At 40.2% G+C, this 72,089-nt stretch overlaps 1 protein-coding gene and 1 pseudogene across 2 annotated transcripts; one reads left to right on the top strand and one right to left on the bottom strand.

Annotated features, from left to right (window-relative positions):
• Positions 1-276: 276 nt before the first annotated feature.
• On the bottom strand, positions 277-41,888 carry csnk1a1 (casein kinase 1, alpha 1). 2 transcript variants are annotated; one of them, XM_071915799.2, is made up of 10 exons: positions 40,871-41,888; positions 40,420-40,526; positions 28,635-28,761; positions 27,569-27,667; positions 14,678-14,817; positions 13,426-13,504; positions 12,821-12,895; positions 12,622-12,728; positions 10,583-10,731; positions 277-1,116 (listed from the first exon to the last, which is right to left on the bottom strand). In XM_071915799.2, the coding sequence occupies exons 1-10, from the start codon at positions 40,991-40,993 to the stop codon at positions 1,109-1,111; spliced, it is 1,014 nt and encodes a 337-aa protein (XP_071771900.1). In that variant the 5' UTR covers positions 40,994-41,888; the 3' UTR covers positions 277-1,108. The 2 variants fall into 2 exon arrangements, with proteins under 2 accessions (XP_071771900.1, XP_078145125.1); XM_078288999.1 differs by having other exon boundaries at positions 10,619-10,731; positions 40,871-41,887.
• Positions 41,889-65,029: 23,141 nt separating this feature from the next.
• On the top strand, positions 65,030-69,373 carry LOC139925763 (uncharacterized; annotated as a pseudogene).
• Positions 69,374-72,089: the final 2,716 nt, after the last annotated feature.

Consider the following 72,089-nt stretch of genomic DNA (forward strand, 5'->3'; position numbering starts at 1 on the left):
ACATATATACATATATATATATACATATATATATATATATATATATATACACACACATATATATATACATATATATATATATATATATATATATATATATATAAATAATGATGCCATTTTAGCAACCTGAAAACAATAAAATAATAATTACATCAATCAAACAGACAACATCTTCAGACAGAAACCATACAGATCACTGATGCCTCATACCATTTTCTTCCTCTGAGCCATTTTACATTCAGGAGGCTGATGGATAATGACTTGTGCTTGGTGGTCTGAGTTATTTAATGGTTTTTATTGGTATTTTGGAGACTGTTTCAGAAGACCATAGGTTTTACAACAGATTTAATAATAATGCAGAGCTCTAAAGAGAGAGGGAGAGAGCCAGAGTATCATTCTACCATAGACTGTTGCTGTCAGCTGCTTATACTGTCAACAGGCACACTCCTAATCACCATAGGAAAACAAAAAGAAAGAAAACAAGAAAAACAAAAAGAAAAAAAAAAGAAATAGAAATCCAACATTTTTGATTTTTTCGTAAATAATACCCAGGATTCCATCATTCACTTGTTTCAGAAACAACAAAAGGGAGAACAGTTTTGTAGAATTATATCTTTCCACTTTCGCTTTGATAGGAGGGAGTAAAATAATAAAAGGGGAGTGGAGGGAGGGCGGGGAGGGAGGAGACATTCGAGATGTTTTCATTGGGAGAGAAAAACAGGGTCAGCCGACCATTTATCTTCTTAACTTTTCAGTTTCCAAAGAAACCTAACAAAAAAAGACAACGCTGAGAGTGAGGGAGGAGGAGAGGGATAAAGGGATGGATGGAGGGTGTGTGTGGGAAGGGGGGGCTACAGCCTCCACATCCAAAAACCTGCTTTTTCAATTCTTCTTTTCTTTCGGAGTGGAGAAGAGTTTTATTGTATATACATACCGATATATAGATACCGCAGCGGACAGAGGCGTGTGTATATCTATATATATCCATTACATAGATAGTTATTATGGAAGGAGAGAGAGACAGACTCTGTTTGTCGCTTGTCCAGGAAGAGAGACTGGTGGTCCTGGTTACCAACGGTTACGCTGCTCTGCCCTCAGTACAGACCGCTCAGAAACCTACAGACAGACAGACAGACAGCATTGTTATCACACTGCTCAGAAACCTACACACAGAGAGACAGACAGATAGCATCAGTATTACAGCACAGACCGAAATGTTGTCTCCATAGCAACATTGTCTCCTTCCAGTCTGTATGGAACATTATCAAGTTAGTGTAAGATAATGTGACTGCTTGAAAGCAGGAAATTAGGTGTGAAGAACAGGAAAGCAGGAGGAAGACTGGAAATATCCGATGACAAATGAGTAGGAATAGCCTCCCTAAAAGGCTGGGAGTCCTGGGAAAAAACACTTGTCTGAAAAAGGACATTGAAATGTGGAGTTATTAAAGTTGGCTCAGAATCACAGCAGTGACCCACAGTGGGAAATGGTTTCCCCTCACCACCCAAGACTCATTATGCTCTCCACAGAGAGCTTTCAGGTGACGTAACACTTTCAGGTGGCCATATTGAAGGTCCTCGGCTGTTGGCAACATCAGTGAGCAGCTGGTTGTGTTTCTAACCTTACAATTTGCCCGTCTCAACAGAATTGAATAGGCATGCTTAATTTCTGTGCTGTTTTTGACTGGTAACTGATCATTTCATCACTGATACATCTACTTATTCACTTTCACTTATAATGTTACTGAATGGTTCTACAGCCACACCACAACAAGCCTTTTCAGCTAGCTGTCTTTTTCTAGCCTGGTTGTTATAGATTTAGACAACTGTTCACAGCAATTGGAACTGTATACTGAATTTAATAATTTGAGGCAGAGGTAACTAACCTACTAACATAAAGGCGTAATCCAGCCACGTCACATCAAATTATTTTTGGCCTGGTTTCCACTACAGGATCAAACAGGGCTAGGCTGGTTTCCACTGCAGGATCAAACAGGGCTAGTCTGGTTTCCACCGCAAGAACAAAGAGAGCTAGTCTGGGCTTACTCATTATTTCTGTGTTATTTGTGATTGTGGGACGAGGTTGAGCTGCAGCTCTAACTGAAACATTAACAGAGCTGTAGATCTGTCATTTAACCACTCTGGAGCACCGAGTTAGAGCAATATGTGGATCTGCTATAGTCCTATTAAAAATGGGATGTGGTCCACCTCTGATATGATGCAGTTTGATTTTCCAATACTACACCGGATGTCTATGGGAAATCCTTAACCTGAACGAACTTGACATTTTGATTCCACACAATGCATGCATATATTTAATTTAATATCATCATCATCCTGGGTTTCAATGGAGAGTTTTAGTGTCCCATGATGGTTTAAATGCTCCTTCGGACGCTTTTCCACTGACAAGAATACAATTCTGCTGTAAACACTGTAAATGCTGTAAGTACAAATTTGCAGATACTGAATATCGCCAAAATCTAGGCTATCAGCTGCTTCAATCCTAAAATATCCCACTGGCCTCAGTCAAACCAAACTGTGCCAAGTCATACTCTGTTTGACTGTATATTTTACTACTGGTCCTAGCATGGAAAGTGACTACTTGATAGTTGTATCTGTAAGGCTCTGGGAAGAATGGCCCAGACCAGGACAGAGAGGTAACATACTAAAACACACACAAAGACACAGAGTGAGAGACAGAGAGAGAGAGTGAGACTGGAGAGCTGCATGACCCAGTTAATGAAAATACCCAGCCATAATTTAGCTCTGTCAGTGTCTCTGGTGTGTGTGTGTGTGTGTGTGTGTGTTTGATGGCTTGCGGGCTAGGCTGATGCAGCTGAGGTAAGCTTCTATTTGACAATAGTGATATTTATAAAAACCAATGTCTAAGCCAAAGTGAAAGATCCAAAGCATGTGGGAGCCAAGAGCCATGTCAAGACGGCATCTGAACACAGTGACTTGGCCTCAAACACATCTATACTTTGGTTTTGCTAGTTGTTATAAGCCACGGGCTGTGGACTGGTGCTGCTGCTGGCTCAAGGCTACCTGCTAGGGGTCAAAGGGTAAAAAACATGCTGTGGAAAATTAGCTGCCCTTTAACAGGTTTCAGGTTTTCACTGGCCATTTACAATTTTGCATGCAGCTAAAGGCCTTGTCTTGTTGCCAAAGCCCACCAAGGTCTCAGCACTGCAATATAGACGTAATAAAATAGTGCAGGCATGTTAGTTTGTAGCCTAAACCAATTTGGCTTGGGAGAATGTGTCTTTTGTAAACACATGTACCTAGATGAAAAGGTTTGAAGACCAGTGTTTTCCACAGTGAAGGAAATAAGCAAACGTCCAGCTTGCCTTATGCCTTTACAATAAGTCTCCCTACCCTCTTTCTCTGTTTCTCTTCCTCTCCTGCGCTTTTCTTTCCGTCCCTCCCTCTCTTCCTGGCTGAGTCAGAGTCAGTTCAGGTCTCAACAGGACATTCAACACTAAGTCACTGGCTGGCTTTCCTCTCTAGGCCAGCCTATCAGTTAAAACAAAAAGCTAAAAAAATACTGCATTTGATAATCACAAAAGACCCAGTTTCTCTACATATCCTTGACCATCCTTGATGTGCCATGCATAGTGGAGGGCATCTGGGAACCAGTCCATTTTGACAATGATGATGATATTGAGAGATGCAAATGCCTCTTTATAAAACTGCACCGAGCACCTTTTTATTATAGTTCTATCATCTAATTAGTATACTTTTCTTGATCTCTACATTATGTCATCCAGCCCCTCTAAGTTGTGGTGTTGGACAGGTCTTATCCATTAAATCTCATGAAAAGCCTGATTCAACTTAATAGTTTTATATTTAACAAAATGAGGCTACTTAAAACTGAAAATCAAGTAAATTTAACTAATTATGGCAAGTGGGTAAATCAGTTTGAAACTTGCTGGAAATTTTTGCACACAAAATGACATGACAAATCACTCTGGTATCATGGTCTTTTATATATATATATATATATATATATATATATATATATATATATATATATATATATATATATATATATATATATATATATATATATATTATTAATATACTGAGAAAATCTTTTTTCATTTGGTATCAATATTAGGGATGCACCCATTAGTATTTTTGGAGGCGATTACTGATTTAATAACAGTGTGATCAGTTGCGAAGCATTTTACCCAGACTTTCTACTAATAGTAGCACATCATGCTAAATTGCACAGCACTGTATTGACCAACCGTGAGGAAATAAATCAGTTTTTACCAAACAGAGCTCTTACATGTTAGATTTTCGTTCAGTCCAATACATTGAACTGCTTCTAATCATACAGGCTATGAAATTGACAAGACAGCGTTAGAAATTAATATATATGAGCTGTCAGTGTTTATTAACAGTTGAAAATAGTGAATGAATCCAATAATTAAACTGTTGAGAAAGTAGTGAAATTACCAAGTCTCTCTCTAAAATTAAACAGCTAGGCCACTGAAAGAACTGTCCTCTATTAGAAATAAAAACACTGTATTCAGTTAGTCAAATGGCACATGCGCATGAATAATAATAAATGGATTAGCCAATCAATATTTAGAACATCCATGAGTCAATTATGACTGGTGCATCCCTAATCAATATTGTTTTTAAGGGTGTCAAAAGGTATTGAAAAACTTCAAAATGTTGGCTTCATACAATGGGATCAAGCTCACTGCTAGTTTATGGGTGTTTCTATGGCTAAAATCAGTTTAGCGTGGTGGGAGTTTATGAAGAAAAGCCCAAACAAAGGAAATAAGTTGCTGCAACACAATAACCAGCTCTGACTGTACTTACTACTGACCAGACCCAGCTGTCAATCACTAGGGGTCAAAGGGCAACATGTAAACCCTCCATCTGCCAGCTAAACATAGAAACACACAACAGTCATAGCTGTGACAGACAGACACACCGACATTAACGTTAAATACGTGTGCACACACCTCAATAAGCTGTCACTGCTGTTGATATTGACATTAATATACACACACGCCAAACACACACAGTGTGTGTGTCTGTGTGTAAATGTCATAGTCCAGTAGTACAAATATTCCAGTGTCTTTACATGGCCACTCTGAAAGACTAAATAGTCTTTCAGAGTACTGTATACTGTATATGTGATGTGTGTTTGTGCGCATCCAGTGTTTCCCCGATATATATATTCTATGCTAAAAATATTTTTTAAATAACTTTATTTTTGGTCGAAATGGTCTCACTTGGTAGGCTAAGCTGCTGTGCACTGAGGACCAGTATTTCTATAGTCATTCAGTAGCAGTGCTGCTACTGAAAATGTGCAACCTTTTTTTTTTTTTTAAATCAAATCTATTTCTTCCCAGTTTCACCTTAATGATCAAAGTGACAAATAGCGACGTGTGGTTGCGGACAGAGCCACCTGACTCCCACTCCCAAGTTACCGGCCAGTATAGTGGGTGCAGTGTAGCCAAATTTTACCAACATTTGGTGCTTGGCAGGTGGTGAGTTTGTGATTTGCTTGGTCATATTTAGCCTATTATAGGAAAATAGTTAGTTCGAACAGGTAGATCTTTAAGCATTTCACAAAATTAAGAAAAGGCAAAAGTGTTGGAACACTGTATACAAATTAAAGGCTAATAATTCAGACCTGAGCCTGCCTGCCCACTGTTAGAGACTGCAAGCTCCCCAGGGGAGGGAGGGAAGGGAAAATCTATTTGAAAACAGTTCTAAATCACTTTTCTGCACATTCACCAATTACACTTTGGCGGCCTCCAAAAAGTTCTCTATGCTATTAGATTTATTGAACTAGCAGCTTGCCTGAAAGACAGTTCCCCCGTCTCTGATCATTTGGGTGAAGTGAGCTTTTGCCTTTTCAGTTTCTATGATGCAAAATAAATAGTAATAAATAGGAGAATTAAAAGTAGTACAACTATGAAACAGAACGACAATGTGAACAGTTTGGGTTAAAAAGATATTCTTAAAATAAATTATGCTTAAAGTTCAGTTTCTATATCAAACTAAGTAGCTTACTTTCAGCTGGTAATAATGAGTTAGTGAAATGTATAGAGGGAGAACTTTTGATTAAATATAACTCTTTGGCTTTTAGATTGGATTTAATCAGTTTTCTTTTACAGTACAAAGACAAATGAGGAGTGGTGAGCACATACTGGATATCATATACAGCCTTTCAAGTTTTATTTATTCACCGATAGCTGTGTTTATCTTTCGCACAACCTGAACTGAACAAGAGAGATGGGAACAGGTGGGAGAGAAATGGGCAAATGAGGAATTCAGGAGAGGAGTGTGGAGAGAGACAGCCATATGTATTACTGTAGGCCTGTACAGACTGCTGTTACTATGCCGCTTCATTTACACCATTGTATGTTCATATTAAAGTTTACCAGATTGATGCATTTTGCTGTTGATATGCAAGCATTTTCTCTGGAAGTCCCTAGACCACTATACTATGGTTCTATAACTTGCTCTGGGCTGAGCTGAGTCCCAAATGTCCAATGCCCATGGACAAGGCCAGCCCACTCCTCTTCCAACTAGCCCCCTAGATTTTATTCTGCAGCCCTAATTTATAGTTTAAGAAATCTTTCTATAGAGAATATTACAGCTACATGGAACTCCAGCGAAGACACAAAATTCTTTCAGCATTTTCTAGCTCTTAGAATATTCTATTGTGCTTTACACTCAAGACTGGTAGGTTAACCACTGAATTCAAATTTTAAGGAGATACTAACATCTTAAATTTTACTTGTCAAATGGTGAGGAGAAAAATCTGATTCTTGATACAAGAAACAAATTACTAGAATTGACATCAATCCTAATAGACTAAAGACCAAATGCTCCAACTTAAATGTCCTGGGATTTCTTTCATAGCAGCACCTCTGTCCCTGCTGATTTTAAGCCATGAGTCCTAACAGTCAATAGACAGGAGCTGAACCACCAGTACCTTACTAGAGCAACTTTCCCACTTCTAGCTAAAACAACACCTTTACTAATACCGTGTTGTTGCTCGTTCTACAGAACTGCACAGCGTTGGCTATATATGAACCTATACCCTCCTGATTTTGTGGAAGTCTCAGTTAAGTCTGGCGAGATTAAAAGTGCCAGGACTTTCTAAAGGTGTAAGTAACTCAGTACCTCTTTACACCAGTAGCTCATGTGTATGTACCAGTAGCCCATGTGTACAAGTTTTCTATGTTACTGTTAACATTACTTGTTATGGCAACCCAACAAATAGGCCTTTCCTGTGGTAAAAGCACATTTTTTAACACAACTGGGAAGTCTCAGTTAAGTCTGGCGAGATTAAAAGTGCCAGGACTTTCTAAAGGTGTAAGTAACTCAGTACCTCTTTACACCAGTAGCTCATGTGTACAAGTTTTCTATGTTAGTTAACATTACTTGTTATGGCAACCCCACAAATAGGCCTTTCCTGTGGTAAAAGCACATTTTTTAACACAACTATACAAGTGCTTGTCTGATTATGAATTAGCTAGCAAGGAGAGAAGGCTGGTACTGCTAGTTAAGTGATGCAGTCTCTCCATCGGCCAGGGTTGAGCAGTAGCGTGGATTGTCAGTCTCAAATCGTCTCTACTGTGTTTAGAGCCACAACCTGGCCACATGTTGACCAGTTCACTGTACATGACCATTGGACTTGGACTTACTCAAATCACTATCAGATAAACTGATAATAGTTAGTCACTGGGTTCACCTGTACATCCAAACCTGAGGGGGGCAAACCAAACAGCTTCTACTTTTTGAAATACACCGTAGTTTAAGAAACCAGGCTCTAAGCCCACAGTCAGCGCTGCCGGGCGTGCTCCACCCGCCCAAGATGCTAAAGGGATGGAATCAAACAACGCTGTTAAATCACTCTTCATCAATAACAACACATGTACATTATATATGTACATTAAATCAACCACAACAATCAAAAGAGTAACTTGACATTTTGAATTTTAGTTATTCCTCACCATTTTTCATTGGCATTTCAGGTGGCCAAAAAAAGGGTATGTTAGCATTCTTTATTACACACCAACTGGTACTGCCAGCGAAAGCTAGCTTGTTAGCTGGTGGCTAGCTGTACGTATTGGCTTGAATGAGAAATGCAAACAATGCTAACAAGCCGTTTTCCAGATAACTGAGGGAAAATACGGAAGCTTTTGTTTAAAATGTATACATTACACTATGGCTACGGGTAGAGAAGAAAATGGCTTGCTAAAATTCAAAATGTCTGAGCAACTGAACCAAATATTATGAGACAATTGAAATGAGAAATGAGGATTTAACACTGACAGTAGATTATAGACCCGTTGTTAGTTGTTGGTTAGAACTTCCTCCTCCATCCAATAGTTTTCCATCAGCACAGAGAAGAGCCATACATTACTTAAGATTTGTGTAAACCTAGAAACAGGACACCATATTGACACCTAAATAACAAAACTACAGCCTGACTGCAAGGGATGCCATAATTGACATGTCATTTGGCGCTCCCTGTTTGCCATGTATAACATGTGTATATGTTTGAAGCATCAGCAGCACAGAAGGGAAGCTGGATTTCACCACCATAATAGGCTAATATATCATATTGTCTTATATTTGTCTCATGGCCTGTTCTACGGTATGCTGCTTTTAAATAGGTCACTGGTGAACACATGCTGCAGTTTTCAGAGTAATACAAAGTACCTAAGTGAACATATTTAAGGGCGTTAAATGTACTGGACAGAATAGTAGCCTTTTCAGTTCAAGCACAAACTATCATTTAATAACTATGTATGGATAAAAACTCTTGATTTATTTCCACATTGTTAAATAGCCATAAGAACAATCTGTTAAAAACAGTGCTGTTTCTGCTTGCAGTGCACTTTTAGATTACCTGCCCATTTCCCTATTTCTCAATTGGCTGTCACCTTGTAATGCCATCAAAAACAGACATGTCTCCATTCTGTGTTCAACATAGGGAACTACATGACACTGTTGTGAAGTAGGTCTGGTTAGCTTCTCTCGTTTCTGCTGTAATGTCATGGGTCACCAGTCCACTATAAAAGGGCTTTTTACATTTCTAACCGAGCGTTCACACTGCGAGCAACATGATTAACCAGTCACCAGAAGTCCATTCATTTACTACAGAACTGAGTGACCAGGGAAATTCAGCCAATGTGTAGACTGTCAACAAGTTTGAAAAGTTAGCCATGGCTGAACTTTTCATTTTCATTGACCGTGAACCAATCAAGTTTTCTATGCTACCTTGTTTCCTTACAGATATGACTGTGTTTAGTCATTACAAGCTTTCCAGTTCTCTATAATTTTTATTTGAAAGACTACAGGAATAAATGTCTCAAAAACGATGTTTTGAGAACGGTTGTATACATCTTTTTGGGTTGATGGTAAGCTCGGACTAATTATTTATTTATTTTTTTTCTGTTAATTTCCAAATAAATAATTTCATTCTTTACTTGGTCAAAAATTTGCTGCACCACTATATACAGTAGATGCAATCAGAGCCTCCCGCACCTCCCACAATTTGTCAGAAAAGAGCAACCCATCAACCAAGCTGCTCACAGAGTGAACTAGCGGTTAGTCATCTTAGCCTTGAAATAGATCAATGCTCACTGCAGCTCCTGAAACCTCATGAAAAACAGCCGTCTGGCTTCTCTGCTGATGCTTTAAAATGGAACCAAGTTTGGAGCAGACATGTCAAAGCAGTTTCAATGCCATTTGATGCCTCTAGTGCATGGACGACCATAGGCTTGAACACCCTAGTACATTAGATGCTTCCACTGTGTTTCTGCCTTTTTATAGATGATGCACTTCTTTTTCAATGACTACTGACAAAAAATGCAAAAATATCACAACAATACTTTGGAGTATTTAAGAATATAGTTTCATGCCATGAATAAATCTAGATCCTAGAATTTAGGTGTCAATGTGTCTTTGTCCTTATACATAAGGTTTGTTGAACTCTTGTGTAATATATGGCACTGGTAAAACAAGTATTAAATGTAGGATTATGGAATATTGATTTGCGAAAGTAGAATCACTCTTGTTCATCACAAAAACACCCAAAGACATTTTCATCATCCCGTTTAGAAAGGGAAGGTTAATAATCAAGAGTATGTAGGAGAGTCAGAGGTGTGTAATCAGAATGTGTTGGTCAACATTAAGACAGTATAATAGCAGAGAGCAGCCCTTTGTCCGTCCCAAACAGAGGGACAGATTAGCAGGGCAGCAAAGTTAGTAGTCAAATTCCCCAAGGACGTCTTTGCTTCTGCAAGACAGACCAATTGTATCAATTTCTCTGTTTTTTATTTAATGTTCTTTTGGGGTGCCTCCTCGAACTAACACAATGCTGTTTGGTTTCATCATTACAACAAGAATAAGAATCTCCTGGAGCAATTTTTTGATGGAAGCAAATGTTTTCCAATTTTTTTTACAACTTTAAAGGGGCATTGGGGTGTGGGTTAGGGGATAAAACAATAATCCTAATGATACTGAATACAATAATGAATGAATATATAATGAGCAATTGGTGTCTGTAAAAAACGTCGCTTGGCTGTTGGCTACTAACCTTTCATGTTAGGCTTGGGTTTGTCAGTTTGCTTGCCTGTGGGGGTTTGTGCCTGCTGGCCCTGGCCCCCGGAGGAGGCCCCCTGCTGGGCTGCTTTCTGTTTCAGCATGGTCCAGTCAAACGTGTAGTCATACTGGTGGTTCAGAGTCCTAAAACACACGATCACACATTATCAATATCATATTCACTCTAATATCATCTGTTTCAGAAAAGGGGTGAGGATGGGCAGCAGGCGGATAGGAAGGCCTGAGGTAAGGAAGGAGGCCAGGAGGAAAGGAGGGAAGGCAGGAAGGAACGCTGGAAGAAAGGAAAGGGACAAGGGCAGGGGGACAGGAAGGATGGAAGGAGGAGAAGACGGAAAGCGGGAAGGAGGCAAGATGAGACTAAAGAGGGCAGGAAGGAGGGAAGGGAGGAAGGAGGGCAGGAGAAGATGGAAGGAAAGAAGACAAAGAGAGCAGTATAGAGACAAATTATTTTTTCTGGTAAAAGGTAGCAGTTTCTGTTGTTCACACAAGACATGCCTCTCCCCTTTTTTAACGTAATGCTACCATTCACACAATACCGGCAATACTGTTAAATTCCACTGTTGTCATTTCCCGGAAATTATGTTTAACCGCTGGAGTCACTGCAGTTTAAAAACACGGCGGGCTAATCTCTCTGTCCGCCCAGACTCAGAGGATGTCCCTTATTTCCATGTCTGTCCAATTCACCATTTTCGTCGCTACAGCCTGTTGTATGTTGGTTTGCATTTCCCTCCTACAGTTCAACAGAGCGTCCTAACCTTGTGCGTGCTTGTGCCATCAATGTTACCGCATTGTTCACACACGGTTGATATGGAACTTTACTAGTAATGTTACCTCTTGAGCAGTGAAATTCGCAGAACTAATTTACCTGCATTTCGAAACCGACTGCTTTTCACACATGATGGCGTGCCATTACATTTACGGAACAGGCTGCATGTGTGCACTAGGGTTAGGCGATAAGACGAAAATATCGGCTATCGGCGATTGGCTGAGTCCATCGCTGGTTGATTTTTTTTGGGGGCGATTTTTGTCATTTTATTTTGCTAATTTAATGGTCTAATTTAATGGTAAATAATTAACCTGTAAAGCGCAATTCAAAGCATGCGTGAATAGGAACTGGCAGTTGGAGTTGGGCGCCGTTATCCCCATATTTAAACGACATCACGTCTCCACCCTCTCTATGACAGTTGCCTTTTCACTCCGCCTTCCAGAGTGGCGTTTCGTACAACCATAAACATAAACACACTTGATTTCCAACGTGATCCGAAGAACCAGTTATATATAACATAAATATATGCGTGTGTGTGACCTCACCGTCACACACACGCCAGTGACGACCGGAGCAGAGTATGAAGTTAGAAGTATAGCTGTGAATGTAGCAGTGCAATGTGTGTGTCGCTGCCCGATCTCACAGCGACAGTCAACCCATTTCAGATCCAGTTTTTAAGTCGCTAACACTTTAGCATAATCAAATGGGATTTGGCACTAATTAGCGTTGCAACTAGCAGACTTTTAGATCGCTAACGTTTTTAGCATAAGTCAATGGAGTTGAACATAGCGAAAATTAGCATCACGGCTAGCGGACATTTTCTCTAGTTAGCTAACGTTACATACTAGAAGTTGACTCTGTCGCTGTGAGATGTGCGCGACTGACATCTACGGTTGACTCAGATCGGGCAGCGACAGTGTGTACAGTTTAGTTTAGTTTTTGATTAAAGTGAAGGGGGTTAGCCCTGAAGTTAGCAACAATGGCTAACCTGACCAGGCTCACTTAAGGTGGACTGACCTTTAAGGTGGACCAGCTATTCTCATTGTAATGACAATCTCAGCCGCTCTGACACCCGCCGAATATATCGGCAATCGCCGGTTGTTGGGCCGACGGTGGCCGGTAGGAAAATTTTGACATATCGCCCAACCCTAGTGTCCACCCCCCCCCCACCCGAGCACAGAGAAAGCACCACCGCACTTGTTCCTTAACAATAACTATGTGTGTGTAGTATGAGTATGCGTGTATACCTGAAGAGGATGCGGAACAGTTGGCGCAGGTACATGTAGTCTGGAGCCTCCTCAAAGCGCAAGCCGCGGCAGTAGTTCAGATACATGGCAAACTCTGCTGGGAAACCCTGGACACACACATACACAGAGAATGAGTTGTGTGAATGTGGACCATCATAGGATGATTTGTATCATCCTTCCTGTGTGTTTAGGTTCTCACCTTACAGAGGACCTCGACAGGAGTGGACATCTTCTTCTCTGAGATCTTCTCGTATTTCTGCTTCTTTGTGGCAGCCTGAGGAGCATGTGGATGACATCATCAACAATGCTGCACACCATACAACGTCACACACACAAACTTCTGCTTTTTACTGTCAGCCATAATGGACAAGTAGATTGGACAAGTAGAAGACAGACTCCAACACAGAGAGAAAATACACATTATCTGAGCTACTAAATCTAAGTAGCAGTCATGTTGGTACCACAGTTCTACTCCATGGTTGCTGTTATAGTAACTGGTGATTCTAAAGCATGTTGGTCACCATGCTTTAGAATGATTTAGATTGGTGTTGTGGAGGTCAGCATTGCATTTTTGCTGCCTACATTTCTTAGTGCTTGAGGCACCCATGGTACAATTTGAACTAGGTGATAAAAATAATAAACTTTAAATAGCATGTATCTAAAAACAGTTTACAAAGCGCATAAAAATCAGAAGAAATAGCACTACAAAAAAAAAATAACAAAATAAAAATGAGTGGCAAGCAGAGATGTAAAAGATTATTTATCAGCACGATAGCATACAGTCACAGAGTCACAGTCTCATACCTTTAATCCCTGCCAGGGCAGGCTGGTTCTGTTGAAGTACATCAGCACGTAGCCTAGCGACTCCATGTCATCACGACGACTAGAAGAAACACAGAGTTAGTTGTGGATTACAGACGCAAGACGACAAAGGATCTTTGACATAATACACAATCAAAATGGATATAATGCCCTGGTACACGATAGATGTGGCTTTAGCTGCATTTTAATAATACTGTCTTGGAAATAAATATTCAGTATGTGGGCAGTATAAAGGAAGTTGAAGTTGTAATGTTCTACCCAAAGTCCCACAGGTGAAATGTTTCCTGGGTGAAGAGCGTCAGTTGTACCAACATTTTAGCGGGGCTTTACAACCAGGACTGCCGCTTCAACAGATTCTTCCAAGAGTTGACTCAAACCTCACACCCCCTCATACACTCAAACCCTCATGCATTGTCGGTTGGGAACCGACAGTCCACTCCACTGAGAAATCAGTTCCAATGATCCCAGAGGAGGCCGGATCCAGACACATTTTCCATATCAATTTCAGTTATTGACTCTCAGTTCTCAGTTTTGTTCAGTTCTTTATTTAATTCCAAAGGGCAATTGATTTGCAGGCAGGTATAAAAAAGCAAAGACAAAAAGTACGCAATGACGTAAGTGCCAGTCCACAGTAGGATGTGGTGGGCAATAGCAGCAATGTTTCTCTGGTTATGTCCATTAAACAAGGTGATGGCTAAGGGAACAAATGAGTATATCTGTTGGTTTTCATCTTGGGTAGCCTAAAACGGGGTGCCAGAGAGTAGAGTCTGGTTGAGGGGGTGTTCACTACATTTCCCAGGACGCCGTTGGACAAACCCGAGAAGGGGAGTGAACTTGTTGCTTTGAATCAAAGGTGGGCAGGTGGGCATATAAATATAGCTAACTAGCCAACCAGTTGGTGAACACTGGAGCATGTCCATGATCGTGGCCGTGCAACTTAATTAAAAGGGTAACCCTAACCTTGATATTATATATCATATTATGCTTCAGGAAAACTGAAATATTAAACATTGATCTTTTAAAATGGAACATGAATAGGCAAAGACCCTACATAAAAAGTTACTGTCCAGTGTGGTGGATGAGCGTATTGATTTATCCGCCAAAGTTTACCAACATTCTGTGTTTGTCAGGTGGTAATTTCAGACCCTGCCCAGCACCATTTGCATCCAAAGCGTACTTGTAAGTTGTGGACTGAAATACAATATTAATTCAGTGTGTATGTATGTGCACAAACCTCTGTTCGATGCCCAGGTGGGCATTGATGGAGGCGTAGCGTGCCGTGCCAGTCAGGTTCTTGTCTTCTCTGTAGGGGATGTGCTGCCGCGTTCGGTTGTCTCGGTACTTCTTAGCCAAACCAAAGTCAATAAGGAACAACTGACAGAGAGAGAGAGAGAGAGACAAAATGGTGGTTTGCTGTCAGTGGGACCTTCAGATAAAAATGTACAATGCTCCAAAAGTTAAATCAGGAATTAATAAGTGTAGCCTTATCTTAATGTTTGTTTGTTTTTTTTTAATTACTAGCTGAGTTTTGAATGGGTTTCATGGATCCTAGTGTTATGGAACTTATTCTAACCATAAATGGCTGCATAAAAAAGTGAAAATAACTTGAATTGGAGTGACAAGGTCCTTGTGACAACATCAGCATGTACAAAAAATGGATTAACAAACATTCAAGAATGCTCCCCTAAGAAATGAAGTTACTGATCATAGCATCAGTGTAGCAACAGAGCTGTCATGCAGTAGTAGAACTAGCAAACTTCCAGGTCTGTTCTGCAGAAGCTGCATGAGACAGGTTACTCTACAGCCTTCACTACAATGGCAAACATAAAATCGGTCGAGCCCTAGGTAGGACCCGCCGTCTGTCAATCACACATCCAGCCAATGTGCAAACCAAAGCAAGACACTTCACCAGCCATAGTCCGTAAAATGAAAAGGAAATTGAAGCTACATTTCACAAATTTTGTGCCTTTAAATTGCTGCCTTCTTTGCTGGTAGTAACTTATAATATCTACACCAAATTATTGACTTTAAATAACTAAAATATAAGAAAAAAAGCACATATCTTGTAATGTAATAAGAGCACTGGAAAACAATGTACAGCAGTGTACAACAGTAAGGGAATGTTGGGAATGAGCAAAAACTACAACGATCCTTTAAATCAGTGAATCTCAACCTGGAGGTCAGGACCCACCAGGGGGTCGTGAGATGATTTATATTTCTACTATACAAAATGTCTTTTCTATTTTTTCTCTATTTTTTGTTTTCCAATTTTTGCTTTTTCGTGTAAAATACTTAATAGTTTTCAGCCTCTAGGCCTCCTCTGATAATTGATCAGATGAAACAACCTGTAAAGGGAAAATCATTCTTTGTAATGTAATGGGGGTCACGAGTCAGCGCTGCTTCTTTTTAAGGAGTCATGAGCCTAAACAGGTTGAAAATGACTGCTTTAAATGCCCCTGTTCTAAGTGAGGACCCACCAAAACGGTCTCCAGTTTGATTTTCCCTCACTCTATTCTCGTGAAGGCTTTTGACTCCCACAATGATATAAGTGCACACGCACACACACACACAGGTGTAAGACTAACGTACTGCAGTGTTGACATGATTTTTATGTAAATCTGCATAAAGTGTGGCTACAACAGAGAAGAGCTTCCCATGCCTACTAATTGAGACATCGTAGATTCACTCTACTCTAAATTTGGGTGTCACTATAGTCACATGGGAGAAATTATCTCCATACAGGAAGTGACGAATTGCATCCGATCGAACAAAATTGTCTCCTAAACAGTAGCCAGCGAGTGCTCCATCCAGAGAAAGCTGGAGTCATCAACGTTAGATCTTTTGCCTGTTGTCCCTTTGGTATCCTTTGGTGTAAAGCATCACAGACCGGCTGGAGCTGTGGCAGTTTATTAACATCACCTTACAGGATTTCTGGGTAATGAAGTTCAAATTTTTCAAACAGTTACCTCTCGCCATTTGGAGCCGCCAATGTGCGAAGTTGCCTAGTGCAGCTTTAAGGTCACCGGGTTAAAAAAGGCTGTTCATAAATCAATAACTTTAGCCTGTGCTTGCATAATAGTTTTGGCCAGTTTTGCCATGTTTTAGCTGTTGTAACAACCAACATTTTCTCACAAGGGAAACGTGTTATGACCTTGGGGTCAAGTCAATCCATTGATAAAGCCTTGCAAAACATTAAAAAAATGCTTGTCTATTAGGATTGAACTGCTTTTTTGAGATTCCTGCAGGACGCCAGCAAAAGTAACACATTCCACCGCACGATATACACAAGGTAGCAAACACACCTGGGCAACTACATACTCAATTGTGCAATAAAAAGCTATATTCAAAACCCAAATGGTAACTAAATCATGACAAAGCTACATTCAAAACACTAATAACTAAATCATGGCCAAACCAGGCACACTAGTTCTTTTGGGCCCCTCGTCTCTAAATAAATCTCAAATGACAGGCCACCAACAACAAGGCAAGGCTACAGTCCCCACTATAACAAACATTTTCAAAGAGACACAAAAGAGCAGCCAATTTTCACACAAACTGGGGATCCAAAAGCCTGTCAGTCAATCATGGAAGCCAGTGCTTGCATAGGCACAGCATCCAGACCCAGGGTAGTAAGATCAGCACTGGTAAGCTGGCCATGCCTGTATGATAGCTGCTCATCCACACAACCAGTATTCTGGCTTTTGTTTTCAGACCCTGCACTTCCAAACACTGTCTTGCTCCATGTCTGTCTTTATCCCATACTTTTATTCTGACTCTGAAACAATTATGGACAATTATGGTTTCCCTCTAGTTCTTCACTCCAGACAAGTGCCTGAAAAAATCCCACAGATTCTAGCCAGCCAAAGCGTTTGTGTTTAAAAATGACAGGAGTATCACAGGACAAGAGCATGACATGAGTGCACTGCATTCACCGCTGGTTGTCCTACATCGGCCTATCCAGTTGTTTACTTCCTAAAAAGTCGTGTCTACCCTCTGGTAGTCAGCCCAGGGCTAGAAGGTCTTTGCCAAGGCAGATCTTGTGAAAAGCCATGTTTTACTGGTGTAAATAAAGAAAAGAGTATTCAGAGAGGCCAGAGAACACACCTCTACACTCGGCTGTTCTGGTGGTTCAGTCAGTTCAAACCGAGTACTGCTGCTGAAAAACTACCAAAGTACACGGTTCGAAACAAGGTACTAGTCTAGAATTTTTCCAGAACTGGCACGTTATTTTGTGATGTTTTAAATCACTGTCAACCTACATAAAACCGCATGAACTTGTAAAAACATTTTACAATAAATATGTCATACACTTTACCAGTAAATCATACTCCAGATGACTTTAGATAATCATATGTGCACCATTTTGTTATGTGAGCAGGGCATATGCACATCAGCAAAATATGTCCTATGGAAAGCTCTCATAGCTTCAGTTCCACCGCATCACAAAACTGTAAATGGTTTTACGATGGAAAAAAAAAAGAAAATTATTTTAATAATTATGTTATTCCACTTTAAGCAATTTAAAAGTGGTTAATTTTTAATATTTTATTGTTTTTTGTTGTTGTGGTTTCATTTCAAAATAAAAACCTCGGGCAGACTGGTGCTAGTAGTGCTATTAAGCCAAAACAAACATGTGACAACACTACTATTAAAAAACTATTTATGGGAATAAGGGACAGAAGTGAATCCTGGGTTCCCTCATCCCTACCTCTAACCATCATTATAGAGAAATGCTGTAGACAAACTTGAGTCTCACACATTAAATGATCTGTCCTACATAACAAATAAGGAAACAAATGCAATGTGATGACAGAACATTATACTGTAACTGTGCACAATATGTGGAAATTCCTTTTCTGTACATGCTATTAAAACGCTGAACTCCAAATGTGACCACATTAAGTGCACCTACTCCCCACAACACCTTAGAAGTACACGGTACTGCTCAGTCCTCTATCTTTTAGATTTGTCCGGTTACTCATTACTTGTTAATTTATGCTAGCTGCAAAACAGCAATGTCTACCCATCTGCATTTGAAATGCCCTCTTGCTGCCAATTTTAGACCGACAATGGACAGAGGCATTCAATCCTGTCTTGGTGGAAATTAGGCTGGTTAAAAAAGCTGTATTTACAATTGTCAATGTGTGCTTTGATGTAGCACAGTTTCACCAATTCACCATGCACCACACCAGCAAAATTATAATAAAAAACTTCAAAGCAAAAAGGTAAAAAAATAAATAAATAAATAAATAATAAATAAAAAAAATCTGATAAACACTTAGGTCTAAACAAAGAAAAATCTAATAAATCCATGTTTGGGGCAGCAGAAGCAGCAGCAGCAGAAGTTAAAGGATAATTCCTCGTATACAATGTGATATTCACATTGCTCTTTGGCCTGAGAACAGTCTTAAGAACCAGGGGAAACTGGATAAATGAATGGGAGTCATAAGGTCCAAACCCGCACATCTTAAATTTCAGATAACATCATCCTTTAGCTTGAAATAGAAAAAATCCCAAACCACTGACTTTAAATATACATTATACATTTACAATATACATTTCTGAGTAGACTACTATCGTTTCCCATGAGCCAGGTTGGTTCCGGTCCCTGTGCCATCTGTCAGTCAGCTGGCTAATGCTGTTACATTGGCTTTATGGTAAGAGTGAGTTAGCTAACTGCTGACCAACCATCTGTAATACTGTCATCTCTGAGTGTTCATTTCAACTTTTCAGCTTACTGTTTATGTTATAAATTAGTATTGCTAAATTTCAGGCAAATGACAGTTCAGTAAAAACAATCGGATGGTCATGTCTATGTGTCTGGTGTGTTTCCATGTCCATAATCTTGTTAGTGCTAACCAACATCTTTTTTGTAGATAGCTATCCAGCTATCCAACTGGCTCACTAGTTCCATTCAATGGCTTGAAGGATCAACTGAAGTCTCTGACAACTCTAAAATGATTTCTTTATTGCAAAAGTTAGCAAGCCAGCAGTCAGTATAAGAACTTTTGTAAAACCAATACGTGTTTTATAAAAATTATACTCTATGATCTCAGTAGCAGGTTACTTGTTGCTTCTGTATTCACTACTACAATTTCATCAGTTGTGTGTGTCACATTGCTGAGTCTTAACGTCAGTGTTGCTTGGCCCCTGTGAAGGCCCTGTGACAAGCTTTGGTTTTAGCTATATTTTTTGCTTATGTATATAAAGCAGCTACCACAGAACCAAACCATGCATTCCAGATTCACCTGGTGCTCAGACCACTCTCAGCTCAAAGAGCACATGAAAGAGACAGAAACTGTCCTTTAATGTAGGCAGGAAGCCATTTCAGCAAGGATTAAAGGAATTGACATCCCTCTTGTTGCAGCTAAATATGAATAATGGAATTCCCCTAGTCAACTAGACATTTTAGGAGGAAAGTTGAGGACAAGGATGCTTTTCTCTCCCATCATGATAAAGTGCACACTGGATGCAGGTATAAATTGGTATTATGAGGGCAAGGTGGCTGCTGGTGGTTTGGGTAAGTCTGAACCAGTGTAGTTAGGTATGGTAGCAAAGCGACAACTGCTGTTGTGAGGCAACTGGTGTTGTGGTAAAGGTCACACCTGGTTTAATCCTGAGAAAGATGGATCCTGAGCAGAGCTAACAGCCAAGCTTCGTTTCCTCTTCCCCACTGACGAGTCTAAACACTAGAGCAGACAGTAGAGGGGCAGGGGTCAACAACAACACAGCCTCTATCCATCTTAAGTCACAGTTAGCATGAGTACAACGAGCACTTCTGGTTGTACCCTCAAGGTTGACTCCCTTTGATACAACTAATTCTGCTGTACATCTAGGATAAGCGCCTCTTTCTGTACATCCAAAGCTGGATCTACACAGGCACAATAGATCTGGTTTTAAAATCCTTGTGGCACAGATATGATCTTCCTGGCTGTTGGATCTAGCAGAAACCACATGGAATATGATTTTTCTGTCTGGACAACCAAAGAAAGATCAAACCTGTGCCACAAAGAGCCAAAATAATCTGCTTTTGTGTATCTGTAGTCTTAGTTTGCCTCCATAGACGTGGAGTTGTTGAGAGTTGAAGTTCATGTCTGACAGACAGCAGCAATGAAGGCCAGTGCAGACAGGCAACACCACGGCTCAGAAAAAGACCAGGAGGAAGAGGAGAGATTGGGGACAGGGGGAGGGAGAGAGCCCATGGGTGTCCTTTGTCCACCACTATCAGAATAGAGAGGGCAGGGCTTATATAGATTACCTACTACCATAAGTTATGAAGTAGACTGTATTAGGCACCTGAATAGTTTTAAATTTATCTCAAAATTTGAAGTTCATTTGTTTTTAACCAAAAGGACAACCAAAGCAGAGCTCATCTGCCTTATGACAGACCTGAAAAACGTATTTCTCACAACATACCAATTGACAAGGTAATGGTGGCCAAATCTCTGCTACAGTTGGATTGATAGAGGACGGTGGGCAGTGGACCAACTGCACATTTGAGTAATTGGCCGTTTAACATTGATGCCCAATTTAAAGGGGGATGCCATCTATTTTAAGATTTCACATTATTCCTGTGCCGCAGGACTGTTCAGTCAATACTTTTGAACATGCATAATTTTTCCTAAAGCTAGAAACTGGAGAACTAACCCTTGAATTTGTATTTCACTGGGATTTAAAATCTGACACTGCTTCATAACAATGAATGGCGCATTGACTTTGTTGACTCATAAGATTTTTGTACGAGTTCTTGCACCCGAGTGAGGTTTAAATTCTGGTTAGCAATGCTACAATATGAATTTCATTTTCGTGTGACAACTACTCTTATGGCTCCACATAGTCAGTGCCCCATTCACTGTCTATGGAGCAGCCCCTGGTTTTATGACATCACAAATTCAAGGGTTCTCTCTCTGATGTCTAGCTTTAGGAAAGAGTAGTGCAAGTTCACAAACATTCACTGAACTATCCTGGGGCACAGGAATAACATGTGAATTCTTAAAATGGGTGGCAATCTCCTTTAATCAGATGGACTCTGCTCTGATGTCCAATTGCCTACCCCAATCTAACTATGCTGTCCTACCTGATAACAGTGACTTATGAAATAATGCCTGGTGTATTGCAGAGCCCATTAGTTTGTATTTTATAAACCAACACATTAATATGCACATGTACTGGATCAGAGATGGACTGAGAAATACTTGAGTACAAAACAAGATAGGATAGGATACTGGGCATACAGTAGATACCTGCACAGCAGTCCCACTTTCAGGAAAAGGTGTCTCCACAAAATACGAATGTGAGCTCTCCAAATAACTTCTGGCTGATGCTGCTGCTTTTAAATCATTTGTCAAGCTTACTTTACAACTAAGGTAGATAAATAAAAAATAACTGTAAATAATACCAAAGATGGAATATTATTTTCAGTTTCTTCCTTTGTGTTTATTCCGTTCTGCTATCATTCACATCGCGACAAAGTAAAAAATGCATTTAATTCAATGACCTTCTGCTTTTGAATGTGTGATGTGGCCAGGGTGGGAAATTAACTTCTCAATCCACTAGCAACTGTGACTGGTAGATTCCTAAATTCTACCAGCCACTTTTTAAAATCAATGTGTGAGGCTAAATATGATAAGCAAATGATAACATAAGCAAATGCATAGTCGACAGTGGAAGCAATACATGGGTTCAGAAACTACCCAGTCACGCATCTTGCCTTGCTTGTCATGCCGTCACTTCTCACTGAAATCTCTTTTTTTCTTTGGTCCTGTGTCTCCTCATCATTAGCTTGCTGTAACGCACCACTTCTCATCATTTGTGTCTGTTGGCATCTTAATGCCAACAATATGTTGCCATATTCTGCTTCCAGTTTCACAATCTTATCTAGCCTCAGGATACACATGCTAAACTGACTTAGTGGGCAGTGAGGTTGCTCTGTTTTCCTTAGTAATGAAATTTCAGGTCGAAACAATTTATTTTGAAACTATGTTGTAAATATGGTGCGTAGGAAAGGGAAAAAAGGGTACCGCATGTAAACAGCGGGAAGTGCAAAAGAGTCACTGGGTGAGCATGCTTTGTAAAAGGTCTGCTAACCTGCGATTTTCCCCAATTTGGGCAAATTTGTTCATCTGCCAGAGAGGATGAAAGATCCCCAAGAAGATTCCAAAGAAACTGATTACCTGCTGAGAGACCAGTGGGTCCCATGGAGGACTGGCAGCAGATTTGAACAGAGCTACCCCAGCTCTGCCATTCTAAAACATACTAGCCTTTGTTAGACATCATTTACATTTTTTAATAGCTTTAGAAAACAAAACATTGGTTTGGCAAGTTGTTTTTTTTCTCTCAGGGAAAATGGTTAATCAAAATTTCACAGACCTGGCTGGGTTTTTTGGTAAAACACTAGCAGCAGCACAGAGTGGAGATCTTGATGACAGTGTGCATCAGAGAAGTACCTAGTCAATCACTGACTACGAATGACTACCAACACCACTAGGGTTAAACACAATAGTAATCCAAAACACTTCCAAAGCCATTCCCTAAAAAGGATGCTGCAGTAGCAGTAAAGCTCTTGAGAATCTCTAAACAAAACAAAACAAAAAAAAAACAGCCAAAAATACTAAGGACCAACAAGTCACCAGAAGTCCATTACTTTCCTATAGAGCTGAGCTATCAGAGAAAATGTGCAGATGGTCAGCAAGCTTGTCGGCCCAGAAAAGTTGGTCATGTCTAAACTTCAACAGTCACGATTTCCACACTTTGTTTCGCTACTGAAGTGATCATATTTCATGAACAACACTTAACACCTGTCAAGTGCAAAATGGACAACATGTTGGTCTATTACCAACTAGCATGCTGCCCTATACATTCCTATCCCTCAAAAGAAATCTGTGTCCTGCAGGATCCTGGGATCTGCAAAAAGTAAAATGTTTAGTGTGTTGATTTGCCCATGTATTTCTGACAGATGATCCATTATCAATGGTTGTTTGTACCTTGTACAAACAAGGCCTGCTGTACAAGGGTCATGAAACTTTTCTAGACTTGGAAGAATGTCAAGTGTTTTATAACTGACATGTAATGTCTCTGCGAAACACAAGCAATATAGGTTAATAAATGTAAAATTATTTTGGAAAACAGAACCCATTTTTTGATGATGCCTGTAATCATTATTTTGTTGTCCAAGTCAATGTATATATGCTTACAAGAGGCATTAAAGTTTTTGCTTTCAGTGTTTTGTTTTTAAAAAAGGTATTCTTAACCATGGTGAGCATTGTTCTGTGGCTGGTAGTGTTAAAAAAAATATTTTTGGTGAATCTAAAATTAGGCTAAAACATTTCATCCATCAAGAAGCGCAGACGCAGCTTTAGTTTTTATCTAAAAAGGAGACTGATGAAGGTGCACATAAAAACAAACACACACGCAGCACCAAGTTTCCAAAGCACAGCACTGCTCAGAACTGGTGGTAGACAGTTTAACAGTGACAGCACTTTCAAGTACTTTGAAACTGTGTCTTTTCTGATTACCTTGCACATACATACAATGGTTTGCACAATCATTGATTACTTAAGTGTAAGTTTGACCGGAGCGGGTAGGCTGGAACTGAGTGCAGCAACCTCAACTCTCTCAATGCAAAAGCCAGTAAATACCTGAATGCACTGAATGACATGCATCAATTTGCTTTCAGGCCAATATGGCTGATATTCTGGTCCCATCATTCAATAACAACCCACCTGGATTTGCTGCATCTACAAACGTACACACAACATCCCAAAGACACAATTCTGCGCCCTCTACACTTTGCCTTGATGTATAAATTAGGCTTGGGCGATATCCAAAATGTAATATTGTAATGGTGTTCCGCCAAAATATTGCAATATACAATATCGCACCTAAATATTGCGATACACAATATCAAGATCATCTGAGGACTTTACTATTTGCACAATTTCTCCAAAATCTAATGAATCAGTGGTATTCCATGTTTATGTCTAAGTAAGTTGGAGTGTTCCATGATCTAAAAATGTCTTGTTGTCTTGTTCTTCCTACCTGGTTTATTAATATTGCTTTTCAGTCTGGTTTCCATTCCAATTTGGCTGAAAAATCTTGTGCAATGAATGTATGAAACAAGTTGGAAAATACACTCCGCTATATTCCTGTAAAATGACACATCTGTAAAATTCCACGATATTGCCCGACTTCCCCAGATAATTTATTAAATTCCCTGACTTACCCTGTCTAGAATAAACCTCTCAAAATTCCATGATATTCCAGAAATTTAATGACCAGTGGAAAGCCTGTGAGTAAATAAATAAGCTTTTGGCTGCCATAAACAGACACACTGAGCTAGACAGCAGTGCCAGTAATAGAAGCCAGGCTTGAGCAAGGCTGCTCACTTCAACAGCTTCAATAAGCAGGAAACCCCAATGGAGGAGGATCTGACTTGACTTCAGCTCTGGTTGGGTTCTGGCTCTATGCCTGATGTGCAGTAGATGCCATATTTTGGTGGTGGTTCAAACATACATCTCATGCTTTAACTTAGCCAAATGTTGCCTGTCTGCAAGGGCTCAGAATAGGGAGGTACAGAATATACAGTGTTATTTTCAGGCAACTTGATCATACACACCTCTGACCAGATAAAACAAATGTAAACAATCACCAGGAAACAAAACCTCTTGAATGGTTTTGGTGTTCTGTGGTTAGGGAGAGAATCAATGTGATTATTGTCCAGCATGCAGGAGAGATGTCTTTAGAAAGAGCCCAGGTACACAGAAACTGGGTTAGACTGTCTTGGAACCCCTTGGTTACTTCAATGAATTTCCTTAAGATGAGGGGGCAATTTGTCATAATTTAACAAGGGGGATGGTAGGGAGTTATATTTTTGTTCCCCCTCTCATTTTCCACAAAAACCTAGAGTTATAAAGAGGGATTCATTTAATTATTTGTACCAAAATGGGACCACCATCCCCTGCTTCTGACAGAGGACCTACAATACTAGCCTGTTTCTTATTTGGTACCTGTACAGTAGTCTGAAAACAACTGACGTCTGAAAACAGCTGTTTCACTACGATCATGTTAATTTGACAGTCAGATCTTAGTCTTGTAATCAGAAGTGTTTTAATGCCTCCATGGTATTTTTATTAATATTGGCTATCCCATTTTAAGAGTGACAGATCAAAAACTTCAGCCTTAAACTCTTACTAGCACAAAAGGCTTTGAATTCGGTTTTGCCACGTTCACGTCATATCTGAAGAAGTGGAAGAACAGGATGGCATCTTGTTACTACAACTTGGAGGCTTTCATGTGTTTAACTGTTTGCAACGCACACATTCAAAATCATTATTAGGTATTCATTTAAAATAAACCATAAACAACTTGCAGCAGATATTGCTTGCTTTGTGTAAGTAGCGTTGATTGTATTAGTGTGCATACACTGGTAAATTTTGTTTTTAATTATCTTGGATTGTCGACATTGGTGGATTCACTGCCACATATGCCGCTTGTATTGACACACTTCCAATTTGTGACACTAAGTGGGAGATATCAAAGTCTACAAAAACATTCCCACATGTCCTACTTGTAATTAGCACTAGGAGGCTGACCTAAACTGTCTTTCCCAGTCGGCACCTCGTCGTTACAGTAAATATGTCCTCCAATATGACATGAACGCGCCATTTGTCCAGCAAGAATTTCGAAAATTACATTTCATTGTTCTACTCTAATCAATCTGTGCTACTTATTTTTGAATGTATCTAGTGGACTCTCAAGAATAGAATTAAAACAAAATATAAAACCTTCAAGCTTCATCAGTCTGGCGGGTGAAAGATTGTTTTTTTAATTTATTTATCATTATTAGTCAGAAGAGACAAAGAACCTTTATATGCATTGGGATGTACATTCAGTTGTGTGATCAGTACAAGCCATTAGTAACACGCAAACCAGCTGACACAATAAGCAGGTGTCATTTTCAACAACTCTGGCTTAAATTCTATCAATTCAGGAAGAAGATTTAGATTTTCATTTAAATATTGAAAAAAAAAAAATTTGCATGAGAAAGCTGTCTTATAAAACCTAAGGAATCATGAATAAATGCAAAATAATGAATGAGAATGAATGCTCTGTCATTGGAAAACTGTTTCCGTTTCCATTTTCAAAATAATTTAACTGAACTGACCCTAGCCCTAATTTTCAGGCCTCAACATAATTCCACTGATGTGGAAAAAAAAATAAAAAAAAATAAAAAATGCTGTGTCCTTAAACCATTACAAAGCCATTACTGGCCGATTTGTCCAAAGACATGGAACAGCACATATGGCTCTTCAGTACCTCTAGAATTATTCTCCACAACCAGAAACTTTAACAATGAATTTAATGCGTTTAGGCGTGTTTGGGATGTACAATATCATGCTAATATCATGTCTGCTATGTTTAAGCTGGGTGGAGAGGCTTCTGGTCTCCTCCCTCACTAAAAAGCATAAAACTGTGAAAAAAATAAATCCCAATGGCTTATTTATGCTATATATTTCTATTGTAATAAATTAATTTTTGACATGTGAAATGTGCTGATTTGGAGTAATGAAGAGGCTCCACAGTCTACGAGTAGTCCATTCTGGCTATGGAACCATACCAAAGACATTGTAACATGTCACGGTTCATGAAAACCTTACAAAGATCAGCTTTCAACGAATGAAGACATTACACATTTTTGTATTTGTATTTTTTTTTTTTAATTAGAAAACAGATGTTGAAAACGTTTCCTGTGTCAATAGGGTAATGACATTCACTGGAAAGTCCATGCAAAAATTCAATTGAAGTTTTAAAAAAGCAACCGTTACAAGGTTTTCATGTGAATGCAGTAATATATATCCATGGTCTTGGACTTGGACATGGTATAGGCCAAATCAGAGCTATTAACAGAGAATCTTCTCTAGAGCCAATAAGTGTGGATCTGTGCCATCACCATGGTGAGATTACTAACATTATAAAGATCAGATTACTTAGCAACAGCCATGGAACAGGACTATGGAGTTAAATTGGCTGCCCCTGAAAAACAACCACCAATCTTTCAATAGCTCTGTATAGACCTAGGACAATCTATACCTATGTATAGGCTTGTAATTGTCTGAATGGGTCTTACCTTGTTACAGTGACGTCCGATGCCCATGAGGAAGTTGTCTGGTTTGATGTCTCTGTGGATGAAGTTCTTTGTGTGTACATACTCAATTCTGCTGATCATCTGGAGATAGAAAGGATACAATTAAAAATGTGTTATTTGAGAAAAATAAATAAATAAACCATAAGTAATTTAAGACAAATGACAGATTTGTAAATGGGTCAAATTTCCAATACAGACGTTTAAGTTCAAGTTAAGTCAAGGATGTACCTACATGTTAGTGAACCAGCTTCATTACCACCACCCATTCACTCACTGGCCCCATTCCTCCACTGTAGCAGGCCACTACTAGTCTGACCTCAACAAGACATACCAAAATGCTTTCTAATCTTTTAACTAGCAGGGAAGCTTCATTTTATAAGTGTATATAAGTTTATAAGTTATATCTGTGCATATGTATTAGGGATGGGCATTTTAAGTAATTTCAATATTCGAGTACTCACATTAAATTATTATAGAGTACTCGCAAAAAAAAAACTAACGTAAGAATATGGTCCGAAATTAACACTCAAGCGAAAATGCGGGTAGGGGTCCGTGTCCGACTGGAAACACACAAGCGGAACCAAAGTTTGGCTAACACTAAACAGTTAATTTCGTAGGCTATAGGCTTGTAAGAATATCTATTACTATCTAATGCTTTCACATTTATGTAAATTGGCCAACAACAGAAAACAAGTGCAATTTGAAATTCATTTATTGAACAACCAGGCTTCAATTAGCCTATTAAACCATAAATTCAAAGTTAACATGCGTGCGCAGATCTATCATTTTTGCTAGCAGTCCCGTCCAAAAAATGTAAACTTTTAATATAGAACAGGGTAAATTTACGTTTATATTTATTATATACATATGTTTTTTTTACAAAGCAAAAAAAAAAAGCAAGTACTCTATACGTTGAACCGTTGAACGAATACTGATGTCCAAATCGAGTACTCAAGTACTCATGCCCATCCCTAATATGCATTACATTTGTCTTTACCTGAGGGAGGATCTGTGTGTGTGTGTGTGTGTGTCTGTGTGTGTGTGTTACCTGGTCTGCAAGCATAAGGACCGTCTTCATGGTGAAGCGACGAGAACAGAAGTTGAACAAGTCCTCCAGACTGGGTCCCAGCAGGTCCATGACTAGGACGTTATAGTCCTTCTCCTGGCCATACCACCTGGCATGACAAGAAGACACAGTATTATTGGGAGCACTATGGAGACGAGTTGGTCAATAGCAGCACAACAATTCTGTTTGGCAGGTAAAAGTGGCTGATGAATTTGGTAATCCTCCTGTCAGCCACGTCAACCAACCATATAAAATGGAGATCAACTGAGACTGAAAAAAAACAAAACACAAAACAAAAAACAAAACACACCTGTTACTACTCCAGACCCACTACATCAAAAAACTACTTTAAAGACTGGAGGGCCAATCATGGTCCAACTATGTGTAGCACAGCACTGTTTTCCCTTTTTCTCTTAAAACCAAACAGACCTCTGATTCTAAAAAGAGCCAAGACACACAGCAGAGGTGGGCTTCAGCCACTACTGATAAACTCTTCCATCCTTCTCCACCGCATTGGGAGAAGGAAAAAGAGAAGTTCATCACTTGGCTATCGTTACGCCAACAGAAGCTGAACTGTGAAAATACAACAGGTTAGCTGCAGCTAGTTAAAGTCGAGATGAAATGAAAAATGCCTTTTTAACCCTTTTAAATCACATCCCCGGTCATATTGTGCACCTATTTAACAATATATGCCAAAAAAAATACAAAAAATCAATTTCTTTGTGTTCTTATATCAAAATTCAATCATGTTTTCTTCCTGTAAAACGAAATATGCCGTGTGCTTACATAAGCATGCCCATAACCAATTTCAACCAATAATATCATGACATCCACCCATCAATCAATCTTCAACTTTTAGCGCACAGAGCTAAGAGGCTAAGATTCATTAGTTAGCTAGCTAGCAACAGCATGGTACTTCGGTGTGTCTTCGGATGTTATGACAGACCCACTTTTCAACGTTTAAATCAAATTCCTCCCAACGTTATGTCCCGCCTGTCTTTCCTGTTTCACTCGGAAATAGGTCACGATACGGAAGTTAGATACTCTCGAAATGCTGTTTCATCTCGACTTTAAGGACCACATCGGGATGAGACGTTTAAGTCACAAGAAAACAACATTTCTATGGTGTCTTCTTGCTTGTGTAATTCAACGTATTTCTGGTTCAAACAGTATGTTGGGGCAGGACAACGCAGAGAGAGACTGTTCAAAAGTTGGCAGGTTGGACCAGAACAACAACTGGCCGAGGGGGGTTGTAAACGTACTGTCGGGCCACCGGGGTTTAGGGTTAGTACATATTTTGAGCCCTGTATCGTCAGTATTGATGCTATGTAGGGGTGTAACGGTACACGTATTCGTACCAGACCGTTTCGGTACAGGACTTTAGGTACGGTGCAGATGTGTACCGAATGCAATCTTAGTAGGCTTGTTTTGCGTGCGGAACATACTTCAAATCCGAGTTCCCACACGAACATATTAAGTGGCGGACCGGAAGTTTGTTTAGTCTCCGCCTCGCACTTTGAGCGCACTACACAGACAGCACACTTAGCTTAGCCTAGCCTAGCCTAGCCTCTGGCTAGCAAACGTCATGGCCAATGCTAACGATAAGCCAGAGCTTGAAGACCCTCCCTTACCGTTAAGGTCTCCTTTGTTCAGTAGTGATCGGGTATGTTTCTGGCAACACGTCAAAACTTGATAACTCATTTGAAACGGCACCACGCGAATGTGAATATCACTGCTGCAAGGAAAAAAACGAGCGTAGTGCAAACGCTGCTCCCTTCGTCATTTAAACAGCCTTTCACTGGTAATTCAGATCGGGCCAAAGCAATAACAAATGCTGCACTTTAGTCAATGTGGAAAAGTTCATTTCCTAAGAAGATTATTCTAGTTATTTATATTTCCTAAGAAGGTTATTCTAGTTATTTATATTTTTTATTATATTTTATATATTTCTTATTATATTTTGTTTCATTTATTTGAGAATATTTTATTTATTGGAGAATTTAGTAGTAGTTTGCAGCAGTATTCTATTTTTTATTCTATTTTATTTTTATATATTTTATTTTTTATTATGTTTCATTTAAAATTTTATAAACGACAAGCAATTTTATGTTTTGCATTTTTTCCCCTTACTGTACCGAAAACGAACCGAACCGTGACTTCAAAACCGAGGTACGTACCGAACCGTGATATTTGTGTACCTTTACACCCCTAATGCTATGTGATTCAGAAATTACAAATACTTTGCACAGTAGGCACATTCTGGAATCTGACAAATGATACTAGATTACATTACCAACATTGTCCTGCAATATTAATCCCATCCATACAGTCACGCGTGATAAAATCCCTGTAGTCCTGAGGTAAAAATGACAATCACCAGACCTCCGGTAAAAAACATAATACCATCCAGAGAGGGGGAATCTGGGGAAAGTTCCTGCCGGGGACAAAGTACTAAACCTGCGGACTATCCACAGAAAACAGGGGCATCTGGTCACCATAAAGGGCATGTTATACTTCTGCTATGTCATTGCTATGTCGTAGACACCTATCTTCACACGAGTATCATGGGATTTCAAAAGACAAGATGACTGGTCTGGGAGTCTGTGTGACAAAGACATTTTAGAAAGTCAATATGGTACCACTGAAAATGAGTTGGAAAAAAATATTTTTGGCCACTTGGTTTACGCGTCTGTATACAACAGCTATTACTTGCCCATTAATACACTATCTCAAATGTACATCTACTAGAACTATCGTCTTTCACATCACGATGTATCAACCATCATCGATGGCTATCAGTTTTTGTCAATAGAAAATGGCATCGTCCATCGGCACAACCCTGTGACATTCATCTTTGTGCTGTCGTCTAGTCTGAACAGCTTCCTAACCAGACAGCAAGCGTTTGATCTGAACTGCTTAACCAACTGGTCCGTGCAGAAAGTGGGTCTAGGAGAAGTCATGGCAGGACAGTGTTGCACATTTGTAGAAGGCTGAGATATTTCAATGGTAAAATGTAAAGCAGCCATGTTGGTGTGAATTCATGTTGGCAGACCTGCTGAGGTCACCACACCGTTACGCGGTAGCATCTGTTGCTAGGTAACCTGTAGCTTCCTGACAAACAGTTACTTCAACACTGCTGACAGACATCTTTGGACTGCTGCCTCCGCTACATGTAGCTCAGGGCTTGGAAAGGACAGTGGGGGTGGGGAGACCACTTGGTTTTCCACTGCAGATAGTACCCCCTCAATGTGCCCCCCCCTAAAACTGGTCGTCATAGCGACGCCGCATGAAACGCGACACACACAGCAACAATGGAGGATATCGAAGGGATGGTGTTCTTGATTCTCGGTATGTGGCTGTTAGTCACAGCAAGGAGACAGATTTTATTTCAGAAGACGCTGAAGGAAAGACAAAAGACTGCTCTCTGGTTGCTCAAAGGTGACGCAACCTGGTAGCTAACGTTAGCATATATGTCCCGTGACGATTCTCCCTGACCAATCAGTAGTCTGCAGTGTTTTCACATCACCTTTTGGTATCGCCTCAGCTCACTTGGAACCTCGAGGGAGGTGCTATCAAAAAAAGTACCAGGTACCAGGTAATATGGTACCTGGTACCTGGTACTTGCCCAATGGAAAACCAAAAAAGGCGAGTAGAGTCGAGTCAAGTCGAGCCGGTACCATGCGGTGGAAAAGCGGCATAATTGTTGAGTGTCCTGGCTTCAGTTGACTGTGTTTTCTGCATTGGTTAGCTGTGTACATTCAACATTGTATGGTACCAAAACATACCCAACTGTGAATGAAAGAATAAAATAAGCATTTGAACCATTCCACCCATGTACTGTACATGCACGCCTCCCTGAAATAATGCTTCACAACACCATGCCCATATACTCTGACAGTGTGGAATTCACACACAGGCACCAACATGTGCAGCCTTTATGCATCAGTGGCACCATGTAAAAGTGTGCGGTAGCTTGGTAGGATAGTGGTGAGCAGCGTGGGTGGACTGACTTGACAGAATTCTTTTCCCCTCACACCAGGCAGATGACTTGTGCTGGACAGCACAGCTGCCATCTACAGCCACTTGGAGTCCCTTCTAATGACAATTCAGTTGGGGACGGAGAATGGTGTAGGCCAAGCAACCTACTCTCTTCCACCTGATGATGATAGCAATTCATGACAGAGAAAATAAAATTAAAGCAGGAGGCATGGGGAGCTATTGAGACTTCTTTGCTTTAAGTGGATGGATTTGGCACTCATTCCACAAAGGCAGAACATGAATCGCAGGCTTCAGCAAACCAATCCTCATTATGTTCCACAAAAAAGGTTTTCTGAGCCGGATTTAAGATATGAGGCACTTGAACACCCTAAAAGTGGAGTCATAGCAGGTTAGGGTTAGGATAGAACAGACATTCCCATTCCAATCTACATTCTTAAAAATCTATTACAATAATAACTACAACAATAAGGCACTTCAGGCGGCTGCCATGTGAAAACTGAAACATTATAGAACCAAATAGTTTTGACCGCAAGTGATAGGCTAAGCATCAGAACACTGCCATTTTGTTTTTTCTCAGAGCTGAATTTACAGGTTCAGACTGAGAGGTGAGATAATGACTACCACATGGCCAACTGTACTGCTGCAACCACCCCAAAACAGGAACCACAACCTGCAATGCTCTAGGCTCTGTGTGTCTGTGCGTGTGTGTGTGAGATAAAGTTGGCTGGCAAGGCAACTGAACTACAGATAGTTGCTAGCGTAAAGCAGAACCATGAGAAAGTAATGAGTGCAGTTTTTCTTTCTCTGCCCCCCCCAACAAATTATGTAAAAAGGTTTGCTTTGCTTTATGATACGTCATAGGACATGTACTGATATTGTGTCTGTACACCGGATCAAAATGTCAGCAAGGTGCCGCATTTGTTTTAGGCTCAGGCTGAATACAATGCAATCAGTTGCTACATGGAACAGTCTTTGGGCAAAGGAAACCGCGTTCTTATTCAGCCTTCAAAACCGCGGTAACCAACAAACCACACAGTGATGTCACTGTTGCTGTGGTAAGAGAAACTATCCAGTCAGAGGCCTATGCACATGTGCCCCTTTTCAAGTTCCCAGATAGAATTCCTTTTTCAGGACCATGTGCTCCTAAAATGGTAGTAAAGGACAACCTGTACTGTGAAATATAGATTTAGTAGATTAATAAGAGGCAGAAGAGCAGACCACCAGTATAGCATTAAAAACTGAGGGAGAACAACCGGACAGAGCAACAGTTGTCTGAAACTGGTTCAGCTTTCTTCCTCAAATTAATTACGCTGGATGTTTAAAATAAGGCCACAGATGAAACCTGTGACGAGCAAAAACAAAGGAGTTACAAATCTGGCCATAACAAAACTTTTTGTTAAGTCCTACACAAAAAGTATTGTCAAAATACCAAACTTTTGACATTGGTACTGGCACCAGCCCAAGTATAATATTAGTGAAAACTTAATCTGCATGAAAATTAATGTTTTTACCTAGATTTCAGTTTGTGTAGATTTCATGCTAGCTGATGGTACTAAATGTGACAACAAAAATGGAACAGTAGTTTTGGGGAAACTGTCGGACAGTCCCATTTCTCAGATTAGGGAACATTTTCAGCACTGGGAAACTCTGCAACGCTAATCAGCACGTGCTCAATTTCAACTTGTACTTTGGTCGGTAGAAATGGCACCAATGTACCTTGATTATGCTATTACCAAACAGCAGAGACAAAGCCTAAAACACATCAAAAGCCCTTTCTAACTCAAACAGGGAAATCATTGTTTGGTCAATGTGTTACAGATAAACATACATGTGAGTCTGACATGTTGAGTGAGTTATAGGAAGCTCCAGCCTGCATGACAAAAACACTGTTTTAAGGTGCATTTAGACTACACTACACTTAAGACTACAACCACAGGTGTTTCATTCTAGATAAAATTTAATTTAGTTCACTGTTGGGCCCAAAGTTCCTCAAACCACACTGACAGGGATGAGCCAATGTGGAGAAAGAAAGAGAACAAGAATGCAAGAAAGAATGCAAGAAAGGTAGGTGAGACTATATGCTAGAGGACGATGTGTTGGAGTGGAGGAGCAGCAGCAGGATCAACAGGTTGGACAAGCTCCGACAGGACCGAGCAGCCACATAAAAGCAGCATTACCACCACTAAGACCAAAATGGGACATTCTTATCTCGCATTACAATAAAACTGAAAAAGAACAACAGTTTTTGCTCAACAACCGGCAGCATCAGAGCCAAACAGGGACTTCAGTGCAACACGACTGGGTTTCTCATCTTCAATCGATATTTTGTGTCCCATAAGGGGAAATTTGGATCGCAGTCAGGGTTTAAAGGTTAGTACTATAGATCCATCATAACAACAACAACTGTAATAGACTGTCTTGGCAATAAGGTAGAGTTTCTCAAACTATGGGTTAGACCCAAAATATGTTTGTGGCCATGTTTCCTAATTTTTTTAAACACTGCCTCCAAACAGACATGGTGACGGTAGTTTTACATAGCCTACTGTTAAGACTCAATTCCTAGTGCCTACTATCAAAAGAAAAACAAGTAGCCAGTCAAAGGATTATGCAATGGCCTCAAAGTGTAAAATTCGCAAGCGGCATCCAACACGCGCACACACACACACCTACCCACGTATATCCATGACAGGAGTTACCTAACACAAAGCAAGTTTCATGTGTAAAAGTAGTGTGTGTGTGTTCTGAGTTCAGGTTTCAACCAAGCCACCGTGCCTTAGTGGCAGCCATTGTCTCCAACCAGCCATGTGCCAGTAGTCAGGGTGTGTGAGTGTTAGGGCTGTTAGCCAGATATAGAGCAGGGTAGGAAATCAACACCAGCCAAATGCTGGTATATTCTGACTGTGGTATGTATGGTTTATCTCTCCGTCAGCCACTTTAACAGCTAACCAGGCAGATGTTAATTTCTAAAAAAAACAAATATGCCTAATAAAATTGTGAATCTACCAACAGCTGGTTAGGTTATTCTTCCCAACATCAACATCACAATATATGAAATTACGGGTGGTCGATGTAAAACATGTCGTCAGAAACTAAAAATATTTTACCAGAATTTTCCAGATGTTGTACATTTCCCATCGTTTGAAGACCTGGATATTATACAATATAAAGTTCCATACTTTTTCAGTCTTGCATAGTAACTCCTGATTTTTTCTGATTCCAGAGAAAAATCTGCGCCTGTTGACTGCAAGTGGTAGCATAAATACTCTGGTTTGTTGTGAAATCTTATGAGATGAAGCAGGCTTTCAAATTCCAGAGTTTCTGTTATATACATCTTGCAGTGGCGGCCCGCCGCTGCAAAATTATTGCCGTCGCTGCTTCAGAATTTTATGAAATGTCATGAAGTCGCAATTACACAACTCTGCAGAGGGCTTTTAATTTGAAACGACAGATACAGGAAGAGGCGACACCCGGCCGAGGCGAGAGGGAGAGAGAGAAAGGTAGAAGAGAGAGAAAGGTAGATTTAACTAGCTAACGTTAAGTTAGATAGATTAGGCTGTAAACATCAGGCTGCAAATTTTGCCACTGAGGCTAATATACAGTGCCCTCTGTAAGTAGTGGGTCAAAGAGGCATTATGTATGAATAAATATGTTGTTGTAAATATGTCATTAAATATGTTCTAAAGTTTGTTTTGCAGTCAAGTGTCACTTTATTTCATATTTTTTAATTACCTATTGATATTCACCCCGACCACCGGTGTACTACGCGCCCCCACCACCCAGGTTCAACAAAACCCTTTCCCCCCCGCTGCTAAAAAAAATCCTTGAGGAAACACTGAATTCATTAGTCTCTATGTGCAAATAGGTGAAGTTTTCTGTGTCCTGGGGTTGCAAGCAGCAAAGTTAGTTTTCCTAGATTCTAGGCAACAACATGCAATGAATGTTACTCATGTTCACAGTATCCCCTAAAGTACTTGAGCTTTGTATGGCACACCTTGTTACACTGGGAGGCTCTTCAGGTTCTGTCTTCTCTGGAATCACACAGGAGCCTGAATCAGTCTACATGCTGACCAAATCACATGTTTCTCAGTTTCCTCGCTGGTATTAAAAAAGTAGCATAGCAGGCTTGGCTAACAGGATGTAAACAGTGCTCCTGCTTCTCTCTGACAACTCCATATTTAACACTGTCACCATAGGATTAAAACGCACACAAGACGCCAGCAAAAACAGCACATTAATATTACAGACAATTGATCTAAGATTCATCTTTGAATGTTGCGCTACAATGCAGAATTGCAAAAGGCAGAATTGTGATTATTATATCAATCTACAGGTATTTCCCCCAACCACTATTGTGTATTTGGCCATCCCAGTCAAGATGGTGCTGACTACGCAGTGGCTAGATAGTCCCAATACAAGATATATCAAACATTTGATTTTGACAAGTGGAATCCAGACAAATGCTGCAATGTGATCACCAAGGGATTGTGTATGTGCCAGATAGCAGCTTTCAACATGTTGTATAACTAGCACGCCTAATCTGGCCAGCTTCAATGATGACTAGACAGTATTGGATGGCCAGTCTCAATTTACAATTCAGGCCTTTAGCCTAGTTGACGCTAAGATTGCAACTAAGTATTTTTATTAACAATTATTTTTTTAGATTAACTGATTAATAATTTAGTATAATGTAAAATATAATGACAAATGCTCATCACAAGTTGCCAGAGCCCAAAGTGATGTCTTAAATTGCTTGCTTGTCTGACCAGCAGCCAAAATGAACCCAAAGTATTCATTTTATAATGATATGAAATGGAGAAAAGCAAGCTAATCTTAGCATTTGTGAAGCTTTAACCAGTTTGGTATTTTACTTGATTAATGACTACAATGATTAATCAATTGACTCAAGTGACTCACGACAGAATTCCTTAGGATTTGTAAATCTGCCCACGACATGAAGCAGTAGTTTTCAACCAAATGCCATTGTGACCCAAGAGTCTGCAGGTTTTCATTCCAACCAAACACTGCAGCAGCTCAATGTGCTGATTAGTTCCTCCTCTCTGGTTGAAGGTGTGTTAATCAGTGGAATCAGCTGCTGTAGTGCTTGGTTGGAATGAAAGACTGCAGACTCTTGGGTCACGACGGCACATGGCTGAAAACCACAGACGTAAAGCAAAGCAACTTAGAAAATAATAATAGGTGCCATCTCCCCAAATCTGGTTACAGCTGTGGTTCAGTGCTCATCAAACTTCCAGCTGCTCAGTGACACACTGAACCTCTATAAGACTGGACCAGCAGTGGCTTACACATACCTGTTACATTTGAATTTAACTTAATGAGTAGATATTGTCGTGGTCAGTTCTGTCCAACATGAAACTCTGCTTTACTGCTGATCACCAACCAGCTGCTCTGATGAACACATCTGACCTCATACACCCAGCCATGGACATGGTGCCATCAGGATTTCTGGAGCCGACCTCATGGAGCCAATATCAGCCATTACCCACACTGGCCCATTCAGCAATGTGGCTTCACTGATGTTTTAAAGTGTTTGCAACAAGTTACACAATTCAACACCACCTAAGGCAGGCTTACCACATGAGGGAAACAGGCGATTTAAAACTGAGTACATTAAAGTTTGCAAAATAAATTTGTTACAATTATATCCTGGAAAAGAAATATAAAGATTTTTCGCTGACTAAAACTAGGTCTCTATGGCAGTGAAATCCCTTCTCCATGCTCCCGCCGATAATTCACTATGGGCAAAAATGCATTGTACACAATGCTATAGTACTCTACATACAATCACATTTTCTGTGATTCATGAATTTCACCATCGCTTATGTTGCACAGCAGTACGGGTAGTTTTATACTCTCACTTCATTTAATATTGTCCAGACGCCACAGAAAACAGCACAACATCTTGTTATTTCAGTAGTCTTAGGGTTAAATAAATCAAACTTCACTAATTTCAATATTTCCAAATGCAGTATGGGTAAACAGCCTACGTGCTAGCACATACTACAAAATATGACAGTATTTTGACCAGAGCGGGTGACTCCACTATGGCTATATTCTCATTGTTCGCTCTACTTCCTTATTCTGTCCTGCTCTACTTCCCTGTTTTGTGTGTGCTCTATTCCAAACTTATTACTGCACTCTAAATCCATACATTGTTGAACTTGTTGTTTTGCACTTGAACACAGATCAGCCCAGGTGGAAAGCTTGCTGTGTGGGTCCCGCGTATTAACAGAGATTAGTATACTGAGTTGCTTTTATTTCTGGTCAGCAATCTTGTCCACTACTAGTCACTACACTGATATCAGTCTTCATCACAACTACAAGGATACTAATCCTAAACTAAACCAATCCACTGTAGTGTTTTTTCTGACAAACACAGTGTCAAATATCCATATCACAACTATGTCCGGTCTGGGGTCCAAGGGCATTTTGTCTGTGCATAATAATAATATTTTTAATACCACTAATAACATTCTCCTCTATTTCTCCCAGGTGTTAATGTCACCATCCAAGATTGAACAACAAAGCTGTTCTGTATAAGTCACTGTCAGCCACATTGTCCCAGTTGTCAAATCCTCTCCCTACTGAGGGAAATATTCTCTTATCTACATTCCCTCAAAATGTTACCTTCATACCATAGCCTTAACAGCCTGTGAAAAGCCTGCTTACATGCTCAGTTATTTAAACCAAACAGTGTTTCATCTATGTGCTCATGCATCTATTTGCGCATATTACTTTTACTTTGAATTTTGGAATTGCTGGTTTGTGGTTGCAGGAGGGTGAAGAGTGGACTTGGACATGGAATTTTGTTTCTAAGACCTTCAAAGTTGATTTTAACCGTGAAACTTAACTTCTGAATGTCTAACCTACTTTCACATATAATTGTCATGTACATATTCAAAGAAAAAGCTATCATATCAGAACTTTTATGGTATGTTGTCAACATTTCCTCCAAGGTTTTGAATGGGCTGCAGTCAGACTTAAGATTCAAATCAATTGCAGCCTTATATTGAGGCCAATCAAGCTACCCAGCACCAAAAACTATTACATGATGCCAATAACATAGTGTGGTGATAACAGTGTCTCTAGTGCGTTACAAGGTTCTCTGTATGTCAAAGGCTACTCAGCAGTGCTCGCCACTCTCCGCAATTACTCCAACACAACAAAATACACTTTTAACATATGGATGTTAGACGGATACATCAGACTCCGTGATAAGGCTGAAGTCACACAGGGAGAGCCTACTACTAACGCGGGGCCTAGAGAGTTGTTTTCGCTGCTGTGCTCCGCCGCCGCCATTTTCTAACAGGGCAGAGGAAGACATGTTGGGAGCAAACACAACAAAAGAGGAGCGGCCATTTCCAACTACACAGTAGCTTTTCCCTGAGCCCTTGCTACTGCTATCTGACGGCGAACAGTGCACAACTTGAGCTTACACACGACGTTTACTACCAGAGAAACGAAAAGTGATGGAAAGTGTAAAGATGAACGTTTTTTTTTTTTTTTAGCGGTGGTAGAGAGAGATACCAGAATAGACTGGGTAGGCAGATTAGCAGGGCTAATGCCATCGAGGTGGCTGCCATAGATAGACGAGCACTTACTACAGCTGTCTTTATTTACCAAGGCACATAAACCATTACACTGACGATGTAGATAAAACAAGACAATATAGAAGACGGCTTGTGACATCACTCTCTATATTGACAATACACACGACACAACGAAAATGCATAGATGTTTTTTTTTTTACCTTATATGTGGAATCCCAACGCCTCCTTGTAGGATTTTGTACAGCTTGCTTTCGTATAATAACTGTGGATGTCTGGCTTTCTGTGATTCCAACTTTACTGCTACCTCCTGAAAACCACAGACACATAATTGGTTATATTTTTAAGGGACAGTCAACACTGCACCAGTTACCTTGGAATCTGGTTCTTAGGAATAAACGTCCATACATGTTACCAAATAATCATCAGCTAAACATTATTTGCATGTGTTGTCAATTGGATAGGGACAATATATGTGTAGTGTAGCAGTATTAGGACAACAAATTGATCGCGAGAAACTCGTTAACCTAGTCAGCTGAATAGCTAACTTAGCTGGCTCAGATAATTCTTTCTGAGTCAGCCACCATCGTGTTACATAGGGAAATTGCAACTTCGCTACAATGACAAAGACAACTGTATATTTCAGTTCAATACCTCTCCATTTGTGATGTTGATGGCCAGATATATGTCACCGAAAGATCCCGATCCAATTTTTCTGACAAGCTTGTATTTTCCACCGACTATAAATTCGGCTTTGGAGCCACTGCTGCTCGCCATAATATCCACCGAATCCCGATCTCCACCCGATTCACTTAAGGAAATTCTCTGTGGGACAATCTGGCCCAAATGTTAGCAGAACATACAGAGTCCTGTGCTAGTTGGACGACCAAGGCAATTGAGGGCTAGCTATTTCTAACAATATTGTCGTTAGCTAGCAAGCAAGCTGGAAAATAGCTTTCTCCTTAGTTACTCGCTTTATTCACGAGAAAGTACAAAATGTCTTCGTTAAAATAACACCACCGCGGGGAACATGAAATAGCCCGTCTAATTAACTATATACTGGTCCGAAAATAAATCCGAATAAGCCGATGGCCTTTGACAATCATCCAGTACCTCGAAGTAGCAGCTAGCCAAACCTAGCTAGCATCAAGCTAACGTTATCGCAAGGACCACCGCGGAAAAATGTCCGAACCTCCTCCGTGTTGAGGGGCAACAGCAGCCCTTTTTTTTATCACACGTCCGATGTTAGTTACTTATTTAGACTCTTTCGTCCTTTAAGAGCGTTTTTGACGAACTTCAAGGGTCGCAGCCGTCTTTACAAAGCGCAACCCACTCACTCCGCCATCTTGTCTTCACTAGCCTTTCTCTCTGCTGGTTTCCGTTGGAAGCGATTAGCTAACGTTAGCTATCTTATGCTGCCTTCACGTGCTGTCTGAAATGATGGAATTACGACTTAATTAACGCAAGAACGATCCAAGGTAGTAAATAGGAATGGCAAAGAATGGATGATCTATGACGCCCGAGTTGCACCCTGTCATAACTGATAGTTGGAAAAGTGATGTATTATACAACGACTTTTAGTTATTAGATTGATTAAACTAAAGTATCATTTGCATAACTGGCGTGTATTTTCTCTTGTTCGTCCTGTTGCGACACGACAAAATAACAGGCTACCTTAACTACAGCGTCCGTTTTGATGTTATTCCCAACCAAGACGTATTTGAATGCGCTGACAAATCATATTTACGACCGACGAGGTCTTAAGTAGAAATTTATAAGGCGCACTGAAGGCAGCATTAGCCACAGGGAATGCGCACAGGATCACATCGGGAACGCGCTCTGTTTTTTCCTGTGGTTCAAGCAGACGTCACTGCTGTTCACTAAATGGATAAAAACATCAACAAGAAATCGCCTAGTTTCACCTGTAAAAACGACATTTTACTCTGTCTATCACTCCCTGAAATATAATTCTGGCTGATACAATGTTCCTTGAAATGTAGGCTACTAATGTAAACTCATTGATAATAGTTAAATTACATGAATATCAGCCACCTGCTGATTAGTGTCCATGCACATTTTCTATAATGGACGTGGAGTTATTTAGTAACATTGGCTCTGTGCAGCACAGATTCGTTGGACAGCAGTGTCGTGGACATACTGTATATTTAGAGTCAAACCTACTGTACTGTACCATGTTTCCCCCATTCAATAGTTCAACAGTTAGTTGGTCCCCTGGCGCCATCTACTGCTGAAACATTTGCACCCCCCCCCCCCCACACACACACACACACACACACACATACACCCCAGTACACCAGTGTCTGTTGGAGTCAGGTTCTCCAGAAAATTTAATTTCATCCTTTCCTCTGTGGCCTACAAAATGAAGTTCATTTTACCGTTTTGTCTAAAAAGAGGATCCTCAAGAGGAAGAAAATGACATGACTGTTTGACAGGTGTCCAGCATCACCCAATGAAATGCTTTGCTTCTCAGTCATCAGAAAATCTTAATATGATATTGAATGATGATATAAATTCACAACCCACTCCTCCATTTCCCTTGCTGGTAGATGTGTTTTAATGGAGGGGAGATAACAAGTAGTGGGCCTGCACCGTTCTGGATTAGGCCTTTAACCTTATTTAATTAGGCCTTTAGCTTCAACATTAACATGAATACCACGCCCATATTATAACATTTTTATGATTTTGTTTTCAAATATACTCTGGTTTAGGATAATAATCAGTTCATGAAGAATAGTCTTCATGCTGTTTTGCAAATAAATGTAGTTCAGTTAAAAAGGGATATTTATTAAATTTGTTGACTAAATCTAGCTCATCTAGTTGGAATGAGGCAGACTCGCTCAGTGGAGGCGTGTGATGGTTGAAATGCTTCAAACTTGTATGATCGGGAGGATTTTAGTGATTCATTACTGACTGAGGAAAGCCAATCAGGAGCAAGTCCAGTGTGATGCGTTTACCGGAGTCAGTCTGAAACTGCGTGTAAAAAAGGAGGGATTTTGAAAATTGCAATTTCTTTGAATTTAACCTCTCAAACAAAATCTAGTTTTAAAAATGAATTCATTCATTCACTTCTATCATATATATAGGCTATATATATTGCCTTTTTATAAATGTGAAAACAAAACAATGGTTGTTGTTGTGTTTTTCCTTATTTTGTAGTAGGCGGACATGGTAATGTCTGTCAGGGAGACTTTTTATGTCATTAATGTCATTTATGTCTGCAAACACGTGGTGATGCAGTAGGTGGAGGTGGTGATGGGAGACTGTCAGGGGAGATCGATGTGTTTATAACTGAACTAGACAGTCTTTCAGTGGAGGTTGATGTGTTTTTCCTTGCTGTCCAGGAGGTGGAGGTAGTAATAATAATAATAATAATAACTTATTTGTATAGCACTTTTCTAAAAGCAAAGTTTACAAAGTGCTTTACATACAATAAAAAAAACCAAAAAACAATGATGCAGAATTTACCACAATTTACCACAGCCCCCGTCCCCCAAGACAACAACCGACCGACGAGTCCGCAGAGACGAGCACCGCCTCCGACGGACCAGCCAGCCCAACCGCCCCACAAGCCAACCGCACCCACGGCAAGCGCCACAGGAGGCACGGGGCAAAGCCCCACCCGAACATCCCCACATGTTCGGGTGGGGTCACAGCTTCCTACGCTGAAAAGAAACTCTTCCTCCAGGGTAACGCCTCAGAGTATAAGACAACTCTCCTGTACACATAGGACTCACAGTCACAGGAATGCAGACTATTACTAGGGTGTGAGAGTAAAAAAACAAGACTAGGTTGATCTAATGCAAGCCGGGCCCTTGATGTCTCACCTCCTCTTGGCTTTCGTACCCTAGTATAAAAGCCCTGACACACCAAACCAACGTCAAAGAACTAGCAGCGACGAAGGCCGACTGTTGCGTCGCCTCACGTCGCTTGCATCTGGTCCAAAAAGTTGCACTTGAACACACCGCAAAGACTACAGCCGACGGCCAACTAGCACGTACGTTCTGCGCCTGCGTGAGGGGAAATAACTCTCCATACCATATGTCTGATAAGAAGTTGCAAATGGCACTGGCGTTGTCAGCCCTTGGTCTTTTGGTTGTGGAAGAAGAAAGGAAGAGGCGGAGGCGAAAAATAAGGAGAAACCGCACTAAATGGGTGAAATCATGAATAACGTTACTCCAGTGACAGGCTCAAGGGGCTTTCCCGAACCTGTGTCGAGAGCTGGAGATAAATGAAATATCCGATTTTAAAAATTTCGCTCGGCTCTTTCCTGTTCAGTTCCACATGTTGAAGGAATTTATCAGTCCAATCAACCAGAGGCAAAACACGAACTACCAATCAGAGTGATCTCTCTCACTGATGGGCTCCGACGCCGATTCAACATGCTCAATCGGCCGAAAAGACGCCGACAGGGTCCGACTAGTGCCGACGGTGCGGGACACACCGCAAAAACTAGGGACACCGACACTTACCGACGGCCCGACATTGGCCAACGGCCGACCGTCGGCCTGGTGTGTCAGGGCCTTAATACGTGTTCTGGACTATAGGTAACGTGTATTGAAAATCCGTTTAGCCACGGTGAAGTTACAGGTGTTTCTCTCAACATGGAGACTAGCCTCTTTGATCCACAGTAGATGTGGTGTTCAGAGTCACCTACTGGTAAAAACATGAACAGCTTCACTTGGTGACTACCACTAGCTCTCCTATAAACAAGGCACAATAATGTCATGAAAGCATCGTAAAAGAAACAGGTAGCTCATCTCTTTTTAGCGCTGAGCGCTGGACCTGTTCTCAAGTTGAAATAATTTCAACTTTGTCTGAAGCGCACCGCTCATCAATGTCACTTCAGAGTTCAAATAACCAATGAGGATGAAGCAGCGGTGGGACCAAGAGCCAGCATCCTGCCGTTTTGTAACTAACATTAGCTAGGCTAAAGGTGCGTTCAGACTACGGGCTATAAAAGCTACAGAACGGTCTAGTGTAGGCTACCAAGCTACACTGTTGCCAACGGAGCAGAAAAGTGCTGCCTGGGTGGTCGCTGACGGTTCATGTCGTCGTCACGCTGGGTCATAGTGTTGCATTTGTCTCGTTTTCATTTTATTTGGCAAATACTCGTTCTTCTAATTCATCAAGTAAATGATAACGTAAATATAACCACCCTAGCTACCTTGATTTGTTCGTGCTTCACCGCGTCATCAGAGCGTGGAAAAAATTGAAGCCAGCGGAACTTCAGTTGTAGCTGCGCTCGCCCGACGCTCTGCTAAATTTTACGCTCTGCTGTTTGTAGCGTTGTGTCGCCGGCTTCCATTGAAAACAAATGACTTCCTGTTGCTTTGTAGGCCGTAGTCTGAACGCACCATAATATCATTATCATAGCAACACCACCCGGAGACGTCGTCTCAGCACTTCCCGCTCCAGCGCTCACCTGTAGCTGCCAAAGCGCTCAGCACCAGCGCTTCAAGCACTCAAGAGGTCGCTTGGTGGACACGGTCCCTTAGTGATTCTGCCAGCTCCTCTCTCTTTTGCTGCAATTCATGAACCCAAAGCCTTCGGCTATGTCGTTATTTACGTTTGAGGGCAAGTATAATAAAAGCATGTCGGTAAAGTTATCATGCTCCATATTTTCTCTGAATATTCAGCGCCTACGATATCGTTGCAGTGTGAATGCTTGAGCAACACATTATAGTTGGAGTTATCTTTATAGTTGTCGCTCTAGGTGTGAATCGGCCTTAACAGTGCAAACAACGCAATATCACGTATGCCACCATAGGTCTTGACGCCACTTCTCGCATGACTTTCAACAATGGGTAGTCAGTCAGTCAGTTAGCTACTTTTACTCTTCTAGGCCAGTCGAAGGGGCCCGGCAAAAAGTATGGTAACATGGAGGAAGACGCCCCCTAGGACAAGAGGCCCCCCCGCGTGTAAATCCATTTCTGAACAGCATGGTAGCAGATGGTTTCTTAACTGTCATCATACTTGTCCTTGTTGAGGAGTTATTCGAAGCCAACTGTTTGGAGTTAAGCTGATGTAATTTTTATCCACTGGGACATAAGTGTTTGTGAATTCTGACAAAGGTATTCACAAAAATCATTTTAGAGATCTAAAAGGAGATTCACGAGAAGATTGTTAACAATACTAAGTAAATAAATAAATAAATATATATATATATATAAACTGTATATATAAAACAGATTTTTTTCATATACTGTATGAAAATGTGAAAGTAGGGCTTTTGGGGGAAGATGTCCCTTCAGATTTGGGAAAAAAAACAAAACCCAGGGGCATCTTGCCCCACAACAAAGTTACACAAAACAATTTGATTTTTGTGTAGGCTAGTATAAATGAAAGAAAATACAATCTTTGTTAAGAAATGAGTCTTACTTCAGTTTATATCTATTTTATCCACAGAATAGTGCTTTGCTGGCACATGAGCCTGATTTTCCCTATCTAGCTAGCTAGCTTGCTACTACAGCTAGCTGGCTACTTTTAAAAAAAGAAATAAAAATATTAGAGATCAGGCCGCAAATAAGGCATAGTCCCCTTAATATGATTGTGTAGGCCTCATGGTTGCAATTTTTTTCTCTTAGCTAATCCTAAAACCATGCTATTATAGCTAGCTAGATTAATTGGATGGAATGATTTGGGGAATGAGGACTGTGAGGAATAAGGTTGAGTGGGAAGTAGGTTAGTGTGTATGTGTGTGTGTGTGTGTGTGTGTGTGTGTGTGTGTGTGTGTGTGTGTGTGTGTGAATTCAATTGATGGAGGTAAGTAAAAAGTAAACTAAAGCTGAAATTTGCTGCAAACAGAGCTTTCAGGATTCACTTTAAGATTTTACCCGATCCCTTTATGCCACGGCACCAAGCTATATCACAGAACTTCCTTTTATATATTTTAATGTAATGACCTTTGATTATTGTTTATGACCTCCCTTTTATCTTGCCTTGACTCTTGCCTTGCCTTCATATTTATTACCTCCGCCAAGGAGATAATGTTTTCAGCTGCGTCTGTGTGTTCGTCCATCTGTCTGTCTGTTAGCAGGATATCTCAAAAAGTTGGGCACGGATTTGCACAAAACTTGGTATGGAGGTTGGTTATGGGCCAAGGAAGAACTGATGAATTCATGTTGATTGGCCAAAATGGGGCGTGTAGGTAGGAATCGAACATGTTTACTTCCAATATATATGCCAAAGTCCTGTTTAGATAAGATAAGGCTTTATCATCAGAAAGGATCACAAACAACAAAAACTAATCTAAAATCAACAATAAACATGCCACTGGAGCATATAAACCTGCCTCACTTGACGTGCTGAAAGTGAGATAAAAAAAGATGGGGATACGTCTCATACCTTACAACCTTCTTTGTCTTAATTTGAGTAAGCCTTTCCAAAAAACCCAAATAAATCAGTAAAAATATATAAACTATGAACACTACATCTGAATACATATGAATTTACAAACTAGTGAAAAGGCCAGAACACACCATAAATAAGTTCATTTCTCTTTGCACTTAAACACTGGGAGAAGTGTCAGGTGGTTTAGTTTAGTTTATTGAGTTTATTTATATCAGGGACCATGTACAAAATACATTAATCTCAAACAAAGAGAGAAGATGCTTTGTACCAGATTTAGCTGCTAGCTAATTTCCATCTGTAGTCCCTGGGCAGGTGAACATAAACAATAAAACACAGAGCAAAACCTATCTCCACTACAAATGGACCAACAACCTATTGACATCCAAGCAGGCATATGCGCACACACACACACACACACACACACAATTAGGGATGGGCATGAGTACTCGAGTACTCGAGTATTCAATTTGGACGTCAGTATTCGTTCAACGGTTCAACGTATATATTTTTTTTGCTTTGTAAAAAAAACATATATGTATATAATAAATAGAAACGTAAATTGACCCTGTTCTATATTAAAAGTTTACATTTTTTGGACGGGACTGCTAGCAAAAATGATAGATCTGCGCACGCATTGTTACAGGATCTAACGGTACAGGCAGAATAGCGACCAGGCATAAGAGTGATGTTTGGAAGTATTTCGACAAAACAGACGAAATGAATGTGCAGTGCAAGCTATGTAACGTTAAACTTGCGTATCATCAACTAGTTCGATGATTAACCATTTGCGCATTAAGCACAAGGAGAAAACAGCGGAGACAGATAACAGGCAGTCTCGCATCACCTCATTTGCTAGCAGTGTGCACACGCCGTTGTGATGCCACCAGGGCAGAGAAGATTAGCCAGCTCATCACGAAAATGGTGACTGGAGATATGCTCCTGTTAAGCTTTGTGGAAGGAGAAGGCTTCCGCGAGCTGATGGCGTTTGTTGAGCCGGAGTACAAGCTATCATCGCGGCGAACAACAGCTACGAGAGTGGAGAAGATGTATGAGGAAAGTGCGGTGAAATTGAGGGCTGATCTGCAAAGTGCCGACAAGGTAGCCTGGTTGTTCAATAAATTAATTTCAAACTGCACTTGTTTTCCGTTGTTGGCCAATTTACATAAATGTGAAAGCATTAGATAGTAATAGATATTCTTACAGGCCTATAGCCTACGAAATTAACTGTTTAGCGTTAGCCAAACTTTGGTTCCGCTTGTGTGTTTCCAGTCGGACACGGACCCCTACCTGCATTTTCGCTTGGGTGTTAATTTCGGACCATATTCTTACGTTAGTTTTTTTTTTTGCGAGTACTCGAGTACTCTATAATAATTTAATGTGAGTACTCGAATATTGAAATTACTTAAAATGCCCATCTACACACAAGCACATTTCATAGGAATAAATACAAAGCAGAATACAAATATCAAAGTATTACATGCATATATCCAAAGGTTCTTGAAGAGCAGGAGTTTCTGTAAAAGAAGAAACTGCAGTAAATATCTGAGGCTCAGTGTCTTACAGAGAACAGTTAGCATACAAACATCAACATCATAATGATGATTATATTACAGGGTGAAAACTATTTCATTTGTTAAGTACTTGCTATGTAAAATACAGGTGGGTGTTATCACCTGCAGGGCATGTCAGCCTGCCGCACCTCCAATGGTGCCCTTTGGTCAGCTGCAGGGTCATCGGCCAGGGACCACCAATCCTCAACGTTTTGCTCCTTGTCCCGGTACATCTCCTGGTGGCGGAGCAGTCCTGGTGGCAGAGCAGTACAGTAGAGGTGAAAAAGGTGTTACCAAGTCATTGCTGTCTGTGACCATCTCACATTGAAAATGCTCACATTAATTTAAACATAAATCTCGTCACCAGAGGGGTATTCCACAAAGGAGGCTCAGAAAAGCGAGGATTACTATGAAAATCCTGACTAGAGTTAGCCTCACAAATCAATCTTGAATTAATCGGTTCCACAAAGCCAACTTAACAAATGTGATCAGGACCCACAGCCCCTCATAGTTTTCACAAAAAAGTTCTAGCTCACTGCACACACACACACACACACACACACACACACACAGAAGAAACCAGGTCAACATCAGTGGGGTAGAGTCATACTATATGACAGTAGAGCTACAGTAAAAATACTAGAGTTGTTGTATAGAACAGAATCGTAGTAGAAGACAGTAACGTCATGGTAGAAGGTATTAATCAATACAAGAATCAATGCACTCAATAGAGCCAGGAAGTAGCCTAATAATCTCTCTAGTTAACTGTCAATAATGAGGGTCGATGACAGGTGTTGAGCCAAGAAAAATAACCCAAAATTGACATCCATAGTAGGAATCATAGGTAGAAATGCATGCTAAACATAGCAAGAGTTAACAAACAATTTCCCTACAACATCAAGTAGGCTAACACTAAGCATGTCTATGGACAAAGTTGCACAGCCTATGTTGGCCTAGTAGCTAACTACACCTTGAAACCGCATTTACCAAATGTCTGAACACTGATAAAATGATTAAAAGTTACCAGGGCAAACATGTAAGGTTAACTGTTAGCTGTTAGCTGATAGTAGCTTAAGTGGGAGCTGCTGGCAGCTGTCGGGATTCTGTCGGAAGTGAACTGCTCCTCTTCTCTCCCGCGGTGTCAGGTCCTTAGTGCTGATAATATATTGAAGTAATATTTCGACTTTTTTCTCGAAATTGTGACTTAATTCTCATAATGTTATGACTTTTTTAACGTCATTTGGCCCATGGGGCAAGACCAGCCTCAGAGCCAGGAGAAATAATCGATTGCAAAGGATTACCCATTCAGCAAATAGATCCCGTCCCATTCACTTTGACTGACAGACAGTTGAGACATTATGAAAAGAGTCATTATGAAATAAAAAGAGGAGCAATGAAAAAAGAAAAAGGGAAATAAAAGAACCACTTTGAAAAATGTAATTCTTACGGAGCCCCTCTGCGGTCACATGGTAGAAAAAAAAACTGTATGATGTGTAAATCCATGCGAACGAATTTGTAAACTGTGCAAACGGATTTCTAAACTGTGCGAACGGATTTGTAAACTGTGCGGTTTACAACAGTTTACAAATCCGTTCGCACAGTTTACAAATTCGTTCGCACGGATTTACAAATCCGTTCGCACAGATTTACACATCAAGTTTTTTTTTATACCATGTGACCCCAGAGGGGCTGCGTAAATTCTGAATAATATCATCATGTAATTAAAAAATAAGAGCCATTTGAAAAATAAAAAAATGTTTTTATGAAATAAAAATAAAATTAAATATAGTCATGTAAATTATGAAAACAATAATTATGAAATAATAATCAGTAATAATTTTGAAATAAAAAAAAAATCAACCAATTATTAATTTATTTACTGATGATATTATATATTTCTGTATTTATATATGTAATCATTTATTTCACTGACACATATTTATTTAATTGTGACTACTTTAGTCCTCTTGTTCAGCATGTAGAAAAACACAGACTCATCACAGAATCATACCTGGATCTCTCATGCCAAAAACAGCAACATATATGCACTTAGCTATAAAGCCATATTGGCACTGAAGGGCAGCAATTAATTGGGTTACTTAGAGGTTGCTAGGTGGTTACTAGGGTGCACTGCATTGTGGCAAGAATAGTAGAAAGAGTAGTAGTTTTAGTAGTAGTCAAGTGGAGAAGAATGAGGAGGAGGAAGAGTAGTAATAGTTGGAATAGTGTCACGAATCCACCTGCCTCGGCCCCTTCCCCGCCTGCCTCGTCTGATCTCCCTGTTTCTCCCTGGTCTTGTCTTTGTGTGTGCCGGTCTGTGCTTGTGTTCCTGTAGGTCCGTAGTTCTCCACTTGGTGTCCCCAATGTGTTCCATCAGCTCCCCTACCAGCACAGGCGTTTCCAGTCTGTACTCAGCTCAGGCAGCTCCCAGTTACCTTAGCAGTATGTATACCAGTCTGTTTCCCTCTTGTCCCTGCCAGATTGTTTAGTGTGCCTTGTGTCAAAGCTCTGTCAGTTTTGCCTGGTTTTCTGCCTTTCAGTTCTGCCTTGCTCGACCCTGCCTTGTCTGATCCTCATCTGTATCACCCCTGCCTAGTAAAGAGTGTTTTACCTACACCAGTTTGTCTTGAGTAGGAGGAGTAGTAGCAATGGAGGGACTCAAGTTAGGCCATCTCCTGTTCCCTCCTAAAAATGAAACAATCCAATAGGCCAATACAAAGGCTCACATTATTTTTTCAAACCCCCCATAGCGTAAATTATGATGCCGAATTTGCCTTCATAGTCTAGAGGTGATGGAGAAAACACCCACAATTTCTGGTCAATAAATTGAAGTAATACACTACCAGTCAAAAGTTTGGACACACCTGATTGAATGTACGTTGTTGTTTGTTGTTTATGTTTTTCATTATCTTAAAGCCATTTTGATCTAAAGGCTTATGCTTAAATGCTTGAAATTTGTTTCTTAGAAAAATATAAATAGTGAAGTTGATCCTATGTATGAATTTCTTTCCAAAGCCTTTGCCTTTCCATCAAGGCAAAGGGCGGCTACTTTAAAGAATCTTATAATATAAATATAAGATAGTTTTGATTTGTTCAACACTTTTTTGGTCACTGCATAATTCCATTTGAGTTATTTCACAGTTTTGATCTCTTTACTATTATTCTAAAATGTGGAAAACAGTAAAAATAAAGAAAAATGTAGTGTGTCCAAACTTTTGACTGGTAGTGTATGGACTCTAATTGTACGATAAAATCAGCAGGGGCCATGTCCATCTGTCCATCTGTCTGTCAAACGTGAAATCTCAGGTGATTTCTCAGACACTTCATGAAACTTGGAGGGATGATGCATCTTTGTACTGTGTTTAAAAACATTACACAAACATTACACAAATTACAAACATTTTCAATGTTTGAGATTTTGAACTTTAATGGACTTTATAATTAAAGTTCAAAATTTCAAACATTGAAAATCAGTAACTGGCCCAAAATCAATAACTTTTTTGACATTTTGCTTTATCAGTCACAGTAGAGAGAGACAGGAAAGATAGGGCAGAGAGAGGGAAGACATGCAGCAAAGGGCTCGGGCCGGACTCGATCCCACGGCGCTGCGACAAGACTACCCAGCCCTAATGGTACACATTCTACCGATTGAGCCACCAGGCGCCCCCAGTACCTCCTTTTTGATTCACACCATCCACTGGAACACAAACTGGGAATAATCTGGACCTTACACTACCGGACAGAGACAGTGTCTACAAGCACTGAATCCAAAGGCAGGGAACAAAATCACATCAAACAGGGTTTGAAAACCTGTGGTTACCCTGACTTGATGAAAACAGCAACAAGATCCAAAAAGAACACCAAACCTACAAGGAAAACAGATCACAACGTGAGACGGGCCAAGTTGTCAAGCAGAGACTTCACATGCCCTCCTTTGCCACTGTGAACTAATTCATATGTGGTGCCCTGACCCAACAGAGGTCCAATTGGCTCCCTTAGTCAATACACATTCCTTAAATTCTCACAAGGTAGAGAAAGAAATGGGAGAGGTCTTATTAGCCCCCTAGACAGGGAAGGAGAAGCTTACCTGTTGGGCTGGCATTTTATGGTGTGCGCTTCCTCCATACAGGGCACGCCAGGGACTCTCTGACGACTGCCGAGCGCTAGTGGATCCAGGCTGGGCATTGCTTCATTCTGCACCTGGTAATGCCCTGATGCTTTTATACTAATACTGTCTGTCATGTGTGGCTGTGTTGTTAAATTCTCTCTTTGTGCCCGCAGAATTATAGGAAGGAGAGACTGACCCGGTTAGCACAAGCGTGGCATTCAGAAAGTATGCGATATGGGTGTTCTCTTTATTTATATTAATTTAAACATCTTAATTTTAATGTTCCTTTTTTTTCTTTTCAGTCCAGACGGGCAGATGAATAGGAGAGTGCGGGGCTATTAGCCACTGTTTCCTATAGGGTTTTTCTTTCGTTTGAAATTGTATATCGTTTACCTTTTTGTTATTCGCTGTTGAGTAATCGGCCAGTATTGACAATTGTGCCATACAGGACTACCACTGTATTGAGCAGTGCCGGCTTCGGTGCTGTATTAAAACCTACCTTATTTTTATATGATCCATGCCTCACCTGGTGATTTTGTAAGAACCATGTATGAGTAAAGGGGCAATTAACCTACCTGCAATCAGGTTGAGTTCCTTCCACTCAATAAACAGAAGGTGGCGAAATTTGGCCTACCCTAAAGTAAGGTCACCACACATAAGACAAGCCCTTAGATGCAGGGCAGGCTTACCACTAGTGGGCAGACTGCATCAAGTACACACCTGTCTCTGCACCTGCATATTGTACCAATTTCTCCATCCAAACAAACTGCCCAGTATGGTAGTAGGAGGACCTTTACCGGTAGAGGAGTGACCGTCCATGTGTTCAGACAGATAAATGCTGCAGAGCTGTCTCTGCATGAGGAACTCCCAATTAATGCAGCAAGATGCCATTTTTGAAGAGCGACACAAGACTTTATGGTTATCTCCCCAGAGGAGAAAATCTTACAACTGCAAGGAGTCAAGTTATACTCATAATGTTCCTTTTATGTTACCACCTTATGTTTCAGATTGACTTTGCATGCCCATGCCAGTCAAACAGGAATATGATACACTGCTACAGCTACATGGTGCTGCCATCTCTCATCATCATCAGCCTTATTCTCTGGATGGACAAGCGGATTGGAAGAATCTTTAGATATGCTTGCTACCAGAGACGGAGTAAAAAAGAAAGATGCAGGTGCAGGTGTAAATTCTGCATTGAATTCTTCACATATGTGCTTCAGGCTACATCCTCTGGATTTCTTTGGTGTGGGTCAGTGCTTGTTGATGGAGACTGGTATGTTTGTTGTGGGACTGACATGGAAGAAAGGATGAAATTTCCCTGTAAGGGGGAGAGTGAGCTCAGTCATGCTGAGAAGGCAAGAATATCTTACCTCAAAAACCAAGCTATGGTGAGTTATAGCCTACATCTGCTTCCCTACAATGAGTTGATTTAAAGGTGTTTGGCAAATTCTCCCTGACAGGTTGAACTAAGTGTAATATAAACAATACAGTACAGCATAAAAAGTGCTTTCTAATATGGTGAATCATGAGTACACTTAAACTATTATATGTTTCACAGGTCATTGGGTTGGGCTGCATCCTTCTGACTGGTGTCTGCTCATTCCTGGTGGTGCTGCCATGGAGCAAGTAGTGCACGAAGAGAAGCCAAATCAGGAGCGCATTCGAAGACGCAAATCTGGAGCAGACAGAGATTATTGTGAGGAGGGAGATGGAGAAAGCGGCTTCAGACTATATGCAATGGCATGGGATCTGGCCTGAGCCCTTTACTGCATGTCATCCCCTCTCTCTGCTCTGTCTTTCATATCATATATACACACATACGGTGATGCACTATAGTATGATTCAACTGCTTTACCCAGTTAGTGTTTGGTCTTGGCGTATATTTTTCTGAATTAGACAGGCATAGCATCTCTATACTTGCTAGTTTATTGCTGTTTATTATTAATGCCATGATACACAGGCAACATTTTGAGGCAGTGCAAATGGACAAATATGCCAGCAGCAATGAGCAACAATACTTTTTCATGAGCAATTTCATTCTTTGTTTGCTTTAAAGTTTGATTTAGTCCATGAGAAATTTGATATTTGTTCAGGCTACAGATGACTTTGTTATTTTCTCTCTGTTCCTTTATTTCCTATACATTTTGTCATGTTACAGTACATTGTCTTGCTATATTTCTTATTTATTTATGGGTAAGTAATTTACTCACATTCAGCGCACATAGACAATGTTATGAAAAATGATGCTGTAATGAAAAATTCTCCACCATTTTTTCTTGAAATAAAAATGACCACAAATTATTATTTCTAAACTATGAATGTTCCAATAATTTGGAAAAATAAGACAAAATTAGTAAAGCATGCAAAAAACACAAACAAACATTGAGATTAACTAAAAAGGAAAACAATCACAATGATTTCAATCTTCTGTGTCTTAATGCTTGGGATGCACTTTTATACACATATGTGTCTCCTGTCTTGTGTCATTACTCCAATTCACACTCATACACCCTAACCCTAATACACAGCCTCTGAGATTTTGCATGTGTCCAGCACAAAGGAGGGTATACTATGTTGAGAAAAACATTAAAACTGTTATTTTCAAAAAAAAATTTTTTTTAAGTCTAAAAACACAGTCATTTGAAATCCAATTATTAAGGAGAAGGCATAGAAAAAGACTACATTCCATTTGCAATGCTGGAATTTTTATATCTTAATACCAAATTGCATGCATGGACCTTTGGCTTTTCTAGTGCTAAATAATGCAAACTAAAGTGTATAGCAAATTATAGTGTCCATACCCCAGCATTATACAAGCATTACAACTTTCTCCATTTTAAATTTAAGTTGCTGTCTACTTAGTGGTAGGGATCAGTAAAAGTGGCCAGTGCCTTTCCCACAGCAAATATACCAGTCCCCATCAATGAGCACCAACTCCCAATAAAGATGGGACAGTTCACGCAAACTTGTGATAAGACAGAAAACTGTGGTTGCTCTGGGCAGCTGCCAGTATGAATGTGTCACTGGGTCGGTTTGAAGCAGGGTGTTGCTGAAAATGAGGACCGAGCGAGTCTTCCCTGTGTAAGTGAAAGTTTTAAATAATCTGTGGGAGGAGCTTTAAAAAGCATGCATGAACTCTGCAGCTGCATCCTGCCTAATCAGTGCATCTCTGACACAAAAGGTAGTAACATTAAAGGAACATTATGAGTACAACCTGACTCCTTGCAGATTTTGTCATTTGGGGAGATCAGCAAAACATTTAGGCACAGTTTCACAGACAGAGTTTAGTTTAAATCAGGACTAGGCTAATTCTATTTAAATTAATCCAGATTTTAAAAATGGCTTTCTGAGATGTTGCTTAACTTCAGATTAATTCGTTCTAGACTAGGGTGTCCCAGCCTAAGGTAAGGACTAGTCAGCTAAACTTTTTGAAACTCAATTAGATTAATGATGTGCAGTTGGTGCTGACCTGAGGATGCTTTAAAAGCCTGGGGTGGAGTTCTACAAGATATGCATTGTATGGAACTGGAGTAAGACATCTGACCCAACTAGGGTGACCAGGCGTCCCGCTTTATGTTGTAATGCACAGCATTTCAAGCCGTTGTCCCGCATCCCAAGTATTGAGATGATGTCCCGCATTTTGATTGGCCCAGTTTTCAAAAGTCAAAACACTGCAGAGCACAAACTTTTAAAAGCCTGGCGTTCATCCAATGGTTGTGAAGTGATCAGTGACAGCTGTCTTTCAAGGGGCTGAGCTGGTTGTCAATCAACCTGGGTGCACGTGTATGAAGGTATTTATGTTGCAAAACCCGAGAGCTTGTAGACCTGATGTGAGATCTTGTAGAACACAATGTGAGAACTTGTAGAATAAATGTGAACTTGTATGTTGAAATTTTCACTCACAAGCCACTTGGGTCAAGAAGACGTCACGTCAGTTCTGCCGTGGTTCGTTGGCCGCAGCCCCACTTCAGTGCGTTTTGGTTTAGGTCTGATGCCGAAAATAAGCTGTGTTCAACGCAGGCTTATGATATTCATACACACTGTTATATAAAATAATCTTGACAAGTCAACACAGCGTTTATGAGTTTTAAAACATAAATGTAATCCATATTAGCAAAAAGCTAACGCTAGGCTAACCTGCCTGTGAAAAAAGAATGAGCTAAGCTACAGCAGAGGTCGCATCCTCCAACGGCACTGCTAGTCTGATTTCAAAGGACTACAAGTTACCACAGTTACATGTTTCTCACAGACTGTAAAGTTTCTCACATAACAAACGTGTTTGATAATGACCAATCAAAACGATTTCACTCTTGGGCAGACCAATTATTCTTTTGTGTAGGCTACATCTCTTATACTACGGCATATGTTATCCATATGTTATCATACGCATATGGTATAAGTCCTTCCTTATCATACACATATAAGAACCATACCTTATCATACACATATGGTAAGAAATGTCACTCGAGCAGTAGCCTACATCACATGAACAGGCCACTCTGTAGAACAACACTCAAATCAATGTTAGCTACTTTTATCCAACAATAGGCCTATATGATTGATTTTTATAACTTATTTATAATTCTATAAGGTTTTATTTGGGCTATATTAGGCCACACACTGCTTATCACTTACCATGCTGTGGTCACATTTATTCTACAAGTTCTCACATTGTATTCTACAAGTTCTCACATCGAGTCTACAAGCTCTCGGGTTTTGCAACATAAATACCTTCATACCACGTGGGTCAAGTGGAGACCTATCATCTTTGCTCAAGTAGGTCTATCTGCAGCCTGCAGACTTGCTACAAGATTTTGGCCAGTTTCACAGAACTGCAAAGTTCCACTGTCCAACCCATTTCGGCCACCATAGTCTCAGGGGGCGTTTTTTGTAGGGAGTCAGCAGGCTGCAGATAGACCCTTCTCTCTTTGCTGGGCACAGGGAAACTTTCAAATAAACACAGACAATCAAATTGGAGGCAATATGGACACTGCTAAAAAGAAAAGAAGATGTAGCTTTAACACTGAATGGAAAGCTACATATAACTGGGTAAGTCCAGTGGAATGTGATTCGCAAAGAGTTTTTTGCATTCTTTGCAAGAGTTCTTTTTCAATTTAGGAGAATACGACATAAAGCGACACAGTACAAGTGATCTTCACAAGAAAAATGTATCTCAAAAAGAGATGTCCAGATCTATGGATTTATTTGTTCTGAAACAAAATGATGATGATTCCCAAAGAGACAAGATCACCGCAGCAGAAATGAAGTTAATTCGTTAACCTAGGTTCGGGAGCAGGGCCATGCCTTAACCACACCTCTAATCACCTGCCCAGCCTACTTATACCTGGTCAACCAATCCTGCCCTGTTTGTCTCAGATCTCTCGACCCACCCTCCCTTTCCCTTCATCCATCCAACTTCCTACCTCGTCCCTACCCCATCCCTCCCTCCGCTCATCCCTACCCACATCCCTTCATCCTCTCTTCCCTCCTCCCCTCATCCCTTCTTACTCAATCCGGTGCATACCTCTCCCACGTGTCATTCTAGGTACAGTCTGGGGGCCTGTAATCAGCTCGGGTGGAAACACGCCTGAGACGGAACCCCCACACTCAGTCTCCTTCCGCCCGGTCTTCAGTACGTCCTCCCAGACCAGCCCAACAGACGACATCCTCCTTCCACCTTCACCCCTCCCCTTTACATCCATTCACCTGTCCTCAACATCCAATACCTCCGAATTTTCATTAAACCTTTGAATGACATATTGTTGTGGCGTGGTCCCTGCTAGTGAAATAACAAGTGTCTATCACACATTGCAGCACTCCCATTCATACAGGTCAGCCAACTGTGGTAGCAAGCTAGCCCCTGTCATTTTTCCAGACTCAGAAATCGCATATCATGATCAGAGATCAGTGCATCAAAGTTTTAGTCTACCTCTAAGCATTGGTAATGTGTCCCACATTCAGGTAAGACTATTTATTGTTGGCCCACTTTTGCAAATTTTTGTTTTCTTATGTAACACAACACAGTGGAGCCTAAATGGATTTGTGTGACAAAAATGCAACATAAATAATATTGTACAGTATCATAATAATTACTGTATTGCCTTGTCTTTCAAAGGTCCTGTGGAAAAACAATTACATATAAACTTAAAAAAGACAAATGCTTTTGCTCATAGGTAGCATTTCATGACAGGTGGCGGACTCCTAATAAGACCAGAGGCAGATGAGAAGGGGGACATGTTGACTGGAATCATTGATAGCCATCATCCCTTGGAAGGTATCTCCGATGAAGACCATTTGGACAGTTCAGATGGGGGATCATTCCAATCCTTATTTGGTAGGACACATTCATTCAGCATGTGCCGTCCCAGTCAATATGTAATATTGTCATCTCTTGCACTCCCATAATAAAAATTATGTAATGACCTCAACTGTTGAAGAGATACTGTTCTCACATGCAGTACTTTCTAGAAGCAGATGATAACCAGAGCTTGGAGGGACCAAGACAGAATGAAGGTCAGCCCGTGACATCTGCAGCAGCCAGTAGGGAAGATGGTGTCATTAACCCGGACTGCAGGACAAGGGCAAAAAGGCTGACCATTCATGAGAAACTGGCCATGGTATTTCATGAGTGCAAATTAAAATATTTAAAAGAACAGCATGAAATGAAGATGAAAATCCCTCATGTTGAGTTGGCTACGAAGGAGGAGAGAAACATGAAGCAGCAGCAGTACCAATGTTCTATTGAAACCAGAACCAGTTCAGGGTCCCAATATTTCCCTTTCTGAAATATTTTTGTTTTGTTTTGTTACCAATCCATGCCTATTGTTGCCTTCAACAATCACTTGAGATATCTTTGTTATGAGAAGTGCTGCAAAGCAAAAGCATCTCTGTAAGCTAGTCCATTGCTGTCATTGGCTGCCTCAGCCATGGGAACATGTGAGTCACCATCATCGTCAATATAAGGATCTGTCCAGCCAAGCTGTTAGAGGTAATTATGAAACACTGCTGTTGCAATAATGACAATGCAGCATCTACCTGCATCCTGCCTCTGACCAGGTTTATCGTTAATGTTACAGATGGAAGCAGCATGTGGACAGGAATGTCTTATGTACCATCCAATGTACAGAGGTGTGCCCATGCCATACAGGCCATGTGCATAGACACATACCGTATTTCCTCTAATAGTGGCCTGTAGTCAATTAAAAGCCGGGTCTCCAATAATGGCCGGGGCCGTGGTCGACACGAACAAATAAAGGCCGGCCTCAAATACAGGCCGGGGGAAAAAACTAGGTCAAAACCTAGTACATGGCTGGACCGTGTCCGTCTCCTCTCGCCGCCGCTGCCTCTCCACCGCGCCCACGGCCCGCATTGATCCTCCCGATCCAAGCCCTGGACCCCCGCCGAAATCTCGGCCGGATCACCGGGAACACATCGGTGCCCAGGTTCAGTTAGCTTCAGTTAGCTTCAGCTTACATGCAAACAACGGTGGATACTGGTAAACTCCTGGTGCCTGTTTGTAACTGTAGTTTGTAGTAACGTACAAGTGCCACAAGACGGCTCGGCCGGCGGAAGTCTCTGGAGCATGCCGTCGTCGATTACCGTAATTATCGTAATGCATTGCAGTAACAAAAAAACGTCTACCTAACGTACCGTAACAGAAGCAGATCAGAAAACAAGGAGGCTTCGTACTAAAATAGGAGCAAATATACTTATCAAACAGAGGGAATTAGAAATAAAGGCCTGTCTCTAATATAAGCCTGCTTCCGATAAAGGCCTGGTACCCTCTGCAGTTGAGGTAAATAAAGGCCCGGGCCAATATTAGAGGAAATACGGTAACATATTGTCCTACACCGTTAGAAGAAAGTGTTTTGAAACCCAAAAAGGGGTGGCAACTCTGCTGCCACCATTACAGTGGAGTTAAAACCCTGTTTACACTGGCATTTCAAGACAACATTGAGTGTTACAAAACACACTCTGGTGACTGTTTTGAGGCACTCAGGTCAGAGTTTTCAAACCTGACATTGAGCATGGATATACCAATGAGATAAGTGGTTTGAAACACATTTCAGAGATTCAAACTCTTTTTTTCAAGGATTGGAGACCCTGTTTGCTGGGCCCTGTTTAGAGAGATTTGAAAGACTGCACGGTGTTTCGAGGTCTGGAAAACCTGGAACTCTAAAACCTAGTAAGGTGTTTCGAAAGCTTATTTTCCTCAACTCCAAAAACCACTTTGGTGTTTTGATGCCTTACTTTCATGGACTGAAAACACCACTATGGTGTTTCAATAGCTGACTGTCAGGGAATCCAAACACCACTATGGTGTTTTGATACCTTACTTTACGGCATTCCAGACACATTTCACAGACAAGGCTTAAGCCTAGTCCCAGACTAAAATGCCTGTTTGAGCTGTCTTAACTCAAAGCAACTTGCACAGACTTATGTTAAAATAGTCGTAGATTTAGCCTGTTCTGGATTAAACAAAGCCGATTGCAAGAGGGAGGATTAGAGCTACTCTAGGACTAAATTGAAGCTTAAATTAATCCTTCAAAGAGGCAGGTTTAACTTCTGCTTAGTACTGTTTGTGAGGGAGCAAGGACTATTTGGAATATCTAAATGAAGACCAACATGCACCAGAGAGGCCAGCCAGACGAGTACTTGTGGTTAGGAGTGATCCATTAAATTACTTTGATGAAATAACTTTTCGAGACCGCTTTCGTATACAAAGAAAATGCATTGGAGATAATATCTTTGCTTGAGCCTAGACTTTCCTCTCTGTCTCAAAGAGGAAGGCCTTTACCCAATTCTCTCCAAGTTCTGATCACTTTGAGGTTTTTGGCATCTGGCATCTGGAATCTTTCATCGTGAAACTGGTGATTTGTGTGGTGCCAGTGAAGCAACTGTGTGTAGAATAGTTCCCAAAGTCTGCAGGGCCATTTGTGAACTGAGGAGTCTTTACATCAAGTTTCCTGATGCTGCTGGCCAAGCCAACTATAAAGTGCAATTCTATGAATATGGGCACTTCCCAGGAGTGATTGGCTGTATAGATGGATGTCATGTTCCCATCAAGTGTCCATCAACTCCTGATGCTGAGGAGTACAGGAACAGTAAGAACTGGTTTTCCATCAATGTTCAGGGTGTATGCACTCCTAATTTAGAGTTTTCAAACATTGTTGCCCGTTGGAAAGGTGCAACTCACGATTCAAGGATTTTTCTCAACTCTTCATTGTGTGCTCAGTTTCAGAGAGGACAACATAGTGGACTACTACTTGGTGACAGTGGATATGGTCAGAGTAACTTTTTATTCACTCCATACATAAATCCCACAACAGCTGAGCAGCAAAGATACAACAGAGCTCATATCCGCACTAGAGGGATGGTCGAGTGTATGTTTGGAGTATGGAAAAATCGATTCCAGTGTTTACGCAATACACTTCGTTTCAAGCCAAGAAGATGCTGCAAGGTCATCATTGCTTCAGCTGTGCTGCACAACTACCTGAAGCAGCTGATCTTCCATTGGAAGATCAGGATCAAGCAGATGTGCCCATGGCTGAGGCAGGCAATGACCAACGAGGACTTGCACACAGAGTTGCTTTCACATTGCAGCACTTCAACTAGATGAGATGCATTTAAGTATGGAATGTATTCATTATGGCTTATTTTTGCTTTGATAATGTTTGTTCTGTACAAAATTAAAATAGTGTGCAGCAAAATTAAATGAGTGACTAAACCAAGGCTGGTTTAAAATGTAGTTTGTGGTGATTAAAATACTCACACTCATGAATATCCAAATGACAAAACATTTTTTTTTTACATATCATATTGTTCACCATGGCTGGTAATCACAATTGTCTCATTACTGTATCTTTTTTGGATCATAGCTCTCTCTTCCAACTTCATATCCAATTCAACCTGTAGAATTTTCATTTTCATTTCATGTTCTTCCTCCAGATATTTCATTTTATGCTCATGAAATTCTCTGGCTAACTTTTCATGCATGGTCATCTTTTTTGTTCTCTGCTGAAAGGTGGTGGCAGCATCTTCTCTCAGGGATGCTATAGCAGATGTGAAGGGTACACACTCACTGTGCACTGGCTCTTCCAACCTGTTCAGATTCGTTTCCTCTGGAAAAAGAACACCGTTAGAAGCACAAATAAACTCATATGGTCCTTAGAATGAAAGAAGAATAAAGATTGACACAGACAGTGGAATATATTTACCAAAGGAAGTAACCAATTTACTTTCTTTGGTATATTTACCATTTGTGCTCAGTTCTTCATCTGAACTGTCCAAATGGTCATCGTCTGGTATACCATCCAGAGGTTGCTGGTGCTCCATTATTCCAGCAAGTCACTCAATTCATCAGTCTTGTCTTTTTTTGGTGGTCCACCACCAGTATTAAATCGCTCTCTTCGGATCTCTGCATTCTCTCTTTTTAAAGCCAGTTTAAGGTTCTTCCACAGAGTCTATAAAGGCAGATATCATTCAATATAAGTGATGTCCCAAAAATATGAATATGAGAAATGTGAAATACTGATAATAATGAAGATATCTCACCTGAAGTTGTTGTACTGTTCTTGTGGTTACATTTCATTTGCATTGAATTCACTGCAAATTGCAGCCCAACCACTCTTTTTCTTTAGCTCAATAGCAGTAGTATGGTTTTTACTTTCAATAACTGGATGGTTTGACACAATTTGTTTTAGTAGTGTTTTTTCATACTCACTAAAGTTTTTTGAATTGATTATTTTTGCCTCTGCCATTGTTTTGTTTCAAGATCACACCAGTAATGGTGTTTTCTATTCCATTCCGGGTTTTTATGAGCACCATTAGACCAACAGCATGTGCTCATACTTAACCTAATGAGGCTTAACCCAGGTGTTCTCATTTAGGCTTACTTACCTTACTCCAGAGTCTCCGACTAACTAAGCCAAATTTAAGGCACGTTCATGAAAGCTACTTAAATGTTCTAGATTGACTAGTACACATCAAGGCCTACTCCTGGCTTAATCTAAGCCCTGTGAAACCAGCTACAAGTATGGTATATTTAATCCCTTTTCTCATGTACTCCAAACACCACTGTAGTGTTTGTCCTTGACAGTAACTCTGTTTTACATTGTTTCATATGGTTTATATCGATACACCCTCATATGGTGTATCAACCAACTATTTTACCTATTTGTCAAATATTGTTCAATGAGTTAAAAGATCTTTACTACAAATGAGGAATACAGTTTTATTTGTGGCTACTATGTAAAATCTTTGCGCTGTAAGAATGGGCCAATGGTTGAAATATAGGGAGTTACAGGGCCGACTGAAACATCTTGTGGGGTATGGAGTTATTATTGCGTCACAATTATACGCGCGCGAGGGGACATTTTGAGCGCACCAAGAACTTAATTTTGTAGAGAAATGTAGTGTTACGCAAATAATTATTAACTTTGAGGAAAAGAAAATCAATTTTGCACTCAATAGAAGTTAATTTGCATATCTGTTCTTATCCACATATGCAGAGAATTCCAATATCTTTCAAAGAGTTGTCTTGCTCTCTCCACATAGTTCTACTGCTCTCCCGACAGCCCTGCTCTGTGCGCGCTCAAAGCTTTGCCTGCACTCGCTCAAAGCTTTGCCTGCGCTCGCTCAACATGCAGAGTGTTACAGCGATCTGATTGGATATCAAGCCAGCCAATCATACATGACCTTCTCCACTCCGATTGGCTGGCTTGATCTCCAATCAGATCGCTGGTTAGAACAGTAAGAAGAGGCGGACAGTTTGATAGAAACATGTCGGAGCAGCAACGCGAAAACAGCGCCCAACAGCCACATGTGAGTAGTTAATACATCTTTAATTACTTTTTAATGAACCATTATGAATTTGCTTGCTTATCAGCTGTATAGATATCAGGCCAGTAGTTACTAGTTTCCCGTCTCACTTAGTATAAGGGAAGTAAGCTAGCATAATATAGCCTGCTAGCCAGCGTTGTCTGCTGGTGGTCTGGGAGAACTTGTCGCATGTCGATGCTACACATTTTTTTAAGATCACAGAGGAAACCTTGATTATGTCTGGTCTAGAAACTAAACGGCAGATAGCGCTCACAACACATGGCAAGTGCTTTCAGTTCCCCGATGCACAGCTAACAATTAACAATAATGTTCTCACCCTTTTCTTCCATCAGTTCAAAGTAATGCAAACATTCCCAGGTTGTTAAATTTATTGTTATGTGCATTCTGAAAGCGAATCAGAGCCGACAAGCTCTGATTTTTAATTGCACTAAAAATTTAACCATTTGAAAGGAAAATAGTAATAGTTTGTAAATGTGACGACTGGGACTATCACCAGTCTGCAGAATAGCCTAATAACATGTTATTATGTAACAGCTTTTCCAATGTTCTCTTTCCCTCTATCTTTTTAAATAAGAAGTTTCATTCAAGTAAATGTATTTTCTTTATTCTGGTCTAGAGAAATAGCATAGATTTTCTACTCGGTGTACGTTTTAGTCTACAGTCCACTTTGTGTTGTCAAATGGGCTTTTGGCTTTTACTAAGACAGGAACGGGAGTAGCAGTGTGTGCATACTGCCATCTAGTGGCGTTTTTTTTGCACTCGTCAGGTATACGTGACTGGGGAGCAGGTGTATTCTTATTTCTCATGGCTTGGACAGAGAACCTCATCTTTTATTATGTTCATGCTTGATTCAAACATTTCAATGAATTTGTTTAAATATGTCTGCAAACTAACGTTAGCTAGTTATGATTATCTGGTCTAAACAGCTGTGACATACCATCGGTGGCAGTCCTGCTGCCCAGGAATTTGCCTTTTCGCTGTGCTATTAACTGCCCTTAAGCCATTTTCTAACTTTTTACTTTTCGACACATAACAGATTAAAATGCTCATAAGTTTTGATCTGAGAGAGCTATCTCAGTCATTCAAAAATGTATATATATATATATAGGGGAGAGTTTATAGTTTGTGGAAATATAAAAAAAAAATTTTCACCATGTGAAGGGTTTTTGCAGGCCACCAGCCATATAGTTGTTTCAGTGTTGTTACATTGCGATTTCACATACAGTATTGTACCTTTTAAAACCTAGACAGCTTGCTAAATGAAGCTCATGACCAATTATGATGTCTAGCTATAATAATTTGATTTTGAAAATGTGTTAAATCTGAAATTGTTTTAAATTGATTTAGGGTCATGCTGCAATTGCGGCTGCAACCAGGAACCTGGTGTCATTGCTGCTCAATGCCGTGAATACCAACAGTCTACCAAGCCAGACTGAAACCAGGACTGAGAGACCAGGGCCATGCAACGTTACTGTGCATCAGGAGATGACTAGTTTAATATAATTCAGATAATTTCATTCACTTTGCTTTATCAGGATGCATGTGTTCAGGGTTAGCAAAGGATTTGTTGAGTTGGCCTATAGAGGATTAATAATTTAATTAAAGAAACATTTAAAATTTTATTTAGTCACATCATATAAATCACAAACATTTAATGCCATAAAATGTTAAAATAATGTATGGAGATAATGTGATATATGATTAGAGTACACTTAGGTCTGTAATTCTCCTAGAAAATGGATGTATGGTATTTAGATTTCATCATGCAACTTTTACCCATTAATCTCCTGTACATTTTTTTCAATCCACAGATCGTTTCCAGGATATTTCAAGTCAAATGTAAATCGTGGTAAAAAGAGGTGTTTAACTGCCACCAAACAGTGTTTTAAGATCAACAATAAGACAACTCCTCCTTTTTATCTGCTACCAAAAAACACTACCCGGACACCTTTACCAACTGAGGAGCTTGAACTCCTCCAAGCAGGGATGGGAAGACAAACGGTGTCTATTCCGGAAGACAGTGACCATACAGAGGTACAATTATCAGTCCAGTAGTTTTTCTCAGTGTGAAATGCAATCACCACAACACATATTCTCTCTCTCCCTCTGTCTCTCTATGCTTTGCTCTTTACCTATATCCAAAATTTCAAGGATCCTGACTGAAACATTTCCCAAAATGGATGGTCTTCGCGGAGGATGGCTCTTGCACAAAGCAACAGGTTTGCAAGACTATGACATAAGGTTTTGTTTGTTTGGTTCTTGTCATTAATGCATTTACTACATCCCAATTTCTGCCTGTTGTTGTAGCATAACAAATTTAACCACTGACATTCTTTTGAATGTGAACAAAATACACATAAAGGAATTTTATTTTTTACCAGCCATAGCTGCTGTAACACTGCATCCCTCAACCCTACTCATATAACCAGTTATTTTTGTTTTTTCCTTGAAGGTGGAAGTGGTCGACGAAAACTGGTGGTAATTCCTCCAGAAGCAGAGGGGTATTCTGCTAAAGCTCTGCGAGCTGTGTCAGCGGGTGGCAAAGCCACCTTTTACATTGTGCCACTCCACACATTGAGACATTGGATACCTCTCCTCTGCCTCCTGACTCACACCACTTTTCAAAGATGCCAAAGAAGACATGTTACCAGTGTGATGAAGTAATGCCTTTGCAGATGCTGGCAGTGCACATCAAGACATGCAAAGGAAAACTGTCCTCTGATGAGACTGACAATGATAATGAGGTTCAGGTGAGAGGAAAGGTTTGTTTTTTGTTTTTTTAATTTTGTGCCAGTGATCATTGGAACATGACAGTTAAGATATTGACTGTTTATTACAAGCATTGTCTATAAATCTGCAGACCTCCAAAGACTTATGGATAGTTGAGGACAAGAGTAAGGTAAACCTAGCACATAAGTAACATAAAAAACCACTATGGTCCCAGTTGGGCCAGTATTCATCCCTGTAGTAGTTCTTTGTAATAAAGTGCAATTGTGTTTTTAAATTTCAGATGGTTTGTCCAATTTGCTCTGAAGAATTCCCAGAAGACGAGATAATATTCCATGCTAGTCTGTGTGGAGAGAGGTGATCTGCTTTGCTTATGGTGTTCTGCATCATAAACATATTTGAATATAATGATGTCTATGTATATGCATTGCTTTATCTTTGAACTTCTATATGGTGTTTCATGTACAGTTCAGAATGTACAGTCCTTTCTGCTGCAAACAACTGCGGCCAAAGTGCTTCTGCCCAAGCTCCTGTGAGCACACCAAAAAGGTAAGTGATATGTTTTCTCAAGACAAGCGTCAAAATGAGGAAACAGAAATCAACTGTTACACTTTTCTCAACATAGAAAAAACATTGAATTCTAGTGGTTTTGTCATGGTTTTATACCCAGCGATGACCAAAAAATTAAAACAATTTAGTGTGAAATTACATGTTTTGGTAGGCAATCCTTCTACTCTCTCCCAAAATTGTTGTCCTATACTTGCAATGTGTCTATGGGACTGTTTGAACTACACTACCAGTCAAAAGTTTTGACACACCACATTTTTCAAAACTATCTTATAGTTTAGATTCTTTGCCTTGATGGAAAGGCAAAGGCTTTGGAAAGAAATTCATATATAGGATCAACTTCACTATTTATATTTGTCTAAGAAATTAATTTCATGCATTCACGCATAAGCCTTTAGATAAAATTGGCTTTAAGATGAAGAAAAACACAGGATATTCAGTCAGCTGTGTCAAAACTTTTGACTGGTAGTGTATGTTAGTGTACAACACAGCAGAATTTAAATTGTGTGTCGACAGAGAAGACCTTCTGGAGAGGGGAATTCTTCAGTGGAAGAGGAAGAAAGCAGCATCCCCTGTCAGTGCTCTCAAGGTGGTCTATCTAGGAGAGTCAGGCATTGATACTGGAGCTCTTAGGAAAGAGTTTCTGACTGGTGAGTACTTTACCTTCTTTGTTCTGATATATAACAGTAACAATGGGTCGTCTAAAACCAGGTCTTCCTCTTTGCTTAAGATATGGTTTCAGGCATTGAAAACAGATTCTTTGAGGGAGCTGGGAACCAGGGTAAAAATCCAAAGTACTCTTTGACAGACCTTGATAATGAGAATTTCAGGTTAGTTATATACAACTATTATATATTTTAATGCCATGTAGAGGAGTTTTTATTCTCTGTATTTTGAAATGTAAAACTGTTTTTCCCTTTAAACACAGAACTGTTGGTGAAATATTGGCAGTCAGCCTCGCGCAAGGTGGCCCAGCTCCTGCATTTTTGACAGAGTGGTGCTACAAATTCCTCTGTGCAGGGGAAATTGATGTTCAGTGTCTGTCTAAGGAGGATGTGACCGATGTAGAATCTTCTCTTCTCATCAGCATGGTAACCACTTGATTTTACTCTATCAAGTCCGTAACGTTTTTAATGTAATGTTGTATTAGCCTGAATATAAAATGGTGTTTTCCTGGAAATTATGTATGAAAAGGTTGGGTCGTCTTATAGTCGAAGGCAAGTGTAATTACACATACAGCAGCAGATGGCACTTTTTTAAAATACAGGTTTTCCTTAGGTATGGTTGACATTGTAGTATACAATTAGACTACATGTTTGCTGGTTATTGCACTCACAATGTGATACAAGCTTGTTTTTACAGCCTAACTTTTCTTATTCAATGTGTATTATTACATTATCTTATTAGCTAAAATTACTTTTCTATATATAGAAATGGGTGTGGAAAAAGAGGGGTTTATTTTCAGGGCCATTTTATGTCAAGCTAATACTGTAGTTCACCATCTCTATCCACTTGCATCTTTAAGGTAGAAGATGCTGTAGATACAGAATCTCTGATGTTGTGGGCTAATGAAATTGTAAGCTGTGGATACACTGGCCAGATAAAGCTGGAGCGGAAAGAAAACATCATTCGGTAAGGACTTTCTGAATATTGCTAATTTATGATGTTTTTTTTGTGTGTGACATTTTTGTGTGTTTTTTATTAGTGCTATTGTCTTGCACTCCACAACAAGACTGATTCCAATGCTGCAGCAACTCGGCAAGGGCATGGAACTGTACGGCCTGGTGGATCAGATGGCTGCTAATTCTGAGGCTTGCCACTCCCTGTTTGTTCCAGGGAAGATAATCAAAGTAAGTGTGCTCATAATTGTGTCAGTGTGTTCTTCCTCTTTGTTTTTTTTATACTGTATTTCCAATTATTAAACACTGAGATAAGGATATTCACCAAATTTGCTTTGTTTACCATTTATTTTCCTAGCCTGATGCTGATTTCATAATGATGAACTGCCAGCTACGTTTTAGTGAAAAGGGAACATCTAAGGAGGTAACTGAGAGAAAGGTGATCAACTTTCTGCAAGATTTCTTGCAGGAGCTTGAAATGGCAGGTAAATAAAATTTCACCATTTCAGTTTTCCCTATAGTTATCCAGTGCAGAACACATGGCAACTAAAATTTCAGTTTGTCTTAGACTTAAAGCTACATACATTATGCAGTTTACACAAATTTAGAGTTAAAGAAAAAAAAAAAAACTAGAATACCAAGGTTGCTGTTGTCGGTTTCATTTTATTTTAAACTAAATCTTGCATTTCAGAGGAGGAGGAGGATACTGCAACTGGTGACACAAAACCTCTCTCAGTGCAGGATGTGCTCCAATGGATGACTGGGCAATCCCACATCCCCATCCTTCCTGAAGAAAAGGGGCATTTCAAAATAACATGCAACTTTGACCACACATGCGGGGAGCGGCTAGGAGATCACTCTGTGTGCTATCCAATTGTGAGCGCGTGCACACGTACGGTAACTTTTCCTGTTAAACATCTTGACACGTACACCGAGTTTAAAAGACTCATGAGTGAGGCAGTTCAATATGGTGGAGGATTCTACAGAGTTTAGGCACTGTTGTAATGACATTAATGTAAAACAGTAGTTGAATGTATTACTATATAAACAGCTGTTGTGTTCAGTCAAGACATTGCTGTTGTGGTTAGTATATTGACACAGTATGCAGGAAACGCAAGTACAAATCGCGTCCATGTGACTGAGAATGTTCCAGAGGGTTAATAGCTCTATGAAGCTCTGCCAGGGCTTGCTCATCTAGTGGGCAGTCAATTTCAGGGACCACAACTGCAACACTGGAGTCCTCTTGCAGTATGGCACTGTCCCAGTCAATGCCTGGGTCACGAAGATCCTACAAATTGATATCAATAGTAATGTCACACACTGATGTCTTTTTGCACTTTAAATATGACAAGATTGGATACTTGTTAAAATAATGCCACATTTTCTTTGTTGTGTGATTGTTTACAATAAAGCCACAAAAGTTAAAGAAAGCTATATTTGATTTGCTCTCGTCTTTGTTAAAATAAAAATTTGAACTACATGAATAGATTGAAACCAACAGTGATGAAATCCAAAACATAATCTATATGTACCTCAAGACACTCTCCCTCATCCAGATGTTGTACATGTCCCATATGCCACAGCTGTTGAGGAGTTAGATTTCCCTCCGACCGTAGAGGGTGATTATCCCATCCGCCAGTGAAAGCATCAAGGTCTGCTCGGAGGCGAGGAAGAAAGATGTAGTGCACACCAAAGATGTGAAGGACGTTTGTGATGTCTAGCAGACCATCCTCCTCAAGTGTATGTAGAACATCATGGTACTTGCTGGTGACAGCAACCCAGACGTCTCTCCAAAGGCGCTCAATCCTAAAATAAGGTTGTAATTAGTTGAGTTTGTGTTTAGAATGCCATTATTTGTTTGGAAAAAGTCACTCTACTAGGATTCCTAATAATGATGCAGTCAAATCATTAAGTCTCACAAATAATACTGAGGGACGACAGGAAAAAAAAAACATACCTTTGATTATGGACGCTCTTTCCTGAGATGAAGCTTGCTCTTCCTGTTGCTCTTGTGGCAAACATGAAATGTGCAATGTCAACATTTTCTACTCCTTGGTCCCCCCTAACCCTGCAATTGAGATGATAGT

This window comes from Centroberyx gerrardi, chromosome 16 (assembly GCF_048128805.1).
Source record: "Centroberyx gerrardi isolate f3 chromosome 16, fCenGer3.hap1.cur.20231027, whole genome shotgun sequence".
NCBI lineage: Eukaryota > Metazoa > Chordata > Actinopteri > Beryciformes > Berycidae > Centroberyx > Centroberyx gerrardi.

Bases quoted from the DNA above. Each gene is read 5' to 3' on its own strand.
- csnk1a1 (XM_071915799.2), bottom strand. From the start codon at position 40,993: ATGGCGAGCAGCAGTGGCTCCAAAGCCGAATTTATAGTCGGTGGAAAA. The intron at 28,762-40,419 runs GTAAAAAAAAAA...TTGTCATGCCAG, and splicing joins GTTGGGATTCCACATATAAG to GTGGTATGGCCAGGAGAAGG. The intron at 12,896-13,425 runs GTATGAGACTGT...CATGCTCCTCAG, and splicing joins TGCCCTGGCAGGGATTAAAG to GCTGCCACAAAGAAGCAGAA.